This window comes from Lycium ferocissimum, unplaced genomic scaffold (genome assembly GCF_029784015.1).
Source record: "Lycium ferocissimum isolate CSIRO_LF1 unplaced genomic scaffold, AGI_CSIRO_Lferr_CH_V1 ctg2309, whole genome shotgun sequence".
Taxonomy (NCBI): domain Eukaryota; kingdom Viridiplantae; phylum Streptophyta; class Magnoliopsida; order Solanales; family Solanaceae; genus Lycium; species Lycium ferocissimum.
In genome coordinates this window covers 1-51,438 of record NW_026720753.1, presented here as the reverse complement: position 1 = coordinate 51,438, position 51,438 = coordinate 1, and the positions used below count along the sequence as shown (strand labels likewise).

General features: G+C 36.8%; 3 protein-coding genes and 1 pseudogene across 7 annotated transcripts; 2 read left to right on the top strand and 2 right to left on the bottom strand.

Moving 5' to 3' along the window:
• Positions 1-2,507: 2,507 nt before the first annotated feature.
• Positions 2,508-10,838, bottom strand: LOC132043322 (uncharacterized). The gene is made up of 2 exons (XM_059433823.1): positions 10,207-10,838; positions 2,508-3,557 (listed from the first exon to the last, which is right to left on the bottom strand). The coding sequence occupies exons 1-2, from the start codon at positions 10,770-10,772 to the stop codon at positions 3,113-3,115; spliced, it is 1,011 nt and encodes a 336-aa protein (XP_059289806.1). The 5' UTR covers positions 10,773-10,838; the 3' UTR covers positions 2,508-3,112.
• Positions 10,839-21,987: 11,149 nt separating this feature from the next.
• Positions 21,988-32,890, top strand: LOC132043335 (uncharacterized). The gene is made up of 15 exons (XM_059433839.1): positions 21,988-24,901; positions 24,995-25,123; positions 25,247-25,438; positions 25,531-25,583; positions 25,699-26,035; positions 26,143-26,212; positions 26,327-26,503; positions 29,077-29,190; positions 29,593-29,777; positions 29,907-30,122; positions 30,207-30,482; positions 30,658-30,805; positions 30,940-31,073; positions 31,862-31,948; positions 32,025-32,890. Exons 1-15 carry the CDS (start codon positions 22,229-22,231, stop codon positions 32,109-32,111), a joined length of 4,878 nt encoding a protein of 1,625 aa, XP_059289822.1. The 5' UTR covers positions 21,988-22,228; the 3' UTR covers positions 32,112-32,890.
• Positions 32,891-33,029: 139 nt separating this feature from the next.
• Positions 33,030-34,469, top strand: LOC132043336 (SKP1-like protein 11; annotated as a pseudogene).
• Positions 34,470-42,338: 7,869 nt separating this feature from the next.
• LOC132043330 (zinc finger protein BRUTUS-like At1g74770) lies at positions 42,339-50,573 on the bottom strand. 5 transcript variants are annotated; one of them, XM_059433830.1, is made up of 12 exons: positions 50,124-50,569; positions 48,906-49,124; positions 47,583-47,777; positions 47,187-47,497; positions 46,843-47,074; positions 45,007-46,628; positions 44,375-44,593; positions 44,121-44,258; positions 43,458-43,692; positions 43,291-43,350; positions 43,112-43,198; positions 42,339-43,037 (listed from the first exon to the last, which is right to left on the bottom strand). In XM_059433830.1, exons 1-12 carry the CDS (start codon positions 50,394-50,396, stop codon positions 42,825-42,827), a joined length of 3,804 nt encoding a protein of 1,267 aa, XP_059289813.1. In that variant the 5' UTR covers positions 50,397-50,569; the 3' UTR covers positions 42,339-42,824. The 5 variants fall into 5 exon arrangements, with proteins under 5 accessions (XP_059289813.1, XP_059289814.1, XP_059289815.1 ...); XM_059433831.1 differs by having other exon boundaries at positions 42,339-43,026; XM_059433832.1 differs by having other exon boundaries at positions 42,339-43,026; positions 43,127-43,198; positions 50,124-50,568.
• Between the last annotated feature and the right edge of the window lie 865 nt (positions 50,574-51,438).

Here is a 51,438-nt window from a genome sequence, read left to right as displayed (position 1 = left end):
TCCAAACTACGGTCATGTTCAAGGTAGTAATCAAGAATACTTCAATGCATCAATTTTTTTTATTTTTTAGGAATAAAATCAAGATATTTAGAAAGTAGAGTAAATTAGCATATGTGTATATAGTTAACAATTTTTGAAGAAAAATAAAGTTAACTAGCGGAACAATGAGGAAGTTCCTCCTTTAAGAGACAATTCGTCACGAAGATAATGAAGTCATTATTTGCATGTTGAAATTTAGCCTTTAATATTTATCTGTTGTTTCAACTTCAATTTGAAATAGAAAATATGAACTCAAAAAGTTTATTTGAGAAGTATTTCAAGTAAAATAATAGTTTTACCAAAAAAAAAACAACTTTTTTCTAGTGAAGTTCATGTCCAACACAACTTTTTCTTAAAAATGCTGTTTTCAACTTCAACCAAATAATGTCCAAAATAATTTAAGGTAAGAAGTTGACATAGAAACATTTTTTCATAAAATTAATTTTCTTCTCGTTGAAAGCCTAACTAGTCAAATAATGTCCAAACTAATTTAAGGTAAGAAGTTGACATAGAAACATTTTTTCATAAAATTAATTTTCTTCTCGTTGAAAGCCTAACTAGTACTACGTAAACACGGTTCAGGACCATTAGTTAGTGGAAGGTCACAAAGAGATACAATGCTCTACCTTTCACATACCCAAGATTTGGTTGTACCTTTGGGACCATCACTAATTCATTATTCACAGGGAAAAAATAGTACTAATAATCTACCAAGTATGTTTATCAGTTTATGCAACGACAGAATCAACATTTTATGCCCAACAGATGTAAGACCAAGTATAACAATCATTAAATAATTCCTATTGAGTTCAAGAGCCTCTTGTGGCACTTTGATGGATACATATATACATATATATATATATAGAAAATGGGTGGCCAACCTAACTCAATTCCAACCTAAATTTCAAGAATTAAAGAAATTTCTTTAATTGAAGACCGCAAAATTAAGAAATTAACCCCAAATTTTCCAAGTGGTATACAGATTTTACCAAATAAATTTTTAAGCTTTTTCGTCTTCCGAAATAACATTTTCTAAGTGATTTTTGGTACAATTTGAACATGAAACTTTTGCAATATGACATATAATCTTCTACTGCCCATTCTTGCGCAAATCCATATCAAGAGAATAAATATAAATTATTATTTTTAATCACTAATTCAGATCACGTTCAAAAGAAATTAAACATAATATAAATTCTAAGACTAAAAAGTATTACTCCAGTTTCTAATTACTACTTAGTAGTAAGTACATTCTTTTTTCTCATTACTTTTTATCTTTTTGTTTAATTTACTTATATATTGTTTTAAAATTTATTCATTTATTTTTCTTTTCTTTCACTTTGGCCCGTAAATTCTTGATAAGAACAGAGGTTAAAGACTTTTTTTCTCACTTATATGTACCAAAAAATGTGGCAACCCTAATTAAATAAAGGTTGGGTTGAGCGCGCAGCGGCCATAATGTGTACTTACATACATACATACACATATATATATATGTTATATATATGTGTATATAATTAGGATGGTTAAAGCCTAATGATCCTTCTTTCTTGACATACTTATTCCAAGGGGTTACCCCATGTAGCAAGAACAATTAACTTGCCTCAATTTGACCCCAATTTTTTTTTATACAAGCCTCCAAACTGCCTGGATAATTTACCTTTCTGTGTACGTCCAAGAAAATCTGACATTGAGCTTTTAATAATTGCGTGTTAATACTCTCTAATTCTTCAGGAAAACCTGATCAACTTGATTGAAGTTTACTTAAAAACTTGTAACTCATTTGCTACACAATAAAAGAGCAAACTATACGCGCCAGTTGATCGTAGTTAAGTAATATAATGATATAAAAATATGCGTTAAGTAATCATAGTCAAGTGACAAAAGTGCATGTAAAAGACACGTTTGCTCATTGATTTGGTGTAAACCAAAGTGTTGGTAAATTTTTCTTCAGATAACAGGTTTCCATAGATGTCACGTACTTGAGAGTAGACAGGTGACTGAGAACAACGCAGAGTTAGGTCCAGGCCAAACTGGCAGCACAAGAGGAAAATATGACTTGCCATAAGCATCATATCATCACCTATGACCTAACTTTGCAACCTACCTTATTTATCAGCTATAATCAGGGACCAATATAGCACTGTCACCTAAAATTTAGGCACTTACTTTCACTCTAAACAATACTTGCAATATTTAGTAGCTAGGACCATCTGCCAAACTATCATAAAAGAGCTCCAGCACAACACATACATCCACCCTTCATCACCGTGTACAAATACAGGTTTACAGCCAACCTAACAGCTTACAGCTCCCCTGGAGCCCTTTACTGCACCAGGTGCTAGCATGATCCACGTAGAAAAACCTACCAAGTATTTTAATGAGGTTGCATCAAGTAGTGGAGAAGGATATAGTACCCCCAGAAAAGGAAAAAAAACAAACCGAAAAAAATTAAACAAAAAATTGTGTTAGCTTAAAAACAATGGACTTTGTAATAAGTTAAAGAAGTCAGTAATCTGCTATCAGTACATGATGCGGGAAAAAGAAAAGAGACCAAGAAAAGAACTAAGGGATTTTCTACAGGGAGAAAAGCAGAATTCTTGCTCAATGTCAAGATACAATGGATGTAATCAGCATTGAACCCAATAAACGCAAGATCCTAGTGCATTTGCGTCCTGATCAGACCTAAAATCACAAGCAACATAACAAAAGGGCCTGCATTAACGTCATCTATATTCTATCAACCAAATAATGTGAAGGGACATGTCCCGACCCAACGGAAAAAATAACCCCTCCACCACCCAAACTCCAAAAAATATCCATTTTGCCCCTAAACATTGAAACTACCAGACCTTCCTAGTATTCACAGTTTCAATTGCAAGCATGTCCTATATTTACATCCAACATCTGCACTATCTACCTGTGTTCATATGGTCACCCCTGGCAATCTGAATACTTACGTTCGTATGATCACCCCTGGCAATCTGAATACTTATGTTGATATGGTCATCCCTGGCAATCTGAAATACCTGTGTTCATATGGTCACCCCTGGCAATCAGAACCAAAAGACGATCAGGAAGATCCTCCAAGAACCCTCCTGAGATCAGATTTCTGTGCTTCTGTGAGCCTTGTTGGATACTTAACATCCATCTTGATTCTTAGATTTCCTTTTTTCCGAGGATCTTTTGAAATTGGCATCCCTTCATTTGGTACAACTACCTCATGCCCAGGTTTGACAATGTCAGTCAATGGGATAATGAGATTTCTCCCATCCAGTGTTGTCAGCTCCAGCGTTTTTCCAGTGAGCGCTTCAAGAAGTGAAATCTCTTGATTGACAGTAAGGTCATTACCATCTCTGACATAGACATGATGAGGTTTTTCCTCGATTACAAACACCAGATCTGCTGGAATGATACCAGGTTCCTGATTTCCCTTTTCAGGAAAAGTTACCTTGGTCCCCTTCTTCCAACCAGGTTTAATCTCGATGGTCAATATCTCCTCAAGAGTCCGAAGCTTCCTGCAATAGAACTATATACATATCACAACAAAGTAAAGCTTGGTCTGGATAACCCATCACAATCACTAATATTGATGAACATCCTAAAGCAAATGAAATTACAGAATGTATCATAAATTTGTCATCACATAGCACACAGTACTCAAGCTGTCAACAAACTTCTCTATAGATCGAAAAAACTACAAAATAATGTTCCAACTGGGAAGTTCATTTCTTGATGGAGTGTCATTGTTACTCTATACAACAATAATGTTGGCAAATAGTCAAAGATTAGATACCCAACCGAGATCATTAGTACTTAACGAGCAATTTACATTCATACCATAGCCAAATCCAAAGCAACATAAACCATTTCATGTAATAACATATTTCTTATTCGAAAAAGACCAGAGAGAACAACATATTATAAGGAGACATACCCAATGAACCACAAAAGATTAACAATAGAAACTAGTATTCAAATTGAATAGAGCTAACTAATACAAGATCATGACTGATGACTCTCACAGTTTAAGAAAGTTTAAGAGTCCCACGTTCGTGAAGGAAATGGTTGCTTTCTCCTTATATGGTCTTGAACAAGATCCGAGGATTGTCTCCCCTGTAAACAGTGTGGATAATTTTTTGGATTTTGTTAGCTCCCTAACTCTAGCACAGTAGGGTCTTAGGGGATATCTTTTTGGATCTTTTGACTGGTTTACAGATTTTTGCTCGGCTAGCTTCATGTTAATTCTTGTTTGAAGCAGCTCTATGCTTAGTTGTAACCTCTGCATCTTCTTGATGCCATTCTAATACATTTTAATTACTTCACCAAAAAAAAAAAAAGATCCGAGGATTGTCCAAGACCATATAAGGAGACAACAATTATTTTCTTTGCCAATGTGAAAATGACAATACCTGATTTAGACTGAGGGATCTCAATATCCAAAAAATACTTCAATCTGCTAAGATCCTTAGTTTGGAAGTGCTTAAAAAGATGTCGCTTCAAATTGCTCGACTTAAGGCCTGCCTTGTGGCCAACGGTTACACTCAGATATTTGAACTTGATTAGAATGATACTTTCTCTCTTCTAGCTAAAATAGCATATGTCCGTCTTTTTCTATCAATGGTAGTTGTTTACAATTGGCTACTTATTGATTGGACATTAAGAATATTTTTCTCCGAAACTATCTCGAGGATGAGGCTTACATAAAGCAATCACCTGGCTTAGTTGCTTAGGAGGAGTCTAAGGTCTTGTTTGCTGACTGCATCGGTTACTCTATGGTTTGAAACAGTCTCCTTGAGCCTGGTTTGGTAAGTTAATCATTCTTATTCAGGAGTTTGGCACGACTCATAGTGAAGCTGATCATTCTGTGTCCATCGGTATTCTGCTCCTAATCTGTGCATTTACCTGGTGGTTTATATTGATGACAGTCATCACAGACACTAGATTAGCCACAAGATTTACTGCAATAGTTTTCTGGGAAGACCACTGGCTGGGTAATAGCAGCCTCAAATCTACCTTTCCTGATCTTTACTCCATAAGCACTCAAACTCATCCCAGGTAGATAAATGTGGACTTAACATGGATGGGATTTGGTTTTAAAAGAGCCTTGGATGACCGGGATTGACAAGGTTTCTAGTCTGCTTCAGCGCTAGGATCCTTTTGTCGAATCTCAGAACATTCATATAGACTCAGATGGAGACTGAACAGTAAAGGAATCTTCACTCTGAGGTCTGCATACTGGATCTCTAATCAGGGAAGTCCTATGAATGGAATTTAGCCTTGGAAACTTATTTGGAAAACTAAAATACCAGTCAAGGTGTCTTGTTTTGTCTGGTCGGTGGTGAGGAAAGCTTGCTTAACTAAAGAAGAGGTCTCCAGATTTGTTCAAGATGTATGCTTTGTGGTCAGGATGGAGAAAGCAATGAACGTTTATTCAAGCACTGTAGGACAACTACAAATCTGTGGGACATGTTGTTTTGTATTTTGGGTACAAATTGGGTTATACTTATGCCTAGTTCTATAAAAGAGTTTCTGAGCTGCTGGAAGAGCGAGAAAAGGAATGCTGAAGAGGATTGGTGGCAGATCATCCCAGCTTGAATATAGTGGACAGTTTGGAAAGAAAGAAATCTAGATGCTTTGAAGACAAGCAGTCCCATCTAGAAAATTAGGATGGATTGTCCTAGCCTTTTTAATTTTTGGTGTAAACAGAATATGTGGGGGAAGTAGGAGACTTGATAGATTTAATTGGCGATGTGTAAGTTCATAGTTTTTGGATAGGACTTCCCTTATACCTTTTTGCAATTGTAAAGTTCCCCACTTAACATGTTTTTAATGTTCAGATTATACCAATAAATGTGGCGACCTATTTCAAAATAAAAAAGTTTTGCTACAATAGTTTATTGGAGAATCTATCATATTTATTTTCAATACACTATACAATCAAGCACAAAAACGATCTTCCTTCCCGGCTTGGCCATTGGACTCGTTCGGAACCCAAACCTAATCTAATCAATCAACTAGACCTCAACCCAAATCAGCTGGAGAGTTTTGAATTGTTGATAAATCTAATACTTACAGTAGTTAAGTATTTTGGTAAACTTATCAATTTTTAAGTACAATACACTCAAATCAAACAAGAAAAATGTTAATAAAATGACACAAACAACACAGCCAACCCGTGCCAGCCAAGCAAAAGGGTTAGCCTTAAGTGGTGGTTTAACCAAAGGGAGAATGTGCAACGGTTGGATTCAGCACACTCTAATAGTTGTTCCAATCCGAACTGTCGTGGATCGCCAGGTCTAAGTTTTTCTTCCAGAAAGCCATAAGCCTCTATGCTAATGTTCGAATAAGGAGATTTCTCTAGAATTTGAGAAAGACTCTGCTTACATTGTTTCAATAAAACAATACTCCCTCCGTTTCAATTTGTTAGTCTGGCTTTGACTTGACACGGACTTTAAGAAAGTAAAGAAGGCTTTTGAATCTTATGGTCTTAAATTAAAGATATGTAGAATGTACCAAAATGCCCTTTAATCTTGTGGTCTTATACATGCCATGTGGAAAGTTAGAATTAAAGAGTTGCCAAAAAAGGAAATAAACATTCTTTTTGAAACGGACTAAAAAGGAAAGTAAGACAAACAAATTGAAACAGTGAGAGCACAATATTGTATAATACGATACAAAATAATACATTATGAAACGATGTGAAACAACAATCCAAACATTCTTAAGTCTCACCTTAATGAAAATTGCTAGAGAATGGCCTCAACAATATCAACTAACAACGGAATTGGACCTTTGTTTTCTATTTGTCGAAGAATCTAGAACCCTAAAATGTGTGGTTCTAAACTCCTTACAAGCCACCTTTAATTCAAAATCATAGCGAGTCAAAAGGCTGGTGGATTGCTTTGGGTGATTTGGATGCATCCTGAATAGATATGGAATGGGCCAAGTCTAGAGACTTGAGAGCAACCTAAGAGAGGCTTGAAAAATGTACCAGGGAGTTGGGCCACATTTAAAGCCAAGCCCATGGAGGGAGCCACGTTGGTTGCATAGAAAGAATTATGGGCTATGGTGTGAAACTCAGACGATTCAAAATTTGGATCTTTTGAATGCAACATGTGTCGAGTTTGCAGGCTACCACTTCATTGAATAGTATAACCTCTTCATTTTTGAAATTTAGTATAACATCTTCAAAAAAAAAAAATCAGCGAGAGTATTAACCTCTTCTTAGACACAGGTAGAAATGTTCCTTTGACAGATTGGTTGAGTTTCTAAGCTAACGTGATGAATTTGAATCAAGGAAAAATGTTGATTCACCCAGATCATATCAGCTTGATTCTTTTGTTACCGATCTCTGAGTTTGATTTTGTTAGCTTATGGATGGAAGTTCAAACAAAATAGACCGCCATCAAGCTAGAAGACCTGTGCAGAGGAATACCAGGAATGTACTTCTGGGTCCATGAGAAATCTTAAAGGAAGAAAGAGGATTAGGATGTCATGTGACCAACCAGTGTCCTCCTAATAAAATAAGAAAATCCACTCCAAAGATAAGGGAATCTTCTTTCATCAACAACAGATTAAATAAGTGTTGGCCCTTTCTTAAAAGCAGTGTCCCAGTATGCCATTAAGTTCACAACTTCTCAATAGCTTCTGCAATGAAAGGCTGAGCAGGCAGAGGATTTATTGGGAGGGTGGTTCCTTTTGCACAAACCTCCCAAATTGATTTCGGGAAAAGGTATGCTTTATTGATGCATTGTTGCTGCTGTGAAATACATCCAAAATATATTATGTTTGTTTCTGTTCACAAACTCCACCATGCAGCAAGCAAAATCCAAACTAATTTGCGATTAGTATTGAGTGGGAACTTCGTTAAGACTTAAGATCTTTACTGCATAACGATCCTGATGTATTTAGTATCTGCTCGAGTTTTAAAACGAGAGTTAGCCATATAACTGATCGTTTTCTCCCTCCAGTTGCTGACTTCACCTGGTCTACCGAATGCTAGCAAAGGATTTGGCAATACCAGAACATCATAGCACATCAAGCAAGGATTTTACTGAAACTTTGCTTTCTTGCAATTCACCCACACCATATGTCCTCTATTTCTCTGTTAATTTTTCTTTGATCTAGATATATTTGTGACCAACTATGAAGAGATGTTTTTCCGTGATCTGAATGGAGTTCAGTTTTGGAGTGGTTACTCCCTTCATCCTTATAACTTAGATTTAAATAACTCAGTCATCATCGAAAAGATAGTTGCCAAAGTAGGATAAAAACATATAAGATTTGGGGGGACAAAAAATGGGATTACATGGTTGGTTTTGAAGGAATAGGGGAGGATGGTTAAGGGGTTGCAACTAGGAAGGAAGAGAAATAAGAGGGGGAGTTCGGGGGCTGATTGAAGTTAGCACATAAGCTGTTGGAATTCTAGAGAGAGGTAAGACTGTATTTCTTCTCCAATAATCTGAAAAAGTGCAAGTTGAAATAAATTTCAGAAAAATTTCCATGATTGAGAGGAGGAAAAGTGACAACAATGGTTAAAAGGCTGGAAGAAGAACGAGAGATCACACATGATGAGGAAGACATGTCAGTTTGGAAGATAACTAGAGAAGGGATATTTGCAGTGAAATCCTAATCTATTGATTAGTACAGAGGAAGGAATGAACCAGAGGCTTTGGACAATGATTTGGAGATCAGAAGTCATTCCAAGAGTAGCTTGCCTTGGAATGTAACTACAATTATGCAACAGACATTACATGGTTCAAAATGTTCTAAAATCCTCCAGTCACTTTCATCCTTGCAGTAAAGTACAATAGATATGGTGTCTAGTGTCTACTCTTCAACTTCTTTAAAGCATGGCTGGTTATGCCTAAAACTATTAAGGAGAATTTTCAGGGCTTGGAAGGCAGTTAGAAGCATCACAGAGTGTTAAACAATTGATTGTAGAGAAACAGAAGATGCTTTCAAACAAAACAGCATCAACGTCTATGTATAATTTAGAACCTGATGTAACCCACTTTGTACTTTTGCTTTTTTCTTTATATAAAACGCTCACTTATCAAAAAAAAAAACACTGAGATTTTTCGTAAATTGAGAAATGTATATGATTTTGACACTACTGTGGATTCTTAGTCTTTGTATGCTGAAGGAGTCTCTAAATCTCTTGAGGTTGTACATTGTTTTGAGCACCTACTTGGTGCTACGATTGGTGAAATGGATTCTACTTATCAAAAGACGTGGGGCGGGGGGGGGGGGGGGGCATTTGGTGCAAAAATGGCTAGAGTACTTTATATTCATGCATTTACAGTTAATTCTACCTAAGCATCACTCATGGACGTGAACCTTTTCCTTGACCTAAGAACACTCTTGGAAGTGAACCTCCCAGATAACACACATTCTTTTGCAAGTTTTACACTTGGTACTAAATGCACCAGTTTCCAACTAACAACTTCACAACATCCAACCGATCTAGCCATCTTCTAAACTCGAAATGGGCTGTTATGTTCCCTAAGCAAGTAATTGCTCCATTGTGTAAAGATAAAAATGCACTATGAATCTAACGGTTTTATCAGGCATTCAAAAAAAGTACCTTAATCCCACCCAATGCACATCAACCGCCCCAGATACTAACCAACAACTAGGCATGAATGGAACTTCAAAATGCAATCTTTCACAAAATGCACAAAGAATTTCCCAATAAAGAAAAGAAAACAAACAGTAACCTAATTCATCAACAAAAAGTATACAACTAAACTCAATCAGGCAAGAAAAATGGGAAATTTAGTTCAGAAAAATTAAACATGCCCGGAAGCATATAGAACAGTACTTGAGATCTTCATCTATTTTCTTGGCCCCTTTATACAAACCCTCCCAACTATGCAAAGGTAATTGAAAATGCTCTCTTGAAGTTCTAACAGCAGAAAAAGTAGCCTAGAAACATACTACATTCCAATTGCACTACTCTTATGATATTCACAAAATGCTCAAAGAATTCCCCCGCAAAGAAAAATCCAATCTTTTACAAAATGCAGAAAGAATTTCCCAATAAATATAAATCTAATCATGCAATTAACAAACAACAACAACACTAGTAACCCAATTCATCAACAAAAAGTAGCAGTACAATTACACTCGATCATGCAAAAAGAATGGGAAACTTGAACATACCCGGAAGCATCTAGAACAGTTCTAGAAATCTTCATTTTTTTCTTAGCTCCTTTATACAAATCCTCCAAACTACACAACAACGCATTCTCCACAGGCGCAACCTTTCTCAACCCACCTCCACTGCCAGATGTCCCCACCCCAGAAAACTCGGCCCCACCATTCGTCGTACTCCTAAAAAACCCATCCCTAGATTTCCTCGACTTGTCCGATGACGTGGACCCAAACAACTCAGCATAAATATCATCAGCATCTCGGGGATTAAACCGAAATGTAGGGTTAGGATGGGGATTTCGCATGTTGTGGGGTCCACCACGTGGTGGTGGTGGGACCTGACCTGTTTTCAACGCTTCCTCACCGTAGAGATCGTAGATCTGACGCTTTTGTGGATCGCTTAGAACATCGTAAGCCTCGGATATTTGCTTGAATTTTGCCTCTGCTTCGTTCTTGTTTGTGCCGAGGTTCTTGTCTGGATGCCAAATCATTGCTAAACGGCGGTAAGCTTTGCGTAAATCTTCTTCACTTGCGTTGCGATTAACCTTCAGAATGTTGTAGTAATCGACCCCCATTTTTTCCGGTTAGCTATCTTCTTTGGAGTATTGTTGTATACAGAAAATGATGAATTGGGTTTGTTAAGACGTGTTCAGGTAAAGGCCGTGTGGGAAAGAACAAAGAGGAGATAATAGTCAAAATACCCCCAACGTTTGACCAAAATGCCAACTACACACCAACCTTTCATGCGCTCCTATTACCCCCTGACAAATTTTTTTCAGAAGAAAATGACCCTTTTTCTTGATGTGGCGTAACTCCAACCCCAAATATTAAATGGCGGTTGTCCACACGCGCCGCCCCACGTGCCACGTGTTTAATTTTGCCCCATTTTTTATTAATTTCCCCCTTCCTCCATCCATCTACTCTTCTTCTTCTTCAAAAAAAAAAAACTCTCAATTTTCCATACTCCATTTTTATTAAGGATCTAAAAACCCATACCCAATTCTCCTTCATCTTCATCAACATTATCATCATCATCATCATCTTCACTAGAGTAAAAAAAATCACACCAACTTGCTCAAATCTAATCCAAACAAACCCAAATGTGAAAGGAAGCTTCCTAACACCAAATAGAACAAAGTTCATCCATTAATTTGATTAAACAATCAAGAATTTAGAGAAACCCATTTGGTGTTCTTCATACTTTCTCCAAATTCTTAAGAACGGAGTTTAATTTTCTCCCCAAATCAACTCAAAGAATTAGTGCTTAAATAACTCGGGCAATTCGCAGAATTGCCCTTCGTTTGGGGTGGTCTTTAAATTTTGCCCCTCATATTTGAAATCTTTAAATTTTGCCCTTCGGCTAAAACTCATAGGTTCCAGGTTCGAACCCACACGCAGTCAAAAATTTAAAAAAAATTCGCAAGGCGAGTTAAATTTCGCTATGCCCCCACGGCATACACTTGTGAAGAAATTACCAAAGTTATGCGGGACCGGCATACTTATGCCTTATAAATGAATCGACTTGGCATAAACATCTTTTATCCCAGATAACTTTGATAATTCATTCACAAAGTTATGCTTAGTCCGATAAAAGTTTGCCCATTAAATTTTGCCTTATAAGGCAAACTTTTAGTTATACCTTAAGAAAACTTACGCGCTATGGGGCATACTTTTAGTTATGTTTTATGGGACTAAAAGTATTGATAGGTAAATTTTCTATAATATTTTGTAAGCACTAATTTGCTAATAAGCTAAACAAAGATGAGAACGAAATCGAAATACACATGTACGGTGCAATGAGTTGAGTTTTAATCAGCTAAATAAGAACTGAAATGCGCATGCATGTGCAGTGAGTTTAAGCGTGAGTACTGGCAGGCAAATCCAAGGCCATCACCCACCAGTAAGGTTAACTGGAAAACTACAAAAACTACCAAAAAGTTTGTTTTTTTTGATTGAAATATTTTAAATTTTGTATGCCCCCTCAGGCGACTTTTAGTTATGTTTAACTAAAAGTATCTTGGGAAAGTACTTTTTTCTTATTGAGGGCGGACTAGCTCCATTAAACCGCATTCGCGCTAGGTAGACCTAGTAAAGGGGTAAAAGGCTTCATGTCGAATTGTTTTCAATCTTTTTGTTAGAACTAATCAAATCTCTAATTAAAGATGAAGAAATAACAATTGTTTTGTCGCAATGATGATGCCACCCTTGTTCAAGGGATGTCAATTGTCTCCTTAGCTGCAAAATTGCAGTATTGATAGGTAAATTTTCTATAATATTTTGTAAGCACTAATTTGCTAATAAGCTAAACAAAGATGAGAACAAAATCGAAATACACGTACGGTCAAGTGCAATGAGTTGAGTTTTAATCGGCTAAATAAGAATCGAAATGCACATACATGTGCGTGAGTTTAAGCGTGAGTGCTTGCGGGCAAATCCAAGGCCATCACCCACCAAAAGAAGGTTAATCGAAAACTACAAAAACTACCAAAAAGTTTGTTTTTTTTTATTGAAATATTTTAAATTTTGTATACCCCCTCCCGTACTTTTAGTTATGTTTAACTAAAAGTCCGCGAGGGGGCAGTACTTTGGCCTTGAGGGCGGACTAGCTCCATTAAACCGCATTCGCGCTAGGTAGACCTAGTAAAGGGGTAAAAGGCTTCATGTCGAATTGTTTTCAATCTTTTTGTTAGAACTAATCAAATCTCTAATTAAAGATGAAGAAATAACAATTGTTTTGTCGCAATGATGATGCCACCCTTGTTCAAGGGATGTCAATTGTCTCCTTAGCTGCAAAATTGCAGTATTGATAGGTAAATTTTCTATAATATTTTGTAAGCACTAATTTGCTAATAAGCTAAACAAAGATGAGAACAAAACTGAAATACACATACGGTCGAACGAGTTGAGTTTTAATCGGCTAAATAAGAATCGAAATGCACACGCATGTGCAATTTAAGTGTGAGTCTTGGCAGCAAATCCAAGGCCATCACCCACCAAGTAAGGTTAATCGGAAAACTACAAAAACTACCAAAAAGTTTGTTTTTTTTTATTGAAATATTTTAAATTTTGTATGCCCCCTCCGTGGACTTTGCCTTGAGGAGTATTTTTAGTTATCTTGGGATCCGCATAACTTTAACTTTTCTTAAAGATTGTATCTTTGATCCGCATACACTCCCCCGATCTTTCCTTGCGAAATTATTTTTTTATTTTATGCACGAGCGGGGTTCGAACCCGTAACCCGAACCAAGCAACAAGTAGCAACTCCAAACAAGCAACTTCCAATCGATTTTCTTTAACAAGATTAGATTTTTCATCCTTATTTTTTTTCAGTATTTTCCTTTTTCTTTCTTGATTTTTTCATTTTTTTCTTGATTTTCGTTTATGGTGGAAAGTTGTTCTTTAACAAGTTGTTCGGAATCATATGTGGATTTTCTTCGGTTGAGATTTTCGTTTATAATGGATATTATTTTGACAACAAAAAATGGGGATGGATATTAAATAGGGTGAAGATGAAGATGAAGTAGCCTAAAAATGGAGGGAGTTCAAATTTTATCTACTTGGCATCATATGTGGCGGCTTAGTTGGCGTCCAAAACAAGTCGATGCATTTTTAAAGGCCGTCACGCGCCACCAAGGGCGGTGTATTCACGCTCTCCACATCAGCAAAAAAGGGCCATTTTGCTACCGAAAAAATTTGTCCAGGGGGGTAATAGGACCCCCGCAAAGGTTCGGTGTGTAGTTGGCATTTTGGTCAAACGTTGGGGGGTATTTTGACTATTATCTCAACAAAGAGAGATGGAATTTCAGGTAGTGCGTTGGCTAGTTTTGCTAAGATTAATTCAAGGGAAAAGAGTCCAACATAATCCTCTACTTTAGTTTATTAACTAACTTTACATTCTGTTAGTCAAAATATACGCATATATTTTTAAATTGATAAAAATTCTCAAATTAGCCAAAATTATTCATTTAACTAAAATTACTCATGTCTCATAAGTTAGACCCAACCCGACCCTAAATAAATAAATAAATATATATATATTGATTCTACAAAAATGAAACGATGATTAAAACTGATAAATTATTTGCAACAGAAAAACATTCAACGTGATGAGAGAAAATAGTTTTTATTTTTTTAGTTTCAAAAAGAAAAATATATGCTGCAAATTTGTGCTTAAAAATTAAGAAAAATAAGTAAAGCTAAAATTAAACAATACATAACACTAAGATTATATTCTTCTTCTTAATTAACATAGAAAATATTTCTTAAATTTACGAAAAACGCGATCACCAATAAATAAAGCAGAGGGGTATATATTTGACCGTTTTTCCTTAATTTAAGCATTGCGTCTTTGAGGGCCCGATGTTATGGAAAATGGGTTATAGTGGTGACCCACCTGGGGCAATTGCACATATAGCCGATTTTAGAATTCGTATTTACAACATAGCCGAAACTTATGATTTTTTGTAAGTTTAGCCACTTGAAGATTAACTTCACCCTAGCAAGTCTGAAATTTCGAGAACTTCGGATATTTATACTGATGTGACATGGAAATGGCCTTAAGCTGAGTTGCTTCAGAAGGCTGTGAAGGCTTATACGTGCATTGATCAACTGAGATTTTTAGAGTTAATTAGTCTCTACGAACGTACGTTGCACGTTATTCCCCATCAATTCAGTACAAATAGTAACTACTCCAACTATTTTAACAATAATCAACCATCAACCTCAAATTTTCATCTCAAACAAAAATTTCAAGTTTCAAAATCGAAAAACTATGATGTAATAGTTGAAGAATAAGAGCTAGAGAAGAAACGAAAGAATGGAAAACTAATTAAGAAGATATGTTACCTCTTTCTCCCGGAATATTTAAGTTGTTACTCCACATCTATATATATATTAAGAAGTAGGAAGAGGAGTAGGAGCGAAAAGCTTGCATGAAGTTTATCAATACAGGCTATAAATTAAATATTCTGAAAAAAATTGGATATAACTTAAATAGCACGGTGAAAACTGACGACTTATTCTTGTTTTCTATTTCTTATTTCGATAATTGAATTTTGCTTCTACTGTTTTATTTTTTACTAGAACCGGCTAAACTAGAGTCTTTATCTTTCTCAATTGGTCTATTTTAATAAAAACAAAACTTTTTGATTAATTATACAAGTTAGACAAAGGTGTATTCATGGTTTGAACTTTATGGGTTTGAGATTTTAAGACAACTTTAAGGATTAATAACTGAGTTTTAAATATGATATTTATAAACATTTAATGAATTTCTTGACATATATATGAAATTTAAGCAAACAATACTGAATTCAACCAAACCATATATTATACTCTACGTTTGGCTTAGATCAATCGTTTAGGTGTCGATGCTACTTATACTACAAGTACGTGACAAGAGGGATTAGATGAATCTTTTGACTTGGTTTATTTAGTTTTGGGGTTGGTACATGATATTTTAAACGGAAAAGGACCTAAAATACCCTTGAACTATTGAATTTGGTGCAAAAATACCATCTATCCACCTTTGGGGCCTAAAATACCTTTGACGTTAACCTTTGGGCCCTAAAATACCCCTGACGTTAATCTTTGGGGCCTAGAATACTCTTATTTTTAACGGACTCATTTCATTTATTACGTGGCACCTTTTGATTGGTTGACAATTTAATTAACTTAAACTAATTAATCTCTCCATCTAACCCGATCCAACAAATAAAACCCGACCCGCCCCAATTAAATCTCCATTCCACCGTATAAAAAAAAAAACATACAAACCCAGGTCATTACAAACCATATAAAAAAAAAAACCACGAACCCATTCCATTACAAATCGTGAATTGTGGTGCTTCAATTATGATGGTTCATTTTTTATCTAAATGCATTTCACTCTGCATATCAGTTGTATTCTTGATCGGCCTTGTTATTTATGTGACTCTGATATATATATATTTTCTTGATGATACCACATCACCCAAAATTATATGAATTTTCAGTTCCATGACTTTTATCTTCATCTTCTGTTACTGTTTATGATGAGTTGTTGTATTGTGAAGCCAATTACCATACCCGTGTACCATATGCAGTAAGGTTTTAGTAAACGTTATGAATGTGGACATTACTGAGCTTAACATGTCAAAATTTGAGTAGAAATTATGGTTTGTTCTCTTTGAGTTCATGATTTGGAATGAAATGGGTTCATGGATCTTTGAGTTCTTAACTGGGTTAAACTTTGTCTTAGAACCTAGTAAAGGAGAGGGGAAAGCTGCTTAGAATAGGCTGGTTTTGATTAAATTATCATATTAAGGTACTCGGAATAAATGGGTAAAAGCAGTAAATAGAAGGAGAAAGATTGTTGCTTTTAACTAGACATTAGTACAAACAGTTTTAATTGGGGTTTAACTCTGTCTTAGAACCTCGTGGATTAGGAGTAAAGAATAACAAGGTAGCCACATCTTATTGAGCATGGAGAAGCATAGGGAACCCCAATTTTGCTCTTGGGAGTCGCTTGTTTTCTCCTCTCTGAGCAGTTTATGGTATCTTTGTGTTAATTGATTGGCTGCTTCTCTTTGAATGTTCTTTATAAATGTATAGATCTTTCTGTCTATATCATAAGCTATTGAGTAGGGGTCTAGTTAGTACTGGTAAGACGAGATGCTCATGTAGAAATTTCTTTTGCTGAGGACTTGATTATTTATTATGGAACAAACGTAGAAGCATAGAATTTATTGGAGTTTTGCATCTGCTGCAAAAAGGGTTTTACTGACAAGTTTTAGGAATTGTGCATGTATTAAGCCAATTTAAAATATTAAGGACCCGATTGTCCATGCATATTTTTTAAGAAATTTGAAAAAACATAGATTTAGAGATGATTTCACATAAGTGTTTGTTTCTCAAATTGTCTCATTATTTTAATGTCAGACTTGAAATATGAATTTTAAAGTTTGAGAAATAGGTTTCAGGATTTTTTTTAAGTATTTTAATATTTTCTCATAAAACTTCAATTATATTTTCATGTCCAAACACGACATTAACTTCCATATATCATTTTTCTAGTTAACTTCAAGTTCTACTTTTTTCTCTCTTCAAATATCAACTAACTCACATCCAAGGACTATTAATTCGCTCTTAAGTTTTCTTGGTACTATAGTTCATTATAGTGCTACTTATAGGAAACATGATTGCAGAGGATGAAATAGAACAAAAGTAAACAATGAAGTGCACCCAAAAAGAGTAATGCAAGTACGACCTTTGTTGTATTTTATGCCTTTGGAATTACCGAATCTTTAAGTGAAATTTGGGATAATTAAATTGTGAAGGCCAAAAATACAAATTAAAAAATTCTGCTCAACTAGAAAAATGATAAAATTCATTACAAGAAGAGCACGAGACACAATCTCTTCAAATGGATGGATCCAAGATTGATTGGCATAGAGAATTCAACAAAAATGTAGACTTTTTATCAGGTACGATCACGTATCTTAATATGTCTTGAAAATTACAAAATTTTATAATTTTTATAAATGGAAAATTTTCATTATAAGCTATATAACAATCTCAATTTTATGTCTTAAATTGAAACATAAAGTCATCATATTTCGAAATCTTACACTATTGTTGCAAATATTTTATTGTTCGGACCAATGAGGCTAAATATGAGAAAGTGAAGCCAAATGGAGAGGAAAAAGGTCAGACAAAAGCAAAAGAAAATAAACTTTTTCACTTTTTAGCAAAACAAATATTTCAAATTGTCATCACCTTGTCGGACACCTATACCATTTTCCAGATTTATTGTACAAGTTAGCTCAATCATTTAGGTGTAAAATATTAATCACACTCTAAGTATGTGACAAGACCAAGGACTTGATTTATCATTTGGTTTAATTATATAACATTTGTGGTTGGTATGTGAATTTTAAAAAATTAGTTCACTCCAATTATAGGAAACAATATTGTAAAGGACGAAATTAGAACAAAAGCGAACAATGAAAAGTGCACCCAGGAGAGTAATGCAAGTATGACATTGGTTGTATTTCTTGCCTTTGGTTATACCCAATCGCTAAGTAAGTGAAATTTCGGATTAATTAAATTACATATCAAAACATATAGCTTGATTAGTAAAAAGAAAAGAAAAAGATACCTCGATCTACGCATAAGCATATTTCTTAAGAATTAGGAGAGAACGTAGAGTGACCTCCTCCAGTAAATTTAGAAAAAAAAATACAGTTTGATTAAGAAAAAAAGAAGAAGAAAACTTAGCAAGAATTACGAGTCACATAATCCTATCTCCTTTAATAAAATGGTATCCCCCACCGAGTGGAAAATAAAAAAGGATCCATCCATCCTTAATCAAATGTCTCGAACTATGAGAGCACATTATCCTTCTTTAATAAAATGGTCTCACCCATCGAGTGGAAAATAAAGAAGGATCCATCCATCCTTAATCAAATGTCTCGAATTCGAGTTTTGAGAATGGAAAAATCCTGCTAGAGAGCTATTCATCGAGCTTTACCTGACGTGAATCCGAATTAATCATTATCTCAAAGCGAATACTGAACATCAGGTAAAAGAAAGATTTGGTTTAATTGTGATTGTGAACCAATACAGACTATTTGGGGCAAGAGTGACGAGTTTCAAAAGAAGGTTGTTCTCGTATATTTGTTTAGACCATATATAATTTATGAACAAGAAAAAATTTAATCTATTTTAGAAACACACACCATGGAAAGGTTTCAATTTTCTATGTGGAAATTTTCATTATAAGCTGGTATCTATTTGCTAAATTTGCTTTCTTAAATTAAAAAGAGTAAAAGTTTCATAAGGTTGTCCTCGTATATTTGTTTAGACCATATATAATTTATGAACAAGAAAAAATTTAATCTATTTTAGAAACACACACCATGGAAAGGTTTCAATTTTCTATGTGGAAATTTTCATTATAAGCTGGTATCTATTTGCTAAATTTGGTTTCTTAAATTAAAAAGAGTAAAAGTTTCATAATTCAAAATCTCAAGAGGTTGTTGCAAATTTGTATTGGTTGGACCATGAGCCAAAACATGAAAAGGGAAATCAAGGGTGAGAAATTCTTTTGACAAAGACTGAGGCTAACATACGTTTTCACCTTTTAGCTAGCAAATATTTCAGGTTGTTATCATCTTAGTTGAAGACATATAAAATTTTCTAGGTTTCGTTATGTGTTCTTTGTCAAAAATATATCATATACTAAAAGTAATATGAAAATAATTCATATTGTTTTATATTATGACTTTGCTTCTATCCTTCAGAACGAGTTAATTTCAGTAAAAAATGATAATATTTCTTATATAACTCGAACTTCAATTTCTTCTCTACAATTTCTATATGTTCATTGCAGATGTTAAACATTTTGTCCATTTCTGTCCCATGGCTTTAGCCGAAAGGGAATGGACAACACACTTTACTGTTTACTCTGGAAAATGAAAACAAATCAAGTTACTTTTATGTAAAAGTTAAAAAAAAAACGAAGTAGTAATACTATCTTCTCAGTATAATTTGTATATTTGAGGCACTTGGACATGCGGTTTGAAACCATAGCTTGAAACTATGATATGAAATCAGCGTTTGGACATGCATTTCATCTCATGGTTTGAAACCCTAAATCATCCAAAAAGGCATAATTTGGGGTTTCAAACCATGATTTCAAAAATTTTAAATATAAAATTTGACCCATAAGTTTATATTTTGTAAAAAGAGACCAATAAGTTGATAGATATTTTTGATAATTACTCCCACCAACCATTCACCAACCTCATTAACTTCCATCAACCTTTATTTATGTCTACCAACCTTTATTTATGTCTACCTTTATTTGTGTCTACCAACCTCATTACTATTCATGTTAAATTTTCGTTTTTATTGAACAAAAGTTTGATCAATTGATATTGTATTTTTTAGAAAGGCACTCTAGTAGCATATTAACTTTGTTATGAACTAAGACTTGCTCATTTGGTAAGATTGTATAATAATTAGGAATGTTTTGCTAGTTTTCACAATTTGTGGGGTTTTTATGTCTATAAGAGAAGATACAACTTAAGATATCTAAATTACATGTCCAAACATGATTTGAAACCATAGTTTTAAACCATGTCCAAACGGCTCCTTTAAGTGATGATGCATAACATTTTACACAATTTAGGGAAGTGGCTACATTATTGGACGAGTACAGAAAGTTCAGACTTAAACGGAATTGTGCAGAGTTAAAGCTTGGATTATTATAAGTTGCTTATAAAAATTTATTTTTGAGTGTTGCTATTAATGATACCTTAAAGTCATTTTATCTTAAAATAAAGCTATAAAAAATAATTGGCCCAAAAACTTATAAAGGTGCAATATTGCTTATAAGCGCTTAAATAAGCCCATCAAACACATTATAGTCCCATCAACCAAGAGCGATTGGATTAGCTTATAAGCAAAAAGCTATGAAGAATAACAGTATAAGTTTGGAAAAATAAGTTGGGGTAGTCCAACTTATTGTTTTTGGCTTATAAGCGTTTTTTGACTTATAAGAACACTTTAGATAAACTAAGTTAAATGGGTCGATTATTTTTTTGAGCTTATTTTAAACGCAAAATGACTTTAAAGTTTGGCCAAACTAAACACTAAAAAGTTTAAAAGCGACTTATAAGCGACTTATAAGCTTGATCCAATCGAGAACCAAGGTACGTTTCTTGAACTCAATTTGCTATAGCTACCTTTTCCGTTGGATATGATTTTTTATTTTATTTTTATTTTTATAATGGTAATATTTGAACTGATTTTGTGCTATTTTCCACTTGTTTACTTGATACTAATTGCTATTTATCCCTCAAGACTTGCACCAATATGATAATTCTTCCGGCGTCGTCTTTGTTGCAATTTCAATTTTAGTTCTCTAACTCGTCATTTCAATTTTTCGACAACCAAGCCACTCTTTTAAGGAATTTTAATTCAAGTTTTATAAATCAACAATATAAACTATTTGTAATATTTATAAAAATAAATTACAATGTTATTCCTTATAATTAACATTAATTGATTACATCAAAAAGATCAATTTGCCAGAATTTCTACATCATTATTGTAAATTATATACCCCATCAATACACAACTTCAATTATTCTTAGACTTTCTTCTGCTTTTTTTCAAAATCACCCTTCTCGTTATCCTTTAGTTAATGTCTTTAATTAACTTTCTTAGGGCCTGACTATCTCTTGTTTTAAGAAAAGTTTGGGAAAAAAATAAAAGAATAATATTGATAAATTATTCTTTAATTAATTTTTTTAAGGCCCGTTCGAAAAGCCTATAATTACACAGTTTTAACATGTTTGTACGTAATGTTATACATCGCCTATAATTGTGGGTTCGGGATTCTAATTCGTTTAAGTTAATTTTGTTTAAATTAATAATTTATACATATTCCTTGAATTTTTAAAGAATTATGCTATACATGCTATACATAAAAGGTGGTACTATTACATTCCAATAAAAGTGAAAAATCATTAGCATTAAAGGTAACAAAATCTTAAAACAATAATTTCATCACGACAAAGAAAAGGAAGGATAGTAATTAGTAATTACTCCTACTAAACTCCAAAAGAAAAAAAAGAAAAAAAAAAAAACACTGTCCTGAAAATTGCCCCACCCTCACGTTAATTAATCTCCATAATTCATATCTCCTTTTTCACCCTTTTCCACTTTCTCTCCCCCAAAAAAAACTCCACAGCTCAGTACAGTACCTATCTTCCCACAAAAACATCGCCCTCCCACCTACCCCCCTCCCCCCACCCCCACCAAGACTGACACTATCCATACATACTCACCTATACATACATATAATATATATCTATCTATAAACAGTCTCTTTATCTCCGATCGATTTGTATATCCGATTCCGACTATACTGTTTTCATCGGTAAGTTTCTCTCTCTATATATATTTAATCTGTACAATTGCTATGTATATTGTACGTATTTAAGGTTGTTTATGCCTTCGATTAAATCGAAGTAGGGTTAATTTAATGGGGCATAAGAAGCGAACTGTCGCTCCTCGCTCCAAACCCTTAACTTCACCCTCCGATGACGTGTCACCTCCGTCTCAGCTTTATGCTGACGTGTCAATGATTCCTTCAATTACTAACGGATCGTTGACTAGAAACGATGACCTGGCACTAATTAATAATTGTGAGAACGGTAATTATGCTTCAATTAAGCTTGAATGTGAGCGTGCTTTAACGTCGTTAAGGCGCGGTAACCATACGAAAGCGTTAAGGTTAATGAAGGACTTGAGTAGTAAGCATGAGATTTCGCCTTATTCGGCGTTGATTCACAGAGTCCAGGGGACGGTTTGTGTGAAGGTTGCGTCGATTATTGATGATCCTAACGCGAAGCAGAGGCATTTGAGGAACGCGATCGAGAGTGCTAGGAAAGCGGTGTCGTTGTCTCCGTACTCGGTTGAGTTTGCGCATTTTTACGCGAATTTGTTGTATGAGGCGGCGAATGACGGGAAGGAGTATGAGGAGGTTGTGCAGGAGTGTGAGAGAGCGTTGGCGATTGAGAACCCGATTGATCCTGCGAAAGAGAGCTTACAGGAGGAGAGTCAACAGAAGATCTCGTCGCCTGAAGCTCGGATATCTCATATACACGGCGAGCTTCACAACTTGATTCAGAAGTCGAATTTTGCTTCCATTTCTACTTGGATGAAGAATATAGGTACTGGGGAGGAGAAATTCAGGTTGATTCCTATTAGGAGGGTGTCTGAGGACCCAATGGAATTGAGGTTGGTTCAGGGAAGAAGGCCGAATGAAATTAAGAAGGCGACTAAGACACCTGAAGAGAGGAGAAAGGAGATTGAGGTTCGGGTAGCTGCTGCTAGGCTGTTGCAGCAGAAGTCAGAAACTGTCAAATCAGAGAATGATGGAGATAAAGGTTTGGATTCAACAGCAGGATCGGGTCAGAGAGCAGGTGATAGGAGAAAGAGTGGAAATGCAAAGAAGAATGCTTCTTCCACGGAGAGAAGGAATTGGGTGCAGTCATATTGGAATTCTGTAAGTTTGGATGCGAAGAAAGAATTGCTTAGAATTAGAATTTCAGATCTTGAGGCACATTTTGGTGTTTCTAAGGATCGTTCGGCTATTGAAGTATTATCTGATGCTCTTCCATTTGCCAAAACCCATAAAACATGGAAGTTTTGGACATGTTGCCGATGCAATGAAAAATTTGCTGATTCTCAATCACACATTCGTCATGCTGTGCATGATCACATGGGAGCTTTGCTGCCTAAAATGCAGTCAGTTTTGCCTCAAAATGTTGCGAATGAGTGGGCTGAGATGCTTCTGAACTGTTCTTGGAAACCATTAGATGTTAACGCAGCAGCGAAAATGCTTGATAAGCAATCAAGATCTCAAGGCCATGGTTTTCTAGATGACTCCTATGGAAGAGATGATGGAGAAGGGCCTAAGGATGGCTATTTGGAGGCGTTCTGCCATGAAGACGAATGGGACTCGTCCCCTAGAAGGAAGAAAGTAGGGGATAGACCCAATGGAAATATGGTTGAGAGCAGAAAAAATGATAAGATCTCAGATATTGACTTTATGGATTGTGATGAAGATGGCGCTTCAAAGATCTGTTTACTTCCGGAAGGCTTGCCACTGTCTGATGACCCTGAGCGAGCAAAGCTTCTTGAAAGAATCCGTGCTGTGTTTGAGGCTCTTATTAAAAATAAATATCTTGCTGCAACTCACCTCAGCAAGGTTATGCATTTTGCTGTGGAAGAGCTTCAGGGTCTTCCTTTTGGCTCTCAACTTCTTAACTACAATATTGATCAAAGCCCTCTGTGCATATGCTTCTTGGGTCCTGAAGAACTGAAAAAGGTACTAAAATACTTGCAAGAACTTTCTCATTCTTGTGGCTTAGGGAGGTATCCTGAGAAAATTGGTGCTGTAGATGAAACAAACAATGGATCTCATGGATTCGACAATCTAGAGAAAATAGTTTTCAGTGAGGATAGCACATGTTTGTTGTTTGATCATCATTTCCTGCAGCACAATCTTTCTCCCAGCGCATGCCTTGATGCAGTTTCTAATGATAGAAATGCGGCAATTTTTTCTGGTAATCAGTATCAAAATGGAGTTTTGATTGACCCAGATGCACTACTGTCCTGGTTATTTGCTGGTCCATCAAGTGTTGAAGCTTTGGCATCATGGACACGTGCAAGAGAAGAGAAAGGTCAACAAGGTATGGAAATTCTCCGATTACTTGAGAAGGAGTATTACGACCTCCAGGGTTTGTGTGAGAGAAAATTTGAGCACCTAAGTTACGAGGAAGCATTGCAGGCGGTAGAAGATCTTTGCTTAGAAGAGGGTAAAAAAAGAGAACATGAAGTAGAATTTGTCCGACAAAGCTATGATTCCGTCTTGAGGAGGCGACGAGAAGAACTCATAGAAAGTGACAACGATGGTACAATTATTAGCAATAGGTTTGAGTTGGATGCTATATCAAATGTTCTGAAGGAAGCAGAATCTCTCAATGTAAATCAATTCGGATTTGACGAAACTTACGGTGGTGGAGCATCTCAATTTTGTGACTTGGAGTCTGGCGAAGAGGATGATTGGAGACTGAAGGACTACCTTCATCAGGTGGATTCTAGCGTGGAAGTTGCAATACAGAGACAGAAGGAACATGTCTCCATTGAGGTTGGTGCATCAGCTATAGTCTAACATTCTTTTTCTTTTTGATTTTTCTGCATTGCTTGATTGTCTTTTGATCTTACAATTTCATGGATGCAGCTTAGCAAAATTGATGCACGAATCATGCGGATGGTTACCGGGATGCAGCAGTTGGAATTGAAGCTTGAGCCTGCATCTGCCCAAGATTACAGGCGGATTTTAGTGCCTCTACTGAAATCATTTCTGCGGGTATCTGCTGTTGTGAAATACCTATGTTGCTCTTAGAATCTTTACTGCTGTTTCTCCTCCTATCCTCTTTTCGCCTTTGTCATTCTTCTTTTGATTAGGACGATTTTTTCTTCTCATCCTTAGGCACACTTGGAGGACCTGGCTGAGAAAGATGCTACTGAGAAATCTGATGCTGCAAGGGAGGCTTTTCTGGCTGAACTTGCACGTGATTCCGAGAAGAGTTCAAGTGGGGGAAATGAGAAGTCTAAAAATGCCCATGAAAAGACAAAGGACAAGAAAAAGAACAAAGAGTATCGAAAAGCAAAGGATTCAAAGGTTTGAGCTGTGGGTCAGACTTTTGTTTCTGAAGCAGTTGTTTATGTGTATTGCTGGGGGGAGGTATAACCTGTTTCCTCTTACTTGTGCAGCCTAACAGTGGTAATGAATTGCATGTGCTTCACGATGAGACTATGGAACATGCGTATGTCTCTTCCTAGTTCCCAGCAGCCTATTTCTCCATTTACACAACCTCTAGTTATGCATCTAAGCAAATCCTCTACGTCCTTTAATATTTCCAAGTGTATGTTTTGGTGCAGCTCATTTCCACTTGCTCATGATGGTGATGATCAAGAGAGTGAAATTCCTCAAACTGGTAATACCTTGGATCTACAGGAGGTGGAGGAGTACAAACGTATGATTGAGCTTGAAGCCGAGGAAAGGAAGCTTGAAGAAACTTTAGAGTATCAAAGAAGAATTGAGAATGAGGCTAAGCTGAAGCATCTGGCCGAGCAACATAAGAGAACTGCAAGAACAATTCAAGAGAATATGGATGCAGTTAGGAATCCTGACTCTTACCCATATCAAAAAATGAATCCCGACACGGGTTGTGATATTGATCAGAAAATCAATGAGCAACGGGAGAGTAGTGAGAAGGTTAACACTCTGATTGTCTTTTTTCTGTTAGAACGTTTGTCATTCTGATTTCTCATGTTGTTAAAAGTTAAAACTAAGGCCGTAACATGTGACTTTCCTTTATGCAGAACAATGTACTATTCAACAGTTTAGAAGGTCTTTCGAAGAACTTTCCAGAAAGAATGGCACAAAGAGATGGTATTGCCTTGATTTGTGACAGGAATTATTTATGCTTCCCAAATAATCTGTACCAAAGGTTACAGGGTTAGGAAGATGTCATCTGAATATGCTATCATTGTTTCTCTTATTCAGGATCGTCAAACAAAGGAACTCCAGAGGATGGTATATTGATATCTGATAAGCGATCTGGAAGAAAAGGCCGGCGCCAGAAAGATTCGTCTAAATTTAGTGAGGGGAATTATCAATCTGGTTCTTCTGAAAGGGAAAAACCTGAAATTAGTGAATCAAGAGCTCTGGATTCTTCACGTGGTGAGTAATTGTTTGCTTAACTTTTATGTAACTGGCTGCTTCTGCTTTTCTGGAAGATGACTTCTATTTTGCTTCTTCAACTTGAATGGGTGGTTGATGCTTTTGCATTTTCTGCTAGTTGCTGTTATTTTTACTTGTAAAGGAAAGTTGGTTGTGTCAGAAATGACGGGATTTCCTGGTTGTAGAAAAAATGAACAGTTTCATGTTGGAGGGTATTTCTTACATGGTGGATGACTTTAATGTAACCCGTGATTGACTGTTCTCAGGAAGTGTCTGTTTTATAGTTCATATTCCTTACTGCTTCTTTATCATTTAGTGTTCAGTAGTTTGTTAAATATGCAAGGTGAATGTGGGCTCAATGGAAGTGTGTATTACCTTGGGAAAAGCTTCGGGATTGTTGAAGAATGACATTCATGTGATAACTCCGCCTGTGTGTTAGTTAGTGTCATCTCTATAACACAGCCGGTCCCAAGCCCGGAGAAAGGAGGAGGGTTGTTTTGTTAACCTATTGACTTAAAACACAAGTATTTCTTTTCAATATTGAAACAGAGAGTTCATTTATTCATTTGATCAAATATAGATTACTAGGTTTAAATGTTATGACGGCTTTTAAGATTGGTAATTTTTGGGTCGATTTTGCTCTTATAAACTGTCGCTTCTAAAGTTGGACCACATCCTGTATTTGAATCTTTGGAACAAGCAAATGTATGCCCAAGCTAATTTCTGTTGTATTAGCAACAGTGATTGGTGAACTCAATCATCTCTTTCCATTTCTTCATTGGTTAAACTTTGAAGGAGCAAGGCGTCTTGGTTTCAGATAAATGATGTAGTAATTGTGGCATTACTTGACGATACTCAATTTGGCATGTTATGCTGTAGCTAAAAAGTGAGCACAATTTAGTACTAACTCTATGAACAACAACAACAACATGTCTAGTGTAATCCTACAAGTGGGGTCTCGGGAGGGTAAGATGTACAATACTACGTGAATACTAAAAAAATACTAGTAAGATTACGACACCACTCGGCTACCTACTATCTATCTACCCTGACCCTCGACCTCCAAACCTTCCGATCTAGACCAGTACTTAGGTAGTACTGAAAACCCCTTTACAAAAGAAAAAAGAAAACTAAGAACATGAGTCAAGAACTTCTAAGATTGATTCTGCATCTACAGAGGGATTCTTTGTACACCAAAAACAAAATAGCAACATACAGTCTTGCTTGATCTTCTTGATCTTCTGTAGAGTGCTACTTCTATCCTCAAAACATCTGGAGTTCCTTTCTTTCCAGATTGTCCACCATATGCAAGCTGGAATGATCCTCCAGTAGCTTTTATTCCTTGCCCCAATCCCAGCCTCCTCCCAGCTAGAAAGAGTGTCAACAATCTTGCTAGGCATTGTCCAAGATATGCCTCTGAGATTGATAAAAATCTTCCATAGCTGATCAGTAATTCTGCAATGTAAAAACAGATGCCCTACTGTCTCGGCTGCTTCCCCACATAAGCAACAATTTGAAACTAATATAATCCTTCTCGTTCTCAGGTTTTCATGTGTCAAAACAGCTTCTTTGGCTAGCAGCCATGTAAAGCATGGAACCTGAAGAGGTATCTTAACTTTCCAGATTTGTCTCCATGGCCAGAGTCATGTCCTTAGTAAGCCGAAAATGAGCCATGTCCTGTCTAATCACTTTCTCCTAGTTCTTCTTCGGCCTACCTCTACATCTCCTAAAACCTGCTAAGCCAACCTGTCACAACTCCTTACTGGTGCATCCACACCCCTCTTCACATCCCTAAACCATCTCAGTCTCGCTTCCCTCATCTTGTCCGCCATGGAGGCCACTCCCACCTTGTCGTGTGTATCTTCATTCCTAATCCTATCCATCCTAGTATACCCACACATCCATCTGAGCATCCTCATCTCCGCCACCTTCATCTTCTGAACATGTATGTTCTTGACTGGCCAACACTCTGCCCCGTACAATAGAGTAGGCCTAACCACCACTATGTAGAACTTACCTTTGAGCCTTGGTGACACATTCTTATCACATAGTGCCCTGGACGCGAGCCTCCATTTCCTCCACCCCGCACCAATACGATGTGCAACATCATCGTCAATCTTTCCGGTTCGTTGGATTATAGACCCAAGATACTTGTAACTTCCCCTCTTGGGTATGACTTGTGTATTGATCTTAACTTCCACCTCCGCTGCATGCATAACATCACTGAACTTGCATTCCAGATACTCCGTCTTAGTCTTGCTCAACCTGAAATCCTTAGATTCCAGGGTCTGTCTCCAAACACCCAGCCTACCAACTCTATGAACCTTTGACATAAAAAATCGGTGGAGTCTCTTTTTAAAATAACTTTTGGAGTTGCACACAGTTTTGGGCCAAATTGAGATCCTACCCTTTTGATCTCTCCGGCAACCCTCTTCAGAATTTTTTTAAAAAAGCTGGTGGGTGTAAATAGGTGCTCTGCCAATATTTTTCCATGAAATTTCAATTACAAACTGTTCTATGCACGGCTTCTGTTGAAGTGAACTAAATTCACTACTATTTGATTTCAACCCCAGAAAATAATGGTACCAGAGATAGTGGAACAAAGACATTGAGGCAGCTACATGTGGAGGAAGATGATGAAGAAAGGTTCCAAGCTGATCTTCAGAGAGCTGTACGCCAAAGTCTTGGTATGTCTATTTATCTTTGTAACAAGCCCCGAGATAGTTTTAATGTGGATTAACTTAAGCCCCGAGATAGTTTTAATGTGTATTAACTTAGGCTGTTCTTTATTTTTTTGGGAACTAGTAGTCTAGGCTGTTCTCTATCTGTATCTAGTTCGCTGCTTAAGCTTGATGATCAGAAGACAACTTATCTACGTTTCTCCCATCTTCTGTCAACTTAAGACGATTTCAAAAAAAAAAAAAAAAAAGACCCTCTTTAATGGTTTTTGAAGGAAAGTGACGTGCTATAGCTTGAGAACTGATGCAGCGTTTGTTCTTCCATTTGGCTTGAAGATTTAACTGCGTTAGTATTTCCTATCTCCTGATTGTTCAAGTGACTTCGGTCCTCATTCTCTCTTTTTATGTCAGATGCATTCCATGCACATCAGAGATCTCCCTTGATGGCAAGTTCAGGGGCACAGAGGATGATCTCTGAAACCGGGGATTCGGATAGTGAAATTAGTCTTGGAAATGTCAAAGAATTGGATGTATATGGCACTGGGCTAAAGAATGAAGTTGGAGAATACAATTGCTTTCTAAATGTCATTATACAGGTTAGCAGTAGTTACAAGTGCTAATGCTTTGTTTTATAATAGAAAAGTTAACTTTGTTTTTTCTGTTTCCAGTTTTCTTTAACTTCAAGTGCGTTCTCTGATTTATCTTGTTTTCTTGCCACATTTTAGTCATTGTGGCATCTAAGGCAATTTCGAGATGAATTTTTGAGAAGATCATCCTCAGAACATGATCATGTGGGTGATCCATGTGTGGTATGTGCTTTATATGACATATTCACTGCTTTGAACACGGCTTCTGCTGAGATGCGAAGAGAGGCTATAGCTCCTACTTCTCTGAGAATTGCCCTCAGCAACCTTTATCCTGATAGTAATTTCTTTCAGGAGGTAAATACGGAACTCCATTGATTGCCTCGTATTTTACTAGGAGTCAGCTTCTTTGAATTCAATTAACGAGATATTGACTTACAGGCTCAAATGAATGATGCTTCTGAAGTACTGGGTGTAATATTCGATTGCCTACATCGATCATTTACATCAACTTTAGGTGTTTCGGATGCTGAATCTGCTGATAGCAGCTGTATGGGCTCTTGGGATTGCTCAAGTAGTGCTTGTACTGTGCATTCTCTTTTCGGGATGGATATTTTTGAACGGATGAACTGCTACAATTGTGGATTGGAGTCTAGACATCTGAAGTACACATCGTTCTTTCATAATATTAATGCTAGTGCACTCCGAACAATGAAGGCATGTTTTGTTGTTCCTTGAGGCAATTTCACTTTTGTTTCCATTCAGTAAATTAATCTTTTGAAGTTCAACGAGAGACATTGTTTGGATAATGAGCAATTTGATTTACCGTTATTCTGAGGAGGGGACGAATCAATTTGCACATTTTACTGAGTTTTTGTTCTTTTCATTTCAGGTTATGTGTCCAGAAAGCTCGTTCGATGAGGTTCTGAATCTTGTTGAGATGAACCATCAGTTGGCTTGCGATCCTGAGGTTGGTGGATGTGAGAAACTTAACTATATTCATCACATTCTCTCTGCTCCACCACATATTTTCACAACGGGTAACTACAGTTTCTGATGTTCCCCTTTCCCTTCTCTCTCTATTTTTTTTTTTTTTTTTGTTCCCATGGGTGATGTAAAAATCTTAAGAGAATCATATTTGTTTCCAATGTGACTTGTTTTTTCCTCCCTGCAGTTTTAGGTTGGCAGAATACATGTGAGAATGTAGATGACATAAAAGCGACATTATCAGCTTTATCTACTGAAGTGGACATTGGTGTCCTTTATCGTGGTCTTGATCCGAAAAACAAACATTACTTAGTTTCTGTGGTAAATGTTTCTTATTCTTTTGTCTGCTGACATTTTCCTCTATGTATTGCTAGGGGCCTTAGTATTTAAAATTCCATAACTAGCTCAAGACAAAATATAATAAAGTAACTGGCAGTCTGGCACCGAATATACAAGCCCATCCATATTTCAGATAATTTCCTGCTCCTATTTTGATAATTCTCACACGTTCCTTGTCTATGTTATATTGTATCCTCAACTAGTTTCTTTAATACATAAAACCATGTCAACTGTTTTTTGCTTCTAAAATATTACGTGCAAGCTGGTTCATATTTCCTTTACGATTTCTACTAATTGAGGAGTATTTTCTGTCATCTTTGAAAGAACTACTTGTGTTATTGTGTCCTTTTTTGTACATAAAGCTGTATTTTCATGATTGATGAGTAAATGCGACTATTTGATCAGCCCGGGTATATTTTGTTCCATTTTTTCTGTATTTCCTTGGTTGTGTCAAGAACATTACTGTTTTCCAGTCAGAGCTTGGGTCAAAAACGTATCTCAAAGTATACAGCTTCCTTTTTGTTGCCCTGTTCAGATTTTTTCTCTATGAATCCTAAATATGCTTGAGCTTGCTTTTTTTCTTTAATTTATCTTCATCTGCATATGCTTAAGCTAAAGGTATCTTTCATGTTGCTAGTTTGAATATGAGAATCACTTTGTAGTACTTTTGGATGTCGAACCACCTTCAGTTTGCATTCTAACAAGTGTCTTTAATTCTGGTGTGGAATGTGTCTAAGATGGATAATTTGATCGCTTGACATTTCTTTCAGGTTTGCTACTATGGACAGCATTATCACTGTTTTGCCTACAGTCATGATCGTGGACACTGGATCATGTATGATGACAAAACCGTAAAGGTAATATTCTGTTTCTTCCATTTTTTCTTGTTATCTTTCAAATAAGATTCTGTTATTATTGATATTTTATATTCAGGTAATTGGTGGCTGGGATGATGTTCTCGTTATGTGTGAAAGAGGGCATTTGCAACCACAGGTCCTTTTCTTCGAAGCTGTAAACTAGTCCAGCCAGCAAATGGTACCTCTCAGATAGTCAAAAGATAATCTGGAATTTCGTTGGTTTCTTTGAAGCTGTAAATCTATTTCAGCTTAGAAAATATACCTCCCGACACTGCAATGAAGATGTGCTACTGTGCTTTTCCATTCAATCATCAAAGGCAATCATGCTACTTGTGCACAGATGTTATTCAATTGATCTGCACAGTTACAAAATTGTGTGAGAAACTGTACTATACCATCAGAAATTTGTTGTCGAGATGAAGAGAAGATAGGAGTAGTTGGCCTGCTAGCGAGAAGAACTTCAAATTTGTGTATCATGGTGGAAGTTATCAGAGGATTGGAAAGAAAAATGAAAGTTTTGGTGCTCTTGATACTTGGTAGCATTGGCAAAGTCAAGTTTTTGCGTCATCTGAAAATTTTGGAATCCCTACAATAAGGTGCGTGGTTGAAGAAAGTAGAGTAGCCACCAGTTTCGTGGTCATGAGGAACATGTAGATGTTTGATTTCCGAATGGCAACCTACTATTACCAGATATTGCTTCTGTACACAGGTAATGAATCATATATCTTTCACTTTCAATGTAAGCAAGTCTGTATAGATTGGCAATTGGTCTTTAGTCTTTAGTGATGCAGTCAATAGTAAGTCTTCTATACTCTCTCTATATTCATTTTGTTGTTTCCTCTTGGAGGAAAAAGAATTTTGAGTGCCCAGAAGTTGTGGGAACTTTGTATTACGGATGTCTACGAAAGTTAAATTAAATGAAAGGGTAGTTGACTTTTTGAACATTGCGAGTAGTAAGATTGTTAGTACATCTAATGTGTTTACTACTCATTTCGTACTTTTTGAAACTCGATCTTTCCGACTTGAACTTCTGGCTATTTTTTTGGGTATCATGGTAGCAACCTGTGGGGGTTCTGGTATATTTTTTTTTTTTTAGCAACCTGTAGGGGTTTCTGGTATTGTTTTTTTTCTTAATGTATTACTGTATATCTTAATTGTATTTTCTTAATGCCTTGCACAGGTTGCTGGTAAGTATCTATTGCTTTAGTCAGCTACTCAACCACGACATTTTTATATTGTAAACGTGGTTTATTTCCCTATTTAAGTGAACAACCGTAATATTCCTTCTCCAAGTTGCTATAATCTTATAAAATCCTAAAATTATATGAGGTTTAAATTAAAATTTTGTCTTAATCATTTAAACAATTTGGATTTGGCTCGGGTTTGTTTTCCAGCGTGTTGGGATTATAATTGGATTAGGAATTGGTTTTATAAAAGAAAAAAACTAAAAAGGGGGCAAAAATTCTTATCTTTTAGTGACGGTTATGTGTTCTCTATCTTTTATGTTACCTCATAATATCAAAATTCTTTTTCACAGTTAGTATGTAGAAGTCAAAATCTATTTATTTATTTATTTTTAGAAACCAAGTAGACTTCAAAAATCAAGAACCAAAGCCAAATAGGTTTGAAGTTGGGTTTTAAAAACCACTCAACTCCTATAAATACCAGCGCGGACCTATTTGATCCTAGTTTTTTCTTTTCTTCTGCGTCTTCCTCCTAGCTAAAAAAAAGATTTTCTCATGGCATCATCATCATCATCATCATCATCAACCTCAGGGAGGAGGTTTTTGATCTTGAAGTCTTCTGATGGAGACGAATTTGAGCTTGGAAAATCCATTGCCACGGAGTCTAAAACAATCAAAAACATGGTGGAAGATGATTTAGCTACTAACATCTATCCACTTCCCAATGTTGACACTGAGACGCTATTCAAAATCGTTGAATAACTCAAGAAACATGCAGAGGATTTGGGTTCAAACGAAGAAGAAATCAAGAATTACGATGAGAAATTCGTGTGCACTAGCCTTAAATCCCTCTTGGAAATTGCATTGGCTGCAAATTACCTTGAGATTAGAACTTTGCATGATCTTTGTACAGAAGAAATTGCTGAGAGGATAAAGAACAAGTCGCGTAAGGATATACATGAGACATACGATAATATCACGCGTGATTTCACCGCAGAGAAAGAGCAAGCGATTCACAAAGAATTTGTACGGGCCTTTAAATTAAGAGATACAAATGGCTCTATTGACTACTCGACTCGTATGATCGCAATGGTTATTTTCTTTGTTATCTTTTTGGTTCGTTATTTTTGGATTTTAGATATGAATTTATGTTATTTAAATTTACAGTATAACGTTTTTACATTATTAGTAAATTGTAAATATTAATAGCTAGTTATATATTCATCTTTGCCAAGCTTAAATATACAATGGAGATTTATGTCATCAGTTGATAGAACTTAAAGATTTATATCATCAGTACACAGAATTTTGAATATATTATTATATTGTGATTGAGTAAAAACTTTTCTTGGGATTGAAAGTTGCATGAGCCGTTAACCATCTTAATGTAACTTTTGTTTTTAATCAATACAGGAGTAATAGAAGTGTTAATGAATTTGTGATTTGTTTCGCAATCAAAAGTAAAGGTTCAAACAAGCCATAAGGCCACAACATACGAGTCACAACATGTGTAGCTAACGTAAATGGGAAGAACTAAAATTTGAGTCGGTTCCAATAAACCCGTCTCAATCTCAAACTTGTTAAATTATCGTGGATTAGAGCCATTTTTTTTTCCGCTGTCCGCTAAAAAAATAATAATAGCCTACACGGCTATATGTAATATATGTATATTAAGCTAGCGGCCGTACTTTTGGATTAACGTAGATACATGCAAAAGAACGTCATGTTTTTTCCTGCGGTCTTTTCAAGGAATCCGCGACTTAAAGTAGTACAAAAAACCAAAAGTTGAACCAAACTACCACAAAAAATAAAATAAAATACAATACTAGGTTTCACGCACGAATTTCGTGCGTGAATGGGGTGACCATAAATCGTCCCCTCCTTCTTCCCCACCACAGACCCGACTTGTCCCCCTCCCCCACCCGCCATTAAACCCCCTTATCAGTGGTCCCAACCCCCTTAAAACACTAATTTCGTGTTATTTTTCAATCCAAAACTCAATATTCTTGGTATATTGAAGTGTAGGAACAAGTTTCTAAGGTTGGATTTCGGAATAGAGCGGCGTAGAACACATTTCAAAAACTCAAAAAAAGCTTCAATCTAGGTATTTCACTATGAATTTTCTATTACATTATTAAATATATTATTACCCTAAGCATGGTCATTGTGTAACTGTGGTGGATTACTCGTTTTGCGCATTTTTTTTGTGCGTTTTTGGGCAGTCCGTATGCACGGTTGGGACTGCCCATTTTTTCGTTTTTATTTTTTTATTTTTTTTATTTGTTTATCTATTGTTAATTAGTTAATTATTTATTGCTTGTTTATTTAGTATTTGTTAATTGTTCGATTAGCGACTTAAGTATTTATTAATTGTTAGACGGCTAATTATTTATTTAATTTTGTTAAGCCAATTGTTTATTTGTTAATAATTTCTTAATTGTTTCATTAGTTAATTAATTGTTTATTTGTTAAATATATGATAATAATTTATTAATTTTTTGATTAGTTACTTAATTGTTTATTTATTAAATATATGATAATAACTTGTTAATTATTTGATTAGTTAGTTAATTGTTTATTTATTAATTATTTATACTAATTGTATGCTAACTAGTTGTTAATTATTTGACTTATCTTTATTGTTTAGGATTGAAAACCCTTAGTTTAGGATTCATAACCCGTAGCTTAGGATTGAAAACCCTTAATATAATTTCCTATAAAAGATTACATAACTAATATTACTTGTTAATGATTTATTTAAAATTAAATCAAACGGATGGGTCACCACAATCCTTAATAAAATTTTCGATAAAAGATTACATAACTAATATTACTTGTTAATGATTGATTTAAAATACGTAAAACAGATGGGTCACCACAATCCTTAATAAAATTTTCGATAAAAGATTACATAACTAATACTAATACTACTTGTTAATGATTGATTTAAAATGCGTAAAATAGATGGATCACCACCCTCTTGATCCGGGGCCCTTCGACCGAGAGGATTCTTTGTATCTTCGGCCGAGCATAGGTCGCAACATATATGGACATCCGACACCTGTGGCACCGAGTCTCGGTGTCCGTGCCGACAGGGGACTCGGCATAGGAGATCTTAGCTGCTCGCCCCCCACATCCTCGTGTCCTGGATATACTACGTCGGGGCGGTATCTACCGGTGCGTCGAAGTTAGTCGGGTATAGCACGATAGGTCGCTAGTGACGGCATTGATTGAGAGGTGGCGACCGGAGACGCACACATTTCATCTCCGCACCGGTGAGGCTACCATTACCCTTCAGGATGTGGAGGTCATTTATGGGCTACAGTTGATGGACGCCCATTGTATATTGAGGAGCCTCTGTGCCGCCGCCTTGCGGGATGAGTTGATTAGGCTCACCCGGTTTCGCGGCTACGGATGGTCATATTTACGGCGAGTCGGCTTTTGTTGTCGGCCCTTTACGCTCGCTTGCGCCTCGCGGACATGCGACATCCGATTGGAGAGGACATGCCTCGGTACGATGTTGACCGACGTGTGCGTCTATACCTACTCATCATATTCGGGGCCATCCTATTCCCCGAACACTTCGGGTTCGCGTATGAGCTTGAGGTATCTTCGGTATATTGACGATCTCGCCGAGATAGGATGTTATAGTTAGAAGGCGCTGCGTCTTTGGGCTATATGTATCGAGGATTCTGCCGATGTTCTATGGGCACGAGGGGTAGGGTCCTGCATTTTGCTCGCTCCCTTCGGGTAATATATTTAAGTGTGTGTAATTAAACACAAAATATATTTTTTTAAACGACTGATAATTTTTTTTTAAATGACTATATCAGATATGGGTGTGGACTAGGTTGAGACCTTTTCAGCCCATACCAGCTGACCCTCCCGCTGACTATCTTACTGTCCCGATGCCATACGCGCGGAGTTGGTCGCGAGGCGTACGCCGACGTGTGGAGACGCACCACAGCCTTCTCCCGTTTAGGGATCAGCTAGATCGCATGACGGCGCAGACGGTATGTTCATATTTTGGATCCACACGCTAGACCACATAGCTACTATTTTAGTCTTTTGTTGTTAACTAGTTCAATTATTTTTACAGGCTTTTATATGGACGTCGTATGATCATATTTTGGATGAGCTGCCGGCGTTTTGTAGGGCTGGTCAGCACATGTGGATGTCGCGGTGTCCATTGATATATATGGATATCGTTGAGTATCACGCGCCCGACCGCGTGTTACGACAGTTTGGGTATGTACAGAATATACCTGCGGCTACGGTTTGGGAGCATGACCCTTTATGCGAGGGACGAGCGTGCGGGCGTCGATGATGCGTGACGACTCCATATGCGGCGGCGGGTCCGGAGTTGGGATGTGAGGATGGCGAGCCTAGCGGTGGTCGGACACGACACTCCCATCCGTGTGTACGTAGGTGGTACATACGGATCGCTCGCGTCATTGTTATTAGCCCCCGTGGCGTCCTCCGGATGGCACGGGATATATAGCTCTCGCGGAGCGTACGAGGCGGCCGGTAAGTTTTATTAGTCTTAAACTTAAACCATCGTCTTATGTACTACTTTACAAATTTATTCAATTATTAATATTTGCAAACATATGCAGGTACGGACCGTTCAGACGATGCGCTATGAGAGCACTGCCCGTACGGAGGCCCCCGAGACAGCGGAGTATGCAGCACGGATGATTGAGCTTGCCGAGGCCGGGCGCGAGACGGACACATGACTTTGAGCGTCTCCATGAGCGTGTTCCGGTGCCCCGCCTAGGGGCGACAGGTGGTCGTGGTCGCCAAGGAGGCTGGTGGCCATCGCCGGCCATCGCCAGTGGTAGGGGCCGGCAGAGGTGATGAGGCTCCGTCGACTACAGAGATCCAGCCGAGTTCTTACCGGCCGGCAACTACAGATATCCAATCGACTTCTCATTCCCGGCCGTCGACTTCACAGACACCTCTGTATACGCCAGACCCTTTTTCAGGTTATGTGCCCTGGCCTTCACTTTCACATCGACCAGTTCGTGATCCACAGGGTGAGCGGCCGGTTCGTGATCTACAGGGTGGCCTACATTTACACTTCGACGACTCCATGTTCGAGGACTTCGTATTTGATATGGCACCATCTGCATCTCCTGCTCCGGGGGCCGCTCAGGAGCCCTCTCACCAGGCATCTCAGGAGGCCGTCGACACACAGGTTTGACTTTTACAATAAAGTAAAATAATTTATTAATTATTTGTTTATTTCAGGTTCATTTTAGAATAAATCAAACCTAAATTATTTATATATTATTTCGTATTCATTGTTCTACGCCCGTGGGTCCACGGAGCGACCCATCTAGGAGACTATCTCATATTCACCACCACACACCATCGTCTCGGAGCCTACGGACCCATCTCGGAGCTGCTCGGGCGCCCGTTGACACAAGTTCTATTAAATAAATAACGTTAATGTATTCAATATAAATAATAAATGGTACTAATTACTATATACTTTTCAGGTTCATCCTTCGGCGCCTGAGGTGGCGACTCCCGACAAGGTAGAGGTCGAGACACCAGACCTAACCCAGCCTGAGGTTCGGCGTGCCGGCCGGACCGGATCCCGAAGAAGCACGTTACTGAGTCGAGGGAGCACGGGCTAGGCGAAGAGATGATGATCATGACTTGGAGCGCCCGGTTATTAAGAGGAAAAAGGGCAATGGAGACTATGACGAGGGCGATGGGGATGGTATGAGCCTTAGGCTTAGGGATAGTGTCCGACATACTACATGTGGGACCCATCATCGATAGTGTATATACATTAGTGTTGTAAAATTTATCGTAAATAATATATATTTTTTGCATACAAACATGATTGCTCAAGTGTTACTTAAAGACATTGCTGAAACGCCAAGGTAACTTATCCTACCTAGTACATTATATGTCTTATATCAATTGAAAGATCATTACTAAATATTGTTTGTTGAAACTTGTGCAGGTTCCCCATTAAAGATTGTATTCGAAACGTTCAAACCGTATATAGTAAAACTATAAGCAACGAAAAGGGATTTCTCGGGCGTAGACGTGCTTTTGAGATGGTCTTTGGAAATTGGCATACTTCTTTTCAATCGGCGCCCGAGGTATATGGCGGCTACTACAACATTTTAATCGTGGTACCGTTGTAGAGTGGCGGCTTATAGAGGGTAAAATCTTCAACTTCGTATTTTGGACATTCAAACCATGCATTGATGGTTTTGCTCATGTAGCCGAAAGGATATCCATAGATGGTACGCATGTATATTGTGCCTACGACATCAAGTATCCTAATTGCAATAGGAATGGATGCCAATGGGTCAATATTTCCTCTTGCTTTCGCAATTGCCGCTAACGAGAGCAACGACACATGGGGGATCTTTTTGACCCATTTGAAAACTCATGTTATTAAGGATAAATGCTTAGGTATATGTGTGTTGTACGATCGTCATAAAGGCATAGTGCACAATATGGATAATTTACGGGGTGGCGACCTGCTCCTTTGTTTACCATCGCTATTGTTTAAGGCACTTGAAGGCAAATTTGCAATCAACGTTTCACAATGGCACTCTAAACAAATTGATGTGGGGAAATTGCGATGGAGCATCGACAACGAAAAATGGGCTGCAAAAATGGATGCGATCGAAGCGGTGAGTGAACCCGCATACGTTTGGTTGATGAAGCTCAAAGTTGAAAAATGGACGCTTAAATGTGATGGAGGCAAAAGATGGGGCATGCTCACAACAAACGGCTCGAGTCTTTCAATGGCTTGCTTTGAAATCGCTCGAGGACTACATCCGTCACCGCAATGGTGAGAATGACTTTCAAGCGAGGTGGTGGAGCGATTTGTGGTTAGGACAAGGCGAGCCGGAAGCGATATTAGCCGACGGCGGGACATGGATGCCAAAGCCCTTCAAAACTATGGAGCATTATAGAAAAAAATGTGAGCGTCACCAAATGACCGAGTATGACCCAATTCAACATGTGTATGAAGTTAGGACGGGTTATTACAACGGTAAGGGTGGAAACGTGCATACCGTTTATGAGGCAACAAGAACATGCACTTGTGGTAAGTGGCAAACGTACCACGTGCCGTGTTCTCATCTTTGTCAAGTGCTTCGAGAGAATGAGAAAAACGGTAACAAATTATGTGGCGGGGAAATACAAGGTCCACAGTTACCTTAGAGCATATTCCGGCCAATTCCACCCACTTGGTAATGAAGCTTATTGGCCAAACGAGCCGTTTTCAATGGTTGCTAACAAGGATTACATCAGAAAATTGGGCATTAACTCACAGAGTCGTAGACCCAATCAAATGGATGTTAGTGAAAGAACTTACTCTCGCAAATGCCCTATATGTAAGCAATATGGCCATGACAATCGTTCGTGTGGGCAACAAGGCCGTGGTAGTACAAGCACGTCTCGAAGTAATAGAACCTCTAGAATTTAAAGATTGTATTGTTATTGTAATTTATTATTGTATTGCTTTAAATTAGTATTGTAATTAAATGGAATGAATTATTTTTTAATTAGTATAAACCTCTCGTATTGGATGAATTATTATTAAATCAAATATTTAAATTTGTACATTCAAATATAATAAAACACTTAAATCAAAACCCTATAAATATGACAAGTTTCAAAACTTAAGTTTCAAAACTTACTTCGGGGCACTTTAGAACCCCTAAAACGACGATCCAAACGTTTAGGTGGACTTGATATAATGAGCCGACATTATTGTAAGCAAAAAAAGATATTAAGTTTTATATAAAATATTGATATTTTGGGGTTTTGAAACATGACTAATCTTTTCCCAAAGTATGGAAAAAAACGTGATTGGAAAGGTAACACACAAAAAAAAAAAAACAAAACGAGAAACCCTATCACGCACAAAATTCGTGCGTGAAAGGCCGAAACTGGATTTTTGCAGTTTGGTCCTTTCACGCACTAATTTCGTGCGTGAAAACTAGTAATGTATTTTTTTTGTTTTTGTTTTTGTGCTAGTTTGGTTCAACTTTTTGTTTTTTGTGTTACTTAAGTCGCGGATTCTCTTTTCAAGTGGTAGAAACGGACACTTAAGCAACACCTAAAAATCGCGAATATGACCAAAGTGGTCTTTAATGATTTATACGGGTTGAGCTATTTTAATCCGTGATATATACCCCTTAACTGAAATAAACCTTAATATATACAAAAAGTGGATACTTTTTGCCCTAAACCTTTAGACAAAAGCGCTGGTTGTTGTGACTGTTGTTGGAAAAGCTTGATAACATTGTAGGTGTTATTGGGAAAACGTGAAAATACTGGTAGAGGTGAATTAAGACTGTAAGTGGAAACATATTTCACCCGACTTCAGATAACTACAACTTCAGATTTACATGTCCGTAAGTTGTAACTGTGTACACTGCTTTTTCAACTTTAGTCGCATAAGTCTGGAGTGACTAAACTTACAAAAATTTAAACTCCTATTGCGAAATAAGTAGGGGTCCCAAAATCAGCTATTCGTGTAGTCGCTTGTGATGGTATTATCTAAAAGATGGCCGATTTTAAAGCTATTTAAACTTTAGCCAGCGTTGACAAACTTCAGACCTCTGTTTATGATACTCTTCTTCTGCGTTGCAACTTCACACATGTACTTGTATGGTTTACATATATAGAAATGGAAATAAATACACAAGGTTTAAGAGCAAAAGGAATTTCACCACTCATTTGATACATACGGAGGTGGTGTGTGCAATCCTGTTAAGGAAATTTGAAAAGACAACAATATGGGTTGCTATTTACAACAACAAATTTTGCTGGCCAGAGAAACAATTCTACTTTTTCTAAAGTAACCAGCTTTTGCAAGCATTACTTCGTGAATTTCAAACCTGAATTGCCAAAGCCTAAATTCAGACCTCATGTCTGAATTTGAACTGCATTGTCAGAGACTTTAGACCCGCGATTTCAACTTCAGACATTGCACATATGAAGTTAGTTCTGAGGCGGCTAAACTTAAAAACTTTGTAAATTTCGGCTAAATTTTAAGGGTCCTAAGATGACTATTTGTGGACTTGCCCCGAAATTCTTGGTAGGGAGCACTTCTCTATTAATGGGTCCATGCATCATAAATCAGAATTAGTCGGGTCACTAGGTTCCAAATATCAAATGGTTAAACAAAAAAAAAAAAAAAAGAGGATAGTATGACGGAATAATAATCAGAGGATACATAGGCGTTTGGATTTAAGAGACAATCATGCTCAATGTAGATCAAGTCTGATACAATTCATTACTCAATTATGAAAAAACTGTCTGGAATACATTAGACAAAAATGAAGAAAGACACTTATTTCAGCCTTTTCTTTATTATCTCACTCAAAATCTATCCATGTTAGGAGTTAGTATTCTCACTGTTAGTACTGATGATGAATCAGAACCCAAGAATCGTTGCAATTTAACATAGGATGATTGAAGAAAAAGAAGCATATACATTATTCATCGACTATGAAAAAACAGAACTGCTTCATGCATCCCAAGCATTCAAGGTGAATATCTGCAACACTTTCTCAACTGTCTGGGACAGGATGATCTATCACTGAAGTTGGGGGTTCGCCATAAACCAGTAGTTTTGGCTCAGATTTTATATTTGTGTGAAGAAAATCCACTTAATATGTATAAATAACCTATCCCTGATCACGTTGTTATCCTGTTCTATTCAAAACACCCATAAACCTAAAATCATGGATCCGCCTCTCGACAGGGAGCACAAAATCAGCTTTTCGCACAAACTCTGGATTTTGATCATATAAGCCTTGTGTTATATGAACCACAATGTGAACACTTATGATAGTGCCAGTGGAAGGAAGCAGTTCCTCTCTTTTGACAATCATTGCATAAAATAACCTGTATGTAACCTTCTCAGTGTCAAGAGGATTGATATCACATTAACCCCAATTCAGAAAGATATTCGTATATGGAAACACAATACATGATTTGAATGAACCTGAATCTGGCCAGCATACTCCTCGGGAATTTTCTCCTCGGACATAAATGCATCTAACGCCTCAAAGAGCACCTGAAATTGAGCATCAAATGAGCTAAATATTGAATAAAATTTTTTAACCACAAAACAGTTTAATGAGCTTTCACATTAAATAGTTTGCTGACCTTCACATCCCCAAGTGTCTTGCTACAGATTGGGCATGTATAATGCGTGTACGTGTAGTCCTAAAATTAGAAAAAGAAAAAGATAATAAAGAAGAAAAGATAAGCAATACAGTGGGAAAGTCCATTTAGTTTTAGTTAACTAAGGAACTTTGTATGATTTTTAATACCAGAAAACATGTAGAGTGCATCACATGACCACAAGGAAGTGCCTTAACAGGAGAGGCTGAAGTGAAGATGTCCTCATGGCAGATTGGACAGTTATCCTCCAAGAACTTCTCTCGACATGTGTGAACAGAGAGAGCCTTTGACATGCAAGCATTGCAGGTCATGCAATGAAAGTATCCGATGCCCAATCCCTTCCCCAATCGGCATAAATTGCAGAAAGGACAGTGGTATATCTGTCTGTTCGCAAAGTTGAAGCCAGAATTAGTGAATGAAGCACTCTGCAGTAATTTGTTGGAACAGACAAATGCTAGTCTATGAAGTTCGAAATAACTAAGTTCAGAATTAGTGAACAGGCATAAACCTTCTTTACGTTATCAGTATAATTTTAACCTGTTGTAGTAGGTAACCTGCCTTATTATCTAAATTACTAATCTCTCTTATTATGGATAGTTACCTGTAAATCTGTAATTATTTTTGAGGTTATTTGATAGTGTAATATTTTTATATGTAGTCGGCGTATAGAAGTTAAACTCTGAACTTCAGGCAGGCACTGATTACCCGTTTATGAATTTTTCCACCTTAGCTGCTATTAGCAGAAGGAACTATATGGTGAGGGGACATAATCCCCACAAGATAATCAGAAGAATGTAAACTCGATTTCTCACCTGTCGTCGTCAAACACTTTGCAGATTCTGCAATAGTATTTAGCCATGGAGAAACTGTGGCAAGAGAGAGTTGAGCAACTGGGACAGATAGGTTGTATCTTCAAGCATTTCATGCACATCATCTGGGTGATAGATTTTCTGCAAGCATGTCATAACAAGAGTTGGGATACACCCATCAGCAGGGGAAAAAAAAAAAAAAAAGAAAGTCTTGAAGTTGCCAATAGGCATGGAGACCAAGTGCATCCCACTCACACCTGTCCAGACAATGATCAGTAATTTCGTCGTGACACCGTATACATGGAAAAAGCTCATTACAACATGGAGCAAGTAGCTTGCAGTTCCTCTTGTAATGCTTGCAACCAAAAACTGATTCGGTTTTATCAAGAAATGACGGACATTGACCATTGATTTTCTCCTTATCGTATGCAATAGCAGCCTCTGAATGAGATTTCTTCTGTGTCAAAATCCATTGGCTGAAGAACCAATATAAAGTCAAGTCAAATAAAAGAGGCAGAAGAAATAAACTGAATTCTAGAGAAAAAAAGAGAAGTATAGGTGCTTTTGCATTTATCTACAGTATAGTAGTAGAATCGTTTGTATATTTAAATGTCAACAAATTGCCATTCCAAGGATTCTAGAACAAATGTAGGTCACTTAATAATATTCCCAATAATCCAGAGGAAAATTGACTTCGTTTTTTCTAAGATTCACTAGATAAAAGTTCAAATATTTATCCTCCTGGATATCTAAATTGTATAATCACTGTATTTTCTAACATATTATTTTTGCAGTCAAAATTTTTATAGCTGCTAAAGGTTCTGGAAGAACTCATAGACAAAGATAAACCAAAAAACTAGATAATGCAAGAAGTTGAAAATGTATTTGCCTCATCAGCAAGCTCTGCATGAGGTATGATTTCTTTTCAGAATCCAACGAGGAGTCACATGATACTCTTCTTATTACATCAACCAGCTTGTCTTGAGTCAGCATTAGATGGTTCTCCTTTTGCCTAGACTTCTCACATAATTTTATATCCTGACAAGTTGTCTCTCTCTGATCACCCATGCCAATCGTGTCGTTGCATCTCTTCTTGTCAACCTCAGTAGAATGCTGTGTTATACCTCCAGGTAGATCAACAATTTTGTTCCCCTTGGCATTCTTGGTTTTATCAACATCATGATCAGCAGACTCTGTCAGTGAATAGTTCTCGCTTTTTTTGTGGCAGATGCTTGAACTCCTGAAATCATCTCTTGACAAATATGTAGAAACAACTTCTAAAGGATCAACAGCCAATGAAAGAGAATCCTTTGATTCCTTCTCTGCATTTACACTCTCATCTCTCTGTATGCCTTCCCACCACTCTCCCAGCCACTCAAAAAACTTCGTATTCTTTGTGACTTTTTGCCAGATCGACATAATGCCTTGCTGTTCTTCTGGTGTCAAAGATGCCATCAACCAGGGGATCATTTCTTGTAGACTCTCCGCTTTGGTTCTCCCAAGCATGTCTCCGATAATATTTTCTTGTTCCTCAACAGAAAAATGTTCTTTGAATAGCGGCCAAAGTTCAACTTCTTCACGATAGATGTGATCGGTGAGTGTTTTATGCATAGATATGCATGCATCATGTAGATTTAAACACAACATCTTGTATTTCAGCTTATTACCTTGCAAACTGGTGATCTCACTTAAAATGATAGATATTTTGTCGAACTGCTCAACCTCCAATTTATGGTCAATTCCATATGAATGGCTGATATTTTGGAGTTGTCCCTTAGATTCCAAGGCAGGAAAGGCAATTTCATCCTCGGATTTACTATGCAGCTGATATAGAAATCGTACGTGATTGAAGCATCTTTCGAATTCAGCAAGAATTCCCACATTTTCAGTCAACTTAACTGACACAGAAAGAACATACTGCAAATCTTTTTTCAGGGCCTTGTGGAAGAAATGGAAGAAGTCAATAGGTTTTACATCAAGACTGGAAAATCCCATACCATCAGCAGCAGTTTCAGGAAGGCAGCATAAGTTTTTCAGTGAATCTGAGAAAAATATATGAAGATTGATCCCATTAGAATAAGGTGTATCATGATTTCTCAAATTACTTAACGTCATGGCTGAATTTGGTCCCAGTAATGCAGTCTTAGATCTATCAGAGGATTGCATTTCCGAGTGCGAGGAACAACTTCCTGAGTTCTTACTCCACTTTTCAAACAAATAGCTTCTGCTACTGAACATTTCTTCCAGATCTTTTCTGAACTTCTCAACAGAAATTTTGCCAGAATAACCCATCCGAACCCACTCATATAAGAGAGTAGAAAATGACTTGTTAACATCAGCAGATTCCAACTTTATATTGTTCAATATCATTTTGGACTCATCCTCAGATAAATGAGCAGAGAACCAAATAATCATGCACTTTAGGAACCCAAGTGGCAACACATGCAGGGTCATGTACAACAACCACAGCTGCAATTCATGACTGAAGGTCTCTCTAATGAACACAAAAACCTGAACGAAACCAGAAGAACAAAAGTCAACATAAAGTCTAGTTTCCAACTACTTAGGAAACACCCTAATTGTGAAGAAGTAGCTGAAAGTAGAAATAGAAAATTATTAAGAGTCTATTAACAAATGAAGTCAATTAGTCCTTAATATATATTTACTACATAAAAGGCAGGCACCGTCACGTAATGGTAAAACTACAGCTGGAAAGGCAGCATACCTCGTTTTCTAGAAACAGCAGCTTTTTGTTGATCTTCCCAACAAATGATTCCAATTCCTGGCAAAGCATATCTATGAAGACCCTTAATTGTATCTCCTCATGCAGCTTATAGTATAGCAATCTCTGCAGTTCTTCAATTTGACTTCTTTCAATAAATTGTTCATGAAAAGTAGAAAGGGATTCCTTGTTCAGTTGATCTACCAAGGGATAGTAGATTTGATCCAGAGCATTGCTGAAAATTAAAGCAACACTCAGAAAGAAAAAAAAAAAAAAAGGATCACATTGACTTTTTTCAAGTACAAGAATTTAGCTGAGAAGTTACTGAATGAGCATGGCCTACTTACCTGTAGAAAGTGAACACATCTGCAAAAAACTTCAACTGTGTAACCACGGATAACAAGGTCGAAACACAGAGCGAGCTTCTTAATTGATATAGTTCCTCCATAATTACTCTTAGATCTCGTGTAATAGCAGCATGCCAGATATGAAAACCATCAATTGGATTCTGTTCTTCTGAAGAATTCAGCTGCTGCTTTTCCAGTTCAAATATGTACTTCATATTGGCTTTTCCATAATGAAATTTAGCTCCGTTTCCATATTTTGTGCAGGACCTGAAAGACGCTTCCTTGTTATCATCAAGCCATGAGATGAACACCTTCAAAAAATGACACAAACTAGTTAGATAGAGGAGATAGGAATTTAAAGTTAGCAATATCGATGGAGAATTAATTTAAATCTACCTCTTGAATAAGTTTCTCTTCAGGTGCGACAAAATTTATGAAATTCAGAAAGTCTGTCTTTTCATCTGAAGAAAGACCAGCTGTTAGCCATGGCATAAAATCCTCCAGTATCATTAGAGGAACGCTGCATAGGTATTGCCAAACAAGCCTAGCTTGCTCTTTGGAAGAGAACTTCTGCATCATCAATGGAAAAATCTGCACAGAGATTTTATTTGCTAGAGATTTCAGGAAAAAGAGATCACGCGAAATCGGTAATCTTCTTTTAAGAATTAATAATATCATCTTTGAGCACTCAACTGTTTTCAGTATATTAAGAGCCCGTTTGGATTGGCTTAAAAGTTGCTGAAAGTAGCTTTTTTGAGTGTTTGGCTGATCAGCTTAAAGCCATTTTGTGCTTAAAATAAGTCAAAAAAATAATTTGGCCCGTTTGGCCTAGCGTATCTAAAACAACTTATAAGCTGAAAACAGCTTATAAGCTGCTTTTTTTAAGCCCATCCAAACAGGCTCTAAGTCTATCAGCAAAATTTTGGGTTAATATCAACTTTTCAGCTAAATATGGAGCTACTTTATTACACATGGATACGTAATACAATTCAACGATGACAACTATGCCTCGATCCTAAGAAAGCCGGGTTGGCTATATGAATCTCACAGTCCATGTCGCTCCATTTAAGCTGCTCTGGGTGCAATATTATCAAAACTTAGTTTCTTCTATAAGTTCTCTAGATTTTCTATTGGCTTCTTCAATAGGTTCTCTAGATTTTCTACTGGCATGTAAATCTCTTACAAGACTAAATTAAGTAATACTTTTGAAGTCTCCGAATTGCTTCCACCCTTCATTAAGTGATTCGCTCACTTCAATTGCTACTGGATAGCGTACAAGAATTGAAATTTCAGCGCAGTTTGATTAAGTACCATATCTTTCCATCAAGAAAGAAGGACCAAACATACAATGGAAAGAATTAAAATTGTGTCTATATAGAGAGAAAAGGATCAGAATATCTATGCTGTATTTCCTTATATAGTTATCAACATCTTATCCTACCACGCGGTTCGAACTGCCTTAGATTATCGGCTCTAGGTGATAATCCTGATTATATTGGCATGCAATGTTGTACATCAATAATTTACCACACTTAATCTGTAAAATTTAAAAGATGTCAGAACACTCACTCATCTCTCCTTCTCAGTGCTTGTAATAGAGAAATCGGAACTCATTTTATCTGAATAAGCAATAGGGCATTTCGAAACCAATAGAGGCCTACGAGCGAGAAATTGATTACTCTTCAGATCAAAAGTAGATAATGAAGATTTGGTGAATACCTGCTCCTCTTCTTTCAGCATATGCTGAGAAATTGTTGTCTGGATGGAACCTATGCTGCATGTAAGTTCATTAAAGAGCTTCGGAGCCTCCTCTTTCTCCTTTTGTAAGCGATCCAAGCAATCGAAGATGGAACTGAACAGTTCATCTATACTACTGTGTTCAAGTGAATATGTGAAGACCACATTCTTCACTTGTGCATCTAGTGCTTGAAAAAGGACCTGTCAATGTTAATATTCAGATTTTGGCTTAACAAATCTGCAGCAGGTATCTTAACGGATGCTAAACTTTTATCATAGCTTTCAGAGTTTCAGTAAGCTGAGTATACTGATGAAAAATGACATTTCTTGGTGAAACTACCTGTATCCTTCTTTTTTGTCAAAATACCAGTATTTTGGGTGCTGTTTTTTTGTGGCTTTTTGTCAAACACTACCGTTAAACTAGAAAGACACAAAACAAAAAAGTACAGAGTTGATATCAGTATATCCCGATTCAATTCTCTACATTTAAATGTTTGTGCAGTAATTTGAGACCTTTTTGAATTTGTTACCATCGCGCCGTACGGTGAACTTTATTCCTTAAAGACATCAAATGATTAGGAACTCTGTAATAATTTAAGTAGCGTTGTCGCATATAAAATCAGAACTCTGCCCTGTGCATAAAGGGATCTTAGCTCTCTCCAAATGTTTGACACAACTCAACTTGCTATCAGAGTTGAGTTCAAGTCTGACCACACCTGAGGGAAGGTATTGCAAAACGTAATAATTTAGTACTACTAACTTATATCAACATAGTGTAAAGAATTTTAAAACTGTGGATGTGTTTGGTATGAAGGAAAATATTTCCCCGGCTGGAAAGCCCAAAACTGTCTCTCTATTCAACACTGTCTAAAATATAGTAGGAACTAGTATATCGAGTGAACTATCAGACAAAAACAAGAGCATGAACATTGTTTTTTTCCCTGTTAATAGAAATCTTTTTGGCGTTTGCTTGCCAGAAAAAAAAGACTTATTTTCACCCTATGAGTACATTTGAACATATTATAGTAGGTAACGAAGTTGCCTTATTTTTCATATAACTACTTTCTCTTTATATATGAACGACTACATGTAATTATCTTTTTAGACGACCTCACAATGTAAAAATTCGTGTTGACAGTCACCGCATAAAAATTAAACTTGATGAATAAATAAGTTCAGAAATATGTATGTTATGTTTACCTCATCTTCAGCAGCGCAATGGTACTTATAAACAAGTTTCAAGAAGTGAAACCGCCGGTTAAGTTCATCAACTACTTCTTCACCGCCACTATCCAAGGCTTCAACTGCTACACGGCGAATTTGAACAAGCTCAGCATCAACAGCTTTATGAGAAAGAACGAAAAAAAGAATAGGCGATTCAACTAATAGTTTCGCATAATCTGAAGAAGAAGATGGCAAGGCCAGCGTCTCATCATCTTTCTTGAGTTCTCGGCCAGTATTATTACAACCCATTTACCACCTGTCATTAATGGCAACAAAGACCAAATTTGAAGTAGTTTTTTCAGCATTGAAAATGATCAGTATGATAATAGATTTATTCGTTTGTTTTTGGCTCTTTGTACTAGTTCTTTGAGCCTGAGGCCTTTTTGGTGCCTCTTCAAGTTCAATTCTTCATTTGTTTATTATGCCTTGTGGCTTGTAATATTAGAGGAGTAGTATTTTATTTCTTACGTATATGTATGTTGTTAATAAATATTCAATGGTGTTGATTTGGTTTGATGTGAAGCTTACCTAACGACTATTATTGCCGCGCGCCTTGCCTTGGTTATGTTATGTCGACATTAATTTGGTTTTATATCCGTAACAAGGACGTATGAAACTTTGTGTAATATTTGCTATGTAATTAACTATGTTTAGTGATAAGAATATATTTGAAAGACATATATTATGTATAACGCATCATTATGTTTAGTTGATATCAATACTAGGTATAAGTAAGTTTCTATCCAAACACACACGATACGTGACAGTAAAGAATGCATTCTATCAAAGCGCTCATTACGACACAATAACACAGGGTGTCTAAGACATATTTAAAATTATGAAAAATATTACCTGCAAGGTTAATGTGTGTGAGAACAACTTTTTTATTTCCCCCTATTTTACAAATTCAGGGAGAAAGCATGTATTATAATTATAAGCTTTAAATAAATGTACAAATGCTTGCCGTTAATTTTTTTTTAACCCCGTGCTAATCTCTGACCTGGAACGTGCTGTCGACATAATCACACATGTTCCTCTCGTGTCTTTCTTCTCTCAATTTTTTTATTTCGAGTGATTAATTAATCGGAAAAGGGCCAAAATTACCCTTGAACTTTGAAAAATAGTTCATTCATACCCTTCGTTATACTTTAGGGCCAATTATACCCTTACAGGTTATATCTTGGGGTCAATTATATTATCATACAATCTACAGCGATGCCACGTGGCATCATCTAGCCCTTCAAAATTATTTTACCCTCAAATAATTTTTTACTCCTAAAATAACTCAATC

Excerpts from the sequence above, each read along its gene's own strand:
- LOC132043330 (XM_059433830.1), bottom strand. The coding sequence starts at position 50,396 with ATGGGTTGTAATAATACTGGCCGAGAACTCAAGAAAGATGATGAGACG. Across the intron at positions 46,629-46,842 it reads TGCTGTTTCTAGAAAACGAG|GTTTTTGTGTTCATTAGAGA; the intron begins GTATGCTGCCTT and ends GGTTTCGTTCAG. Across the intron at positions 43,038-43,111 it reads TTCAGGTTCATTCAAATCAT|GTTACATACAGGTTATTTTA; the intron begins GTATTGTGTTTC and ends GACACTGAGAAG.
- LOC132043322 (XM_059433823.1), bottom strand. The coding sequence starts at position 10,772 with ATGGGGGTCGATTACTACAACATTCTGAAGGTTAATCGCAACGCAAGT. Across the intron at positions 3,558-10,206 it reads ACTGTTCTAGATGCTTCCGG|GAAGCTTCGGACTCTTGAGG; the intron begins GTATGTTCAAGT and ends GTTCTATTGCAG.
- LOC132043335 (XM_059433839.1), top strand. The coding sequence starts at position 22,229 with ATGGGGCATAAGAAGCGAACTGTCGCTCCTCGCTCCAAACCCTTAACT. Across the intron at positions 24,902-24,994 it reads AGGAACATGTCTCCATTGAG|CTTAGCAAAATTGATGCACG; the intron begins GTTGGTGCATCA and ends TCATGGATGCAG. Across the intron at positions 31,949-32,024 it reads ATGATGACAAAACCGTAAAG|GTAATTGGTGGCTGGGATGA; the intron begins GTAATATTCTGT and ends TTTTATATTCAG.